General features: G+C 39.3%; 2 protein-coding genes across 5 annotated transcripts; both read left to right on the top strand.

Annotated features, from left to right (window-relative positions):
* Positions 1–15,141: 15,141 nt before the first annotated feature.
* On the top strand, positions 15,142–28,537 carry LOC127125742 (uncharacterized). 4 transcript variants are annotated; one of them, XM_051054551.1, is made up of 21 exons: positions 15,142–16,255; positions 16,385–16,868; positions 17,661–17,732; positions 17,815–18,019; positions 18,193–18,301; positions 21,332–21,424; positions 21,918–22,010; positions 22,134–22,211; positions 22,316–22,397; positions 22,472–22,531; positions 22,628–22,680; positions 22,807–22,973; positions 23,953–24,163; positions 24,348–24,405; positions 24,575–24,631; positions 24,718–24,963; positions 27,277–27,341; positions 27,437–27,493; positions 27,582–27,675; positions 27,843–27,983; positions 28,133–28,537. In XM_051054551.1, the coding sequence occupies exons 1-21, from the start codon at positions 15,396–15,398 to the stop codon at positions 28,283–28,285; spliced, it is 3,438 nt and encodes a 1,145-aa protein (XP_050910508.1). In that variant the 5' UTR covers positions 15,142–15,395; the 3' UTR covers positions 28,286–28,537. The 4 variants fall into 4 exon arrangements, with proteins under 4 accessions (XP_050910508.1, XP_050910509.1, XP_050910506.1 ...); XM_051054552.1 differs by having other exon boundaries at positions 15,142–16,126; XM_051054549.1 differs by having other exon boundaries at positions 15,142–16,868.
* A 411-nt stretch (positions 28,538–28,948) lies between these two features.
* LOC127125743 (putative pectinesterase 14) lies at positions 28,949–31,265 on the top strand. The gene is made up of 5 exons (XM_051054554.1): positions 28,949–29,924; positions 30,087–30,258; positions 30,359–30,565; positions 30,700–30,950; positions 31,036–31,265. Exons 1-5 carry the CDS (start codon positions 29,503–29,505, stop codon positions 31,190–31,192), a joined length of 1,209 nt encoding a protein of 402 aa, XP_050910511.1. The 5' UTR covers positions 28,949–29,502; the 3' UTR covers positions 31,193–31,265.
* Positions 31,266–72,089: the final 40,824 nt, after the last annotated feature.

Here is a 72,089-nt window from a genome sequence, read left to right on the forward strand (position 1 = left end):
GGCCAGTTTTCCGATGTTCAGATCGAAGAAGTTTCCGACGTTCAGGTCGATGCAACTTGTGGCGTTCAGGCCAATTTTCCGATGTTCAGATCGAAGAAGTTTCCGACGTTCAGGTCGATGCAACTTGTGGCATTCAGGCCAATTTCCCGATGTTCAGATCGAAGTCATTTCCAGTATCCAGACTGATGAGCGGCATTCAGGCCATGGTTATTTCTGTGTTACCATTTATTTTGGTATCCAGGTTAACATTCTTTTTCGGTATTCAGACTGACTCTCACCGTACCAGACGGATTCTTCTTTCAAGACCACCTCTTTGCCGATTCTGACAGGCATTGTTACTTCACTTCACTTCAGTGTAAATTTTTGGGCTTTTATTGTATTCAATCCCTTGATACCTCGAAAGCACGAAAGCCGCTGCTATCTTCTTTCCAGGTCTCCAGTTGATTGAATAGGGGCAGCTGTAATACCCCAAAATTTACCCTTCATTTTTCCTGGAAGCATACGCTTTACACCTCATGCATGCATTCATTTTTAGGTCATTTAACATTAGATACATTGCATTTCATCATGTCAATCAGAATTAGATCCAAGAAACTTTATTTAAAAATAAATAAAAAAATAAATAAAAAAAATAAAAAAATAAAAAATAGTAATAATAAATAAATAAATAAAAGAAAAAATCTCAGACTTGGACCTCTTCAAAAGCCCACTAAGCTACCAATATTAGGCTATAAATACTAGAGTTTCAGTGAAATAAATATATTTTCTATTCCTATTACCCTGAGGAAAAAGATAGTGAGAGAAGAGCTAACAGAGTTCAGAGCAGCCTCCAAACCCTGAAGGGAACTCAACTGCACAGAATCACCTCTGCCTCACATAAACCCTAAAGATTGTTTTGTAAACCTCACGGGTGCAACTCAATTTCAATCAAGCTCTCCAATTAGGTTTGCCCTATATCCATCATCTTTATGCCTTTAATTTGAATGCTCTAAATGTATGAGGTATTATGGGTGAATTTGATACCCTTTTGATGCATGTCTTTTTTGTGAATTTTAATGGCATGATTCATGTGGTTTACATTTTGATTTGGGGGCAACCCTTGATTATCCTATTTTTTTTGTCTCTAACCTGTTTGTTGAGTTTTTGTGAGGGCTCACATGACTTTTGCAGGGATAACTTGCGTGGTTTTCCACTTTATTTGTGGGATACCCCCTGGAGGTTTCATTCCGATTACCTGTACTGACTCACTTTCTTTGATGGTGTTTAGCTTGGAAGGATCCCTGGGTTTCCCATTCCTCTAACTGCTGCTACTTCGGATCTTTATCCGCGTGGTACTTTTATATTTTTCCCGCATTTTACTGCTTTCCTAGCTGGAAGACCTCGATAGGAGGAAATGTTTTTTGTGTGTTTTTTTTTACAGGTTCCTTCGTCAAGGACTGCCTTTTTGCATGAGTTTACTAAACCCTAACCCTTCATTGATTTTTCTTCTCCTAAACACACGTTTACTCCTTCTACTACAGGTGAGTAAGTCTCCAAAGGTCGAGCATCCAGTAGATTGCGTAGTAACGTCGTTCGTCCAAAACCCACTCCATAACCCCGTAGTTAGCCGAACTACGGCTTGCTCTGATTCTCATTCCAGATGAGATACGTAGGCATAAGACACGATGTCTTAGCGAGCACACATCCCCCCAACCCATAGGTCAGCCGAGCTACGAAGACTTTGATTCTCATATTCAGATGAGATACGTATGCAGTGGATGCGACATCCGCGCGAGTCATTTTCATTTAACCCTTTTTTTTGGTGAACAACACAAGATAAACTCACACCCTTTAGACAAGAACTACAAAAGTGGATCCCGTAGAGTACTACGGATGCGTAGGGGTGCTAATACCTTCCCTTCGCATAACCGAATCCCGAACCCAAGATTTGGTTGCGAGACCCCGTCTTGTCCTTTCCTTTTTCAGGTTTACTTCGAGCGTTTCCTTTCCCTCCTTTGGGACGAATAACGCACGGTGGCGACTCTTCTGTCATTTTCTTTCGCCGGTTGTTTTTTCGCACACTGTATTTTTCAGGTTGCGACACCCATACATAATGCGCCTTTGCTACACTAAAGTTTCTAACATAGCAAGCATTAGGTGTATGGCCAATAATACCACAATAAAAATAAGTTGGTTAAAAATTGCTTTTATATCTAGGAACATAAGACTTTTTCTTTGTAAACCTTTTCTTTTTAGGACGTTGATGCACAACTTTTGGTGTGCTGACTCTTTCTTTTGGAGATTGATCCTTAGGCCTAACAAAGATAGTTTTATTTGAACTTGGTTTAGAAAATTTGGAGTAACCAAGTCCACTTTTGTCATTTGAGTACCTTTGTTGGCTAAGAACCCCTTCCAAACCAATTTGTCATTTTCCATACCTTTCAAGGACTCTTTTAAGTTGGACAATTTGGAAAGAGAGAGACTCACACTTTAGACATACAAAATTCTTCTTTTCACTAATCATCTTTTGTTTTTCATGTTCAAAATCTTTTTCAAAAACTTCAATCTTTTCTTCCAAGGGAGAAATTTGTGTCTTTTGAGATGATATAGTTTTATAAAGAATTTTGCATTCATTTAACAATTAATTAATTGCACCTTGTGCATCATCATCAAAAAGAGAAAAATCATTACTAACCTCTTCTTCATCATCGGAATGATGAGAAGCCATTAGCGCCAAGTTTGCACATTCCTCGCTATCCGATCCGGATGAAGAACTAATTTCATTATCCTCCCATGCAACATATGCCTTTTTGTTCTTGAAATCCTTCTTGCTCTTGAATCCGCCTTTCTTTGAAAGTTTAGGACATTCCGGCTTTATGTGGCCTTGCTTTCCACATTCGTAGCATGTTATATCTTGCGTAGATGTGGTGGTCTCCTTTTTCTTGAAATGTCTATTCTTTTTAGTGTTAAAGGATTTATCATTTTTGTTAAAGAACTTACTAAGCCTTTTAACAAGGAGCATGAAATTCTCATCTTCCTCCAGACGTGTTCCAATAAGCCCTCAATCCATAACTCTTTGACGGCACAACCCTTGCGTCGTCACTAACCCTAATGCACCAATTTCAGACCGTCAAACACACCTAGATTGTTGATTCAGTATGATTGATCAACAGGTCATTGCTTCACCATACTAATGTCGTATTCCGAAGCAAATGACCATTGATCGCTCAAAGGAAAACAACCATTTAGTGTTTGAATGAACGAAACAGAAATAGTATATCATATATACCGTACTTTGCATTAGGATTACTTATATCATATATAAGTTAATCGGTCTCAATTGCGTACCCTATGGACGATCGATGTATCACTGCCTCACCATACAAATGTCGCTTCCGAAGCATAGTCAACATCAATCATCCAACTCGTACACTCATGATGCCAAATTTAATTACTCATTTAATTAATTGATTCATTATGTATTTTAATCATGTTAATACAGAAAATAAACAGCTACCCGATTCATTGTTCCGTAAGTGGATCTGATACCACTGAAGGAGAATTGTGATCTAAAACGCAGCGGAAATTAAAATTTTCTCCTTTAGAGATCCTTACGAATGGTCATGATCGGTGATATAATATTTACCTCTTGTGACGATTGAAACCTTTGGTGCAGATCTCTTGTGACGATCAAAATCTTTGATGCAGATCTACGGAGCGATCACGAACGTTGAACGATGACAACGTCTCTACTCAGTCCACACGAACGGATTCCTTCAATCTCAGTGCTAGCTGGTACTAATGAAGGCTTTGAGTGAGTGAGTGAGAGAGAGAGAGAGAGAGAGAGAGAGAGAGAAAACGAAAATAATGCAACCGCAATGAATGCTTCTGCACAAGGGTTCTATTTATAGAACCACTTGTGTGGGCTTCAAGCTAAAAAGCCCACTTAAGTGTATTTTGGCCCATATCTTATAATATGCCCAAAATCACTTAAGCGTGTGGTACCTTACCATATTTCGTATTCTACTTAAGTACACTGTACCTTACGATGTTCTATAATTCACTTAAGTGCACCGTACCTTACGGTGTTCCTTAGTTACTCTATCTCTCATCAATCCGTCCTTTGTGTGTGACCCTGTAGGTTTTTGCGGCATTGGCAATTATATTAAATCACGTATTTAACATAATAAACAGTGAGCGGTATCTAGCAACACATCACTGCTATCCAAGACACGAAAATGTCATGTGATCTAACAAAACCTTCTGTGATAATACTTATGTGTATAATTACCCTTTTGTCTTTATGTCTATATTGAACACAAGGCATATACCGTGTCATCCTTGTGCAGTTCAATATTGGGCCCATAGACATTTATCTTGTTACGCAGGATGGGCAAATTCCATCTAGGTCACTCATGTCCCTCAGCATGCTTCGTGGAGTACCCATCAACTGTCTTTATGGTTATCCAGTTACGGACAACGTTTGATCAGCAATAAAGCACTCGACTCTACATCTAGGGTCCACAGTGGTTTCAGGTCGAAGAGCGGTATACACCATTATCACCATGAGAATAAATTATGACACTTTGCATAACTTTCTATATAGTATTCTCATAGCGGGTCAATCCAGTATAAATATTACTCTTAACATTCATACTTATGTTCAAGACTTGATAACTCCTTATCCATGATCCATGAGATGTGATCATCAGTCTATATACATAATAGTCTCAATGCTTTAATGTTATCCCACTTCACAATAAAGCTCGACTACGGATACTTTAAGAATAGTGTCCTTATGTTTAATGTGATCTCATGATCAAGTCACACTTGATACATTAAACGGACTAGCTATTCTAGGGACTTTATTAAACAAACGTAATAAAGAAAAAGCCTTTTATTATTAATAAATAATTCGATACAAGTACCAAAAGTATTGGCCTCTAGGGCTTACACCAACAATTCTCATCTTCCTCCAATGCGTCATCATCTTTATCTTATTTTGAGTCTACCTTCAAGGCAATTCCTTTAGATTTCTTTTCTTGACTTTCATGTTTCTCAAGCCTACCAAGTTCTAACTCATGTTCTTGAAGTTTGCCAAAGAGTGTTGCGGACGTCATTGTTGAAAGACTTTTCCTTTTGGAGATAGCCGTCACCTTCGGTTTCCATTCTCGAGTCAATGATCTTAGTACTTTAAGATTGAGATCGTCATTTGTAAATGTTTTTTCGAGAGCAATCAAGTGGTTAGTCAAGTGAACAAATCTCTTTTGTAGCGCCACGATGGATTCTCCGGGCAGCATTCTAAACATCTCATATTCTTGACTTAATGTATTCAACCTTGATCTCTTTACTTCGGCGGTGCCTTCATGTGTCTCCACTAAGGTGTCCCATATTTATTCGCCGATTTGCATTAAGATATGCCGAAGAACTCGTCCATGCTTAAAGCACTTTGAAGAATGTTTATTGCTTTCTTTTCATTTAAGATTTTCTTTCTTATCATCTTCATCATACGAACTCTTTACCTTTGGAGTACCAATGCCATTGACCACACTGATAAGATTATGCGGACCATCTTCAACGACTTCCCATATGCCTTCTCCTTGGGCTTTTAGATGTGCCTTCATGCGGATCTTCCAAAAATCAAAATATTCTCCAGAGAAAAGTGGTGGTTTGTTACTACTTCCACCGTCTTTGAAAACCGGATTCGTGCTTGCGGAAGTCATGCGGATCTTTTAGGAACAGGTTACCTATAACCTTCTCTGATGGCAATTGTAAGTTTAAGGAGTGCCTTAGAGGGAGGGGGGGGGGGGGGTGAATGAGACACTTAGACGATTTTCCGTATTTTTTATGGTTTATTGATTTTTTACTTTCTTGAGATGCTTATGTGATGAAAAGCGGTAAAGTGCGGAAAGTAAAGAACACCACGATGTATAGTGGTTCCCCTCACAGATCGAGAGTACTCCACTCCCCTTTTAACACGAAAGAGAATTCACTATAATGTTAGATTCCTAGACAAGACACCTTAAGACCTTTCTATCTAATTCTAACACACCAAGAACAATCCTCTTGGATTTACAATGTTTAAAGTCCAATCGAGACTCAAATTCTCACAAAAGGACCTCTTGCATCCACACACCGGATAACAAGGATAAAACCTTACAAACTTATTCTTAACAATCATAAAAATAAGTTGTAATCAAGAGATACAATTCTGAATTTTTGTAGAAGATGAAATAGTTGAAAATTTGAAGTATATCAATTTATCAATTGATCTTCTCCTTTGTAGCACTTAATTCTCACAATAACTATACAAGTGTTCTTTGTATGGAATGAAACTATGATGCTTGAAAAGAAGGTTTATGCAAGGTTTCACTCTTAAGAAAATTTGGAAGAACACTTAAAAAATGTTTGAAAGAATATGAGTAATTGATTTGAAATTTTTGCAAGGAGGTGAATTTGAAATCTAAAAAAATGATGTATATATGTTGTCTAAACACCTCCTCAAATGGATGCAATTACCCAAAGGATGTCATAGTTTATGGTAAAGAAAATAGAAAAGTTTTCATGAAGAGATGCACTGATTTTTGCCTCTGGTTCAGTGGTAATTGATTACCTTAATATGGGTAATCGGTTACTTGCCTCCAACGTGCAAAAATATTTGCATTTTTCACAGAGTAATTGATTACCTTAAAATGGATAATCGATTACTTCATCCCAGATTTGAAAAATAGCTTAAAAAATGAAGTGTTATAATTTCTTTGATGCATAAAATTACTTCCAATGATTATGGCATGAATGAGACATGTTTTGAGCACTTGTATAATCATATAGAGGTCAAGTGTTATACTTATTCATTTGAAATACGAATCTTCATGAGTTTCATCGAGACTTGATCATTTAGTTGAAAACTTCCTTCATGAGCTTGAATCTTGATCAATCCTTTTTGTTAATCAATCGTAGACTTGTAGAGAAGTTTGTCGTCATCAAAACATTTGAGAAGTCATGTCTTCACATAACAATCAATATTTCTTACTTCTAAACCTAACTTCGACACCAACCTCTTTGAATCATAAAAACTTGTAGGCAAGTTGTCTTTCGTAGGAGTCGCGTCTAACATCATTTTTGGGAAGAATTTCAAACACTGATTAGGAACATTCTAATTTGACTTGGTAGCCAATAATCTCACACACATTGATAATTTTAAGTCTAACAACCCCTTAAACAACTACGTATTCATTTTTTCAACAATTGATAAATTTTATGCGCTTTCTCATTCGGCAACTCTTCCCCGTCAAAATCTTCAGGTTCATCATAAGTCACATTCACCTAAAAAGCATCGCCAACCATCTCATCAATCAGATTAAATTGTTCATCACATTCCATATGTGATCGACTACTTTAAGCATGTGGTGAATTAGTAGTCATTGGTACATTACTCGATAATTCTTCTCTAATATATGATCAAATCCAATCATTTTCAATGAAAAACCTTCTCTTCAAATGACCTTCTATTTCTCAAGAGTCACTAATTAAAGTTTAGTGGGGTTATGAAAAGTTTTAACTATTTTAGAATTATTTTAATTTTAAGTATGATTTACTTAATTAATTAGAAATGGGTTTAATGAGGTTAAAAGAAGTTTTAATGTTATCGTAACTGCGTAAATGATCAATTTTTAGTGTTAATATTAATTTTTAATTAAATAAATAGTTTTTATTTTATAATTGTTAATATTTTCATTTAATTAATTTTGTGTGAAGAATTTTTAAGATTATAATTTAGTATGACGATGATATTATTTTAGTTATAATTTTAATTAGAGTTTATAGTAATAAGTTTAGTGGCGTTAAAGGAAGTTTTAACTAATTTTGGAATTATTTTATAAATTTTCATCTTGAAGTTTTTCCTAAGTTTTTAATTTAGTTAAGTAGTTGAAAGTATGTTGGTAACGTGAGAGCTATTTTAAAGTTTTTTTTTTAACTAAATAATTAAAAAATGTGAAGATGTGGGTTTTTTTTAACATGGAATGTAGATCTTTGTTTTAATTTTTTTATTTAATTAAATAATTATTTTAGTTTTAATTTTAATTAGAGTTTACTTAATTAATAAGTAATGAATTTATTGGGGTTAAAGGAACTTTTTTTAATTTAATTAAGTCATTCTTATTTTTTATATAATTAATCATTAATATTATTTATTATAATTTTTTATAAATGAATATTATTGCATGCTATAATATAAAATAAATCTAGCTGATAGAGTAAAGAAGATGAGGGGTAACGAGAGTAAAACATCAGGAGATAAATATAACAAAAGAAAATTGTAGAGTGATTCTATTCGGGGTGGCAAAATGGCCATGGCTCGTCAGTCTGCCCCGCGCACCCGCCAAGAAATGATAGTTTGAGTTGAGATTTTGAGTTCGTCTATTCATTTAGTCCGCTCTGCCTTAAGTTCGTCCCGTCTTAAGCCAGCTAAAATGAGGCGGGTTGATCCTCCCACTTTGTTAGCGTAGTTATCAAGTACTCAAAATATTTATTTTAGTTTATTGAAGATTAATATTTGAACTACAGTTTTCGAACTCTGATTGATGTTTCTATTTTAGGTAATCTTTTTGATGGTTTAGACTTTTAGTTGCCATTTTAGTTAATTATAATCATTCCAATTTTTGATGATTTTATTTTATATATTTACTTGTGAATATATTTAATATTTTTTAAGTAAAATTTGTTTAAAAAATGCTTTATAAAAGATTATTCTAAAAAATAAGTGAAAAATATAATTGAAATGTAAAAATAAATTTATTAATCTACTAAAAAAAAGAAAGAAAAAAAGTGGACACACTTGCCGTCCGCCAACCCGTTACCTTGACGGGACAAACTAAAATTTTAAGCATAATTTTACTTAGTGAGCTTGTCTGTCCTGCCCCTTCTTTTGCGGGCTTAAGACGGGGCGTCTGTCCCATTTTGTCACTCATAGATATTCTATATATGTGATTTGTGAATGTAGATATGGTTGTCAAATTATATATGTATAGCTTAAAACTTAGACTTTATTTGATAAAAATTGAGGTTGATTGATAAGTTAGCTGATAATTTATAATTTATAACAAATGTTTGATAAAAATAGCGGTTTAAATAGTTGTTATATTAAAATGACATAAAAATCTTTAAATATATAATTATTTTATTTTAAATTGGAATAAATTATAATGAATAGTAGTGGATTTTAGTTAAAATAATAAGGATAAAAATGGAAGAAAAAATAATAAGTTATAAACTATAAAGTAAAATGCTATTTAAAATAGCTTCTGAAAAATAAATTATAAATTAATCATATAAACTATAAACTCGTGATGAAAAGATCGTTATCAAATAGATATTTTATTAGTATCCAAACTTATAAATTATAAGTTAAAAAAATATCTTGGCAAACAATGCCTTAGTGGAGTTATGGGAAGTTTTAACTATGTTAGAATTATTTTTATTTTTATTTTAGTTAAGATTTACTTAATTAATTGGAAATGGGTTTAGTGGGGTTAAAAGAAGTTTTAATGTTACCGTAAATGCGGAAGTTATCATTTTTTGTGTTACTATTAATTTTTAATTAATTAATTAATTAATTATTATTTTATAACTATTGATATTTTTATTTAATTAATTTTGTGTGGATGAATTTCTAAGATTATAATTTAGTATGATATTATTTTAGTTTAGAGTTTATAGTAATGGATTTAGTGGGGTTAAAGGAAGTTTTAAATAATTTTGGAATAATTTTATAAGTTTTTACCTTGAAGTTTTTCCTAAGTTTTTAATTTAGTTAAGTAGTTGTATGTATGTTGGAAACGTGAGAGTTATTTTTTTTATTTTTTTTATTTAACTAAATAATTAAAAAAATGTGAAGATGTGGGGTTTTTTAACATGGAATGTAGATTTTTTTATTTAATTAAATAATTATTTTAGTTTTAATTTTAATTAGATTTTACTTAATTGATAAGTAATGAATTTATTGGGGTTATGTTATCTCAGATTTTCGGCACCAACATCAAATTGCAAGAATGTAATGAGAATCATGTAATAATGATTTTGGTGTAGTCAAAATGGTGAATAATGACCATGAGGATTTCGACAAAATTGACTCGTTGACACGGAATGTCATTGTAGTCGAAATTGCAATCAGACAAGGACTAAGAAATTTGGGACTTAGTAAAATTCAGAGTTTTTAGACATTCTCTACCGTCGAATGAGGTGTAAATGGATAAGATCAAACAGTTATTGAAAGACACGTGGAAGTTAATTGAAGACAAATGTTGCATGGAAGTAAAAACGTGACGTACCGTTGCAGACAGTTACTTTAGGATTAACAGAAGCTATAATGCCATCCAATTATTTGTTTCTTTGGGGAGACAATAGTTCGACATTAGCCTCTGCCTCGAGATTTAGTTTGGTGGAGACACTCGCACCTTCGCCAACTTTTTTGTTCTCTAAATAAACAAAGGAGAGGCTAGAATCAATAAAGTATGACCAATGAATGTGAGAAAAGGTTTCAGAAGGAATTTAACGGGGGATACCTGTTGGTTCGTCCACCACGTTCTCGTCCAACTTTGTCGGTTCCTATAAATGAAAAAAGGTTAATTTTGGAGTTAAAAACAGAAATCAAGATGTAGATTTTTGGTGTAATGCAATACCTTAAGATCATTTTCTTTGTTTGAGAGATTTTTTGGTTTGTCCTGCACTTGGTCTTCAGGGATGGATGACTCCTCTTTTCCTTTTCCTTTATTGGAAGGACCAACATTTGAGACTGTTGTTTCTTTTAGAGTTTTTGGATTGTTGGGTAGTGCTTTTTTTACTGACAATTATTTTGGAAGTAGTCTTCAACTTGAGTCTTGAGAAAACCAAAATCTTTTCACTATCCTTTGAGCTATCGACTTCGGCTACAAATTTTATTGGTTTTGGAGTAGCCCAGTGAAAGAGGTTGTTTAGTTATGTTGGAATTATCGAAACCATCAAAGGAGAAGTCAAATACATAACTGTGTTGTGGTAATTTTTTAGGCTTCTTTTTCTTCTAGGTTCTCGTGGTTGAAGGGGATTGGGACCATGCTTTTCGATTATGAATAGAAAGCAATGTTAGAACCGTTCCGAAGATCATCTAAATGTGAAGAAAGAAAAAACTTACCTATTTTCGGTTGAGGTTCTTCTTTTTTCTTCTATTTGCCTGCATTAGAAGGGCATTCGACATTTTTGTCACCCTTTACCACATGTTCATATATAATGGAAACATATGAGAAATCAAAGGTATTAAAATACAATTTAAATGATTGAGTATATACCTGTTTTCTTTTCTAGGTTTTCTTGTAAGCTCGAGAAGGCAGTTCATAGCCTCTTACAGAAGTTTTGCTCAGAAATGTGGCATTGAAAGTAGCGTATCCACTAGTTATTGAATTCTATTGTTAGGAAGAAATAAGACTGAAACGGAAAGTAGGCAATTCGAGAACTTGTGAACGAGCAAAGGCTATGAAATCTATGTATTATGTCAAAATAAATTTTCGTTTCTACCAGCAAATGTTGGTCTTCTAAAAGTAGAGCGGACATGGTAACATTGGGATGAAACCAAATTGTCTAGCTACTAAATTAGGCTGATAGCCATTGACGCCATATCCAACGGTTCCAATTTCAATTTGAGTAAAGAGGAGTGTCAGAGTCAAAAAGGTTGCCCAAACATAATTCGATATTACAGCAACCTCAAGGGTTACACCAGGGAATCTGTTTCGAAACCAAGTTGGCCCAACACATCTATCTACAAAAGGAGCCATGGTAATAAAAAAGTTTTCGACCCAATGAAGAAGTTGATGTATTTCACAAAAGTTATTTGGTATGGATTGTCATAAGGAGTGGCTAAGGAAAGTCTGGTGCCTTCGATACTTCTGCAATCAGTTTCTTAAAGCAAAGCTTTTGACTTGGTTATGTGCAACTTAGGTTCAAAGGTAGCATTCAACTAGAGTTGCAAAAGCCATAAGGGGGCAGAAATGAGGTATGATTTGTTGGTTTCGGGGATATGTTTTAACTTGTTAGAAGCGTCCCCAAGAGATTGATAGAGGTTGGCCAAAAGCAGTTTGGCTAAAGAAAATTCCCAACCCTCTTGGAATTGAATGGCGAGAAGGATAAACTTTTTAGCTATTTACAAAGATCCTGAATAGAAAACAAAGTAAGAAAGCCAAAGGGTTAAGAAAGTTATGTGCTTTTGGTCGGAGACCTCTTCAGATTTTTTGTCATGGGGTCGATTATGAAATTCTTAAAGCTGAAGCGTTCAAAAACAAATTCATGGTTGGATTCCATAATGAGGGTAAAGGTTTCGCCAAGAGGGTTAAGTCCTGTAATGGCTCTTATGTTGAACAAAGTTGGTGTCAACATTCCATAAGGGAACGGAAAAGTGTAGGTTGATCCTCCCCAAAAGAAAATCAAAGCAAGTAAAATGGCTGGGTTATACCTAGGGTCAATTTTAGATATTTGGATGATGTCGAAGATGCCTAGTTTTTCCCACTATTTTTGTTTCTTACTTCCGACTTTATTAAGCCAGACAAGGTATTCTTTGGTTTGGGTAGGAGGTGCAGATCAAAAGACACGCACCAATGTCTCCATAAAGGACAACCCGAGAAAGCGTTCTTCAAAAGCCGAGGGCATGATGACATGATAACACGGGAACGAGTTCTTTACTTTTTCATTGTGGTTTTTAGCAGTTGGGTATGATCCTAGAAATGCTAGTAGTTTACCAGAAAGAGTGAAAGGAATGAGTACCTAGTTTTTCCAAATAGCGATTCTCTCTTTAGCCATTGGTGGCCCAGGGACAAAATCCCTACCTTCATCGTGTAAGCCATTGGATTTTTTTCATAATCGAACTTGTTGGATGATGTGTTAGCCGCTATTGATGAAGTTTATAGAGTTTGTAGTGAAGAGAAAGGTTTTTTGTTTTGTACGCAAAAAACAGTTGAAAGCGAAAGTGAATAAGATGAAAATAGAGTGTTATGGAGGTATTTATAGAGTTGGATTCCGTCTTAGTATCAAACACTTGGAAAACACGTGGAAATTTGGATCAAATCGTGTCTTGAGAAGTGACAAAGTTTGTAAGAAGTGGATAAATTGATGTGAGTGAAACAGTTAATGAGACATACAAAAGCATAATCTCATAGAAACTATGAGCAATGATGAGATTCTAAAAAGTTTTTATGGGAAAGACAACGCGCAGTAAAGTGGTAATGATGACAATGACGTCAGTCGAGGAGTTGAAACAATGTCGAAATACATTCAAAAATGCCACATTTCTCTATGTTGATTTGAAATCGAAACATGGTATTTTATGGGGCAATTTGTTATCTCAGATTTTCGACACCAACATTAAATTGCAAGAATTTAATGAGAATCATGTAATAATGGTTTTTGTGTAGTCAAAATGGTGGATAATTACCATGAGGATTTTGATAAAATTGACTCGTCGACAAGGAATGTCACTGTAGTCGAAATTGCAGTCAGACATGGACTAAGAAGTTTGAGACTTAGTAAAATTCAGAATTTTTAAATATTCTATACCTTCGAATAAGGTATAAATGGATAAGATCAAAAGTTTATTGAAAGACACATGGAAGTTCGTTGAAGATGAATGCTGCATGGAAGTAAAAATGTGACATGTTATGTTTAGTCGCCCGTTTCAGACATTTATTTTAAAATTAATATATAAGTAACATTCACTTTGAGTTTTACGGGTCCGCAAATTGTACAAATTCTACAAAAATTCAAAGTATCTCTGTGATTGAGAAAAGAGTGTCAATAATGTATTTATAAAATTTATTTTATATTCAAGTCATTTTGCATTTACACTCCTTTAAGTTACGTTATTTCTTTCCATTTGTATTTTCGATTAAAGTTTACATTTTGGTCATTTTGTTTAAACTTTTCATTTCGACAATGTCAAAAAAAATTTAAAATTTATAATTCATTCAAATATGTCATAGGATCTTTTCGAGTTTAATCCCTTAGGGTGTGTTTGTTTCAAGGTTTTAAAAAATATTCCTGGGAATATTGTCATGGGAATGCAACATTCCCATGTTTGATTCAATTTTTTAAAAATTATTCCAAGGTATATTTTATTCCCAGGAACTTTATTTTCACATGGTTCTTTTATTTTTATTCCAAGGTTTAAAGGGTGGGAATCCAACATTCCCATGGGAATAAAATTCAAATAACTACAACTCCCCACTACTACTCACATTTATTTATTTATTTTATTTTTTATAATTTTAAAATTAAATAAATATTATAAACATTCCTAGGAAATTTAGTTTTTACCAAACACTTGGATAAGAATATTATTCCAAATAATAATAATGATGGGAATAAGATTCCAAGGAATGTTACTTCTAAACTTGAAACAAACACACAGTTAAATAAATTGAAACTTGTTTTTATTTACTAAAATTTCCGATAAACAGATTAAAAGAACTTTTTTTTTAATTTAATTAAGTAATTTTTATTTTTTATTTAATTAATTTTTAATATTATTTATTATAATTTTTTGGCGGAAATTTTATAAGGAATAACTTTTAGGATTATAATTTACTATGATATTAACATGACCATCATTGTAAAATTTAAGCATTAATAATATAATGTTTAACTCATTTTCTTTTATATTTTTCTTTTTCATTATGCTGGTTATAATACAATATGGCATATGGTGACAACAAGTGATATTTCAAAATAATAGAAACTTAAAAGGTGATATTTTTTTTTTAAGAAAAGGGTCTTTATTAATTTATTTTGATAGAAAAAAGTCTTTAATTTTTTTTTTTACAAATTTTTTTTTAATAATAAGTGAAAAGATAATCTGAATTTGAAAAAAGAATTTCTAATAACACAACATAAAAATAAAATAGGTAAGTAATCTTCTGTCTAGAGACACAAGATAAAACATCCACTTATAAAATTTTTTTATTCAAAAAATTAATTTTATATATTTATTAAAATCATGCATAATTTCTAACACAAAATTATTATTTTTTAATTATTATCTTATTGAGACAAGTTAGCATTACCCAAATAAAATAAAAACAAAAACTACAACATTAAAAAAAAAATCTTGTAAAAAAAGTTTCAGAAAAACAACAACAGTAGTACAAGAGTTTACAGTTTGCCATTTGCCCCATTGCTTTATCCATTTCATCGAAACTATGTACCGAGCAGGTGAGTGAAACTAGTGGACCCCTCACCTTCTTCTTCTTCCCGCAAACGGTTTCTGTAAAATCCAAAAACCCTAAACTCAACCATCTTCAATTCGACCTTCAATTCCCTTTGTAATCATTCATTCTCAATTTAACCTCTAAATCCCTAGGTCACATCTCTCAATTTCTCGATCTTCTTTTTCTCCCCTCATGGATGCATCCGTTAAGCCAGAATCGGAATCCACAACCGTTTTGCTTGATCAGCCTCTCGAAGCACAGGAAATGCCCACGGTGAATGGTTGCATTGTTTACACTCGAGTCAAAAGGTCTCTCAATCCGTGTAATGGTTTTTCCGAGGACGTTGATTGCAAGAGATTCAGGGAAGATGCGGAAACGCCGATTGAATTGGAGAGCGGAGTCGATTGTTGCACGGGGAGTAGGGATGGCGGCGAGTGTGGCGATGGGATGAAGAGTGAGGTTCGTGAGGTTGCGGAAACGGCGTTTAAACGGATTACGAGATCGGCCATGAAAGCTAAAGTCGAGTCCTTCAAGCGGATTACACGATCTGCTATGAAAGAGAAAGTTGAGTCCGATGAGAAGACCATTACTGTGTTAGGACAGAGAGGTGCTGCCGTTGTAAGAGGTAAAGGCGATGGTGCGGTGCCAGGGAGAAATTCGAAGCGGTTTGCACGTTCAGCAATGAAAGAAAAGGGCGAGTCCTGTGAAAAGACGGTGTCTGTGGTAGAACAGCAAGGTGCTGCAGTTGTAAGTGGTACTGGCGATGGTGCGGTGCCAGTGAGATATTTGAAGCGGTTTACACGTTCAGCAATGAAAGAAAAGGGTGAGTCCTGTGAGGAGACGGTGACTGTGGGAGAACAACAAGGTGCTGCAGTTGTAAGTGGTAAAGGCTATGATGCGGTGCCAGTGAGAAATTTGAAGCGGTTTACACGTTTAGCCATGAAAGAAAATGCTGAGTCCTGTGAAGAGACGGTGGCTGTGGTAGAACAACAAGGTGCTGCAGTTGTAAGTGGTAAAGGCGATGATGCGGTGCCAGTGAGAAATTTGAAGCGGTTTACCCGTTCAGCAATGAAAGAAAAGGCAGAGTCCTGTGAGGAGATGGTGACTGTGGTAGAACAACAAGGTGCTGCAGTTGTAAGTGGTAAAGGCGATGGTGCGGTGCCAGTGAGAAATTTGAAAAGGTTTACACGTTTAGCTATGAAAGAAAATGCTGAGTCCTGTGAAGAGACGGTGAATGTGGTAGAACAAGGTGCCGCAGTTGTAAGTGGTAAAGGCGATGGTAAGGTGGGGAAGTTCAAGCGGATTACACGATCGGCGGTGAAACTGAAGGTTGAATCTGGTGAGGAGACAGTGACTGAGTTAGCACAGCAGGGTGCCGCCGTTGCAAGTGTTGAAGGTTCAGTGAGGATGTTGAAGCGGATTACACGTTCAGCTTCCATGAAAGCAAATCCTGAGTCTGGTGAGGAAACGGTGACCAAGTTAGAACAAAAAAGGGCCTCGGTTGTGGGTAATATCAATGGTGTGTTAGCTGCTCCGAGAAACAAGATGGAGTTGAAGATGTCGAAGAAGATTGTGGTTAATAAGATGCCTACAACAGTCAAAGAGCTCTTCCATACCGGATTACTTGATGGCATCTCTGTGGTTTACATTGGCGGCCTTAAGCAGGTTACTAATTTTGTTTTGATATGCTTAGCGTCAAACAAGAAGTTTGCATTTAAGGAAACATATTTAAAATAGAAGGATGGATAAATAGTTTGATAATTGATAAGCATTTATGTATAATGATAAACTATTTTAACAATCATAGAATGTGATTAAATTGTTTTCATTCTAAGTTGTTTCTGCAAGCTATCTTGACTAGCTTTTCGAAACAAACTAAAAGATCTCATTGCTTGGAAAACATAACGAGAAACATATATGTGAAATTGTGTCACATATTATATTATTAGGAGAAAACTTTTCTTAGAAGTTAGAATAGATAGACTAATAAAAACTTTTCCATATTTAGTGCAAAAACTCAAATAAATTGTAATATTTAAATGCAAAGCAAACTCTAGTAGCATTGTATTATTAATGAATTTTAGGAGGACGGTTTAAGTTAAATTGTAAAGTGGATTAATTTTTCCTTTGCTGAGGATTGTGTACTGATTATCCGAGGCAATAGAAGATGGCATTAAGCGTTACTAATCAACCGCGTTTTTGCTAATATGAATTATTATTATTAGTTACACCTTGAACATGGCATTAATAACTTGTAATATCGCACTCCAACATGATATACATTACTGTATTAGATACTAGCTCTTTGAGCATCTTGTAATTTGATCATGGATTTTTTCATCATAAGCTTCAAACTGGTGCTCTTGGTGGTCCGTTTTTTAAAGAAATGCTGCTTTAATATATATGTTCACTACCCCTGGTGTTTAATATTGCAATTTTGATATGTTTTTATTACAGGCTTCAGGATTAAGGGGTGTTATAAGTAATGGGGGAATATTGTGCTCGTGCAGTGTCTGTAAAGGAAGCAGGGTGAGTTGTAATTCTGTCCCTGCTTACCCGTTTGTTTCTTGGGTCTGAGTCTATCCCATCATTCACTTTGTCTTTTTTAAAGGTTATTCCACCTTCCCAATTCGCGATCCATGCTTGCAAACAATATAAGAGAGCAGTAGAGTATATATGCCTTGAAAATGGGAAGAGCCTGCTTGATCTGTTGAGAGCATGCAGGAGAGCTCCCCTGCATGATTTGGAGGCAACAATTCAAAATTTTGTTCGCTCTCCACCCGAGGAAAAATATTTTACTTGTGAAAGGTGCAAAGGTGATCTTCACGTCTCCTATTCGGAATCATTATTTTATTTTTATACAGTTTGTCGTGCTGATCCTGATCTTGTGTGTTAACATTATGGGAAGATAGTGTATAGCTTTCTTTATTTTTCCTTTTCTTTTTTTGATTTCCTCGGGTGCTTCTTGATATCATTATTTTACCCATAGGATGTTTCCCTTCTTCATGCATGGAAAGAGTGGGACCTATATGCTGTTCTTGTGTAGAATCATGTAAACCTGAAGAAAGTTCGAAGAATGTAGTTGGCAAAAGAATCAGGTACTCGTGTCATTTCTACCCATGTTTTGCCCATGTTGAGTGAATTGCATCATGATGAAATTTGGATAAAGTTGGTTTTTTATTGTTTAATCAGCACCTTTTGAGCAGGCTACTACAGAAATGTGAACGCTTTTTTTCTTCTCATAGATTAATTAGGTTTGCTATTAAATATTTTAATGGATTTCTGTCTGCAGATATCGAGATTTGTTAAAATTATTTTATCTTAAGCTGCTACTAATGGTTATATGATTCCAAACACAATCTAGACTAGTATAAAACAACTAGTGTATTCAAGTTTTTATCAAGTTACTCCATGCCAGTGAACACAACAATTCGTACTCGTGACCATACATTCATTGCTTGGATTAGAAACAAGTAGGATTTAAAGTTTGTAGACAATTATGATAAGCTTAATCCTACCCCTAACCCCTGTCGGCCTTAATTACCACAACTTTGGGCTGCCTTTATTGCAATGCCCATCACCTTCACTGTGTTGGGTGTAAGGGACTGTGTTTAGCCCCCCATTGCCTAGGGATATGGTTTAAGTAGCTTACAAGTCCATCTTCATATAATTTAGTTTTGTACGGTTGGGTTAGGTCTTAAACTCAAGTTTGAAGATGGCATTAGAGTTTATCTTAGACTCTTTGTTAGGCCTCCCTAATACCTTCCGGCCTTATTTACAACAACTTTGATTGCCTTTATTGCAGCGCCCAACATCTTCATTATTATGCTGGGTTTAAGGATGCATGTTTAGCCCCCTCCCCCAATTGCCTAGGGATAGGGATATGGTTTAAGTAGGGCTCATACAGAGTTATCAATCCCAAATAACGGAGCGAGACCGACCCCAACAATGGGACATGTTAACTGCATTTTGACTATTTTTTAAACTAATTATATGAATAATCTATAAAACATATATTTAATGTAAAACCAAACAAATAAAAGACGAAGAAGAGGAATAGAGTTATTAAATGACTATTACTTAAAACAAATAGCGGACAATATGAATAAAGAATAGAAAAGAAAGATGAAGAAAGAAGAGAAAAGAAAGAAAGAAAAGAAAGAAAGATGAAGAAAGAAGAGAAAAGAAAGAAAGAAGAAAAGAAAGATGAAGAAAGAAGAGAAAAGAAAGAAAGAAGAAGAAAAGAAGACTTTAAGAAAACAGAGTAATAAAGAAAGAAGAGAAAAGAAAGAAGAAAAAAAAGAATAGGAAGAAGAAGAAAAGAAAGAAGAAGAAAAGAAAGAAGAAAAAAGAGAATAGGAAGAAGAAGAAAAGAAAGAAGAAAAGAGAAAAGAAGAAGAGAGAAGTAAAAACCAACTTGAGAAGAGGGGATTGCAGGCGGCGACGCTAAGAAATGAAGCAGACGGAGGCGGCACTGGGAAGAAGATCACAAGAAGAAAACTCTGAAAACTGAAGTGGAAGCGTGTGAGAAGAAGATCAAATTCTTTGTTGTGTTCAAAGTTAGGGCAAATTGAAAAACTTCCACAAAACTTCTCGAACGTTTATTTATTTTACTGGTAAATCTGGGTTTTTGCGTTCAAAATAGTTCAAACCCGCTTGGGCCGGGAAGCACTCCCCTCCCGCTACCCGCTAAACATTAAATAGCGTCCGCAATCTCAAACTGAGACGCGAACCGCTCCTCCATAGTGGAGGGTCACCACTCCGGGCCGCTATCCCGGGATAGCGCCGCTATCGATAACTCTGGGCTCATAAGACTCAAACGATCCTCATGTAATCTAGTTAGATCTTAAGCTCAATTTTGAAAATTGAAGCCACCCACATTGTCCACGCTTAAGGCCTATAGCCCTGTGTGAAGGTGTGTGTTGGAAAACCGCTTTAATTGCAGATTGCACCAAGTTGCCTAAATTGCGTCAACTTTGAGTTTCCTTTTTTTTACAGGCTCGGACACCTTCGGGGTGCTGGGCGTTAGTGTGTATGTAGTCCAACATTGCCTAAATATATGGCTTAGGCTGCTAGGTAGTTAATAGTAGTGGCAGTTAGCGACGGGATCGTGTCTTCGCCGTCGCGGAATAAGGGTGCGGCCGCCACAGAAGAGATCATGCATGGCATGTAGCTTAGACCGCGTCTGTCATGTGTTCTCTTCTGCGATATTGAAGACGACAAAAACCCTCGGTTTTCTCTAAAATCTCAAAATTTAAAACATTATAAGGGTATTTTGGGTTTGTCACTATCGAACCTAGTACTATTCTCTTTTATGCGTTTGCTGAAAGCATCTCTCTTCCCTCTTCTGCTAGCTTCCTTTCTGCTTCCCATTTTCTGCAATTTAGCAGCGCACCTCGTCCAACTTCCGCACGTCATCAGATTCTTGTTTTTTCCTCTCTTTTGTTTCCAGTTTCCTTCAATATTCTTTCCTACTTTCCTTCTGTTCTTTATTTTTATTTGTCCTATTCTGTTTTTTTCCCTCGTCTCTGTTTCTCTCTCTTACTTTTCCTCCTCTTTATTTCCTTATTGTTTTTATTTTTTATTTTGTTCCTCTAGTTTTTTTTCAACCTCAGTTTTGTTATTGCTTCGTATTTTTTTGGTATTTTTTTCTCCTTCGTTTCATTACTTTAAATCTAAAAGGCCCAACTTTTGTTGATATTTAAGTGCGTGTTTTGATCAAAATTTATGACTTTTTATTGCTAATTATGAATAATTATGAGCTTTGAGTTATTTGTTTAATTTTACATAAAATGTGTGTTAATAGTATTATTTATATAATTTGTCCAATTTTTCATCAAATATCATCCCAGCTAAGCAGTGCCTAAAAGGCTAGAGCAATTTTCACTTTACAATTCGGTTTTATGAGGCTGAGTTAGTCATCTAAGTCCGAAGTCTAAGAGAAATGCTAGGTTCACTTTGTTAACGTTTTATGAGGTTGAGTTCGTCTCTAAGTCTGAAGTCTGAGAAAAATGCTAGCTTCAGTTTGTTTAAAGCGACCGCATGAAAAGTTCAATGAGATGTGTTCGAGGTCTCTCATTGCTCCTCTCTAATTTATATTTTCTTTTCATTTTATATCAATATTTCAGGTCCCCTAGGCCAGTGTTGGTCTCCAAGTCATCCAGTGCTTCTGACCTGTCAATTTCTTCAAAAAGTAAGAGACACGGGAAGAAAAGAACAAAGTTAGTATTCATATCTATTTCATCTATCCTACATATCAAACATGTATATTGATTTGCATAATATTTGGTTTTGATAGCCCAATCCATGTGTTTACAAATTACTCTCTCCGGTCACTATTATAAGTAAAAATAACTACTTTCACATAGATTAAGAAAAGTAGTTAAGTGTAATTAATTTTCTTGATTTCATATGCAATCAAAGAAAATTTTACTATAATAGATAAATGCTTTTGAATTCAATTAAGGGTATACCAGTAATATAAGCATTAAGTAGTTTTAAAATTAATGACTTTTGCTTATAATAGTGACCAAGATTTAAGGTGGTTTTTTTGCTTACAATAGTGACCAAGATTTAAGGTGTTTTTTTTGCTTATAATAGTGACCGGAGGGAGTACATGGTTTCAGTTTTTTGGATTTCATGAATTGATTTTCTCTCTAGTGGTCTGCTTTGTTGTTTTCTTTTAACTTACATGCTGCAAACCGTGTTATCAAGGTCATCAAAAAGGGACAACAGCTCAAATTCTTCCATGAGTGCTTCTGTGCCTATTCTACCCCGGAAGAAAATTACTCCGAAGATGAAAAAGAAGTTTGTACCTGCCTCTTTACTCTCTTGGCACCCTTTATGTAGTTAAGATAATGTACTTGAGGGTAATGTTTACAACAATAATTTTTTCGTCACCCTTTTATTCTAATCAAGTGTTATTACCAGGTCACTGTCTGTAAAGTTGAAGACCACTTCAAATTGTTTATCTCCACAAAATAAGAGTCAATGGAAGATAACTAAGAAGTTAGTTCCATACTCCCCCTCTCCACTTGTGGATAACAGCTGTAGTGTTTTATAACTGTTAGGCGATGTTAATATTGTTGTTTATCCATTTTATTCTTTTCCAGGGATTTTCGGTTGCACAAGTTAGTTTTCGAGGAAAATGGATTGCCCGATGGAACTGAAGTAGCTTATTATGCAGGCGGCCAGGTTTGCTTGTGCTTGATGCAACAGTTATTGTATGTCTATTATACTGCTGTGCTGACGGCTATTCTGATTGACAGAAATTGCTTGAAGGTTTCAAAATGGGCTATGGAATTTTGTGTAGATGTTGCAACACTGAGGTATCCTCACTTGCACACTTAGCCTGTACGTTTTTAGGCATTATTTGAGATGTTTAATTGTTTATAATTTCCTTTAAATGTTTTAACGCTGTGCAGATCAGCCCCTCACAGTTTGAGGTCCATGCAGGCTGGGCTTCTCGCAAGAAACCGTTAGTCTTTTTTCTTTTCTTTTATCTTGGGGTGGTGGGAGTCTGGGAGGGATATTAAGCAACTATTTGACCTGTTTGTTGCTTAAGGCTATGAATTTTATTGGAAGTGCACGTTTTCTTGGGCAGTTATGCATACATTTACACATCAAATGGGGTGTCTCTTCATGAATTATCAATCTCTCTCTCCAAGGACCGAAAATACTCTGCAAATGACAATGATGATTTATGCGTTGTTTGTTGGGATGGTGGAGATCTGTTGCTTTGTGATGGATGCCCAAGGGCATTTCATAAAGGTCAGCATTACAAAATATTTGATGGGGAAAATTATCTATTTGCAAGTTGCTAACCGTTGTGTGAAATGTGAAACCATCTTTGTTCCCCATTATTTGTCCTCTTATTCATATGATATATTTGCAAATATATGAACATATTTATCACCATATGTTGTTGATACCTATAATGTAAGTGTTTCTATATGACTATCACCTATGATGCTAATGTGTACACAGTTCTTTGAGAATAAAACACTTTAAGGGATCATGAAGATCAGGAACAAAGGTTACTCAAATTATAGTACTTTTTTGTGATCTGTCACATGCCTACTATACGCCATTCCTGCAAAAATAAAAATGGAGAAGGACATAGTGAAAAGATTGTTTATCTATTTTATTTTTTTGCAGAACATTTTTCCTTCTTGAGTAAATTTAAGTACCTCATTAACAGTTGTGTTGTACTAGATTTATTTATTTTCAACTTTTGTTATGTGTACTAGGTTTATTATCTAATTGTTTCAAAGATGGGTTAATCACATGTTCAAGTTACGGAATTAGCCTCCTGGATAAGTTAGATAATGCTGTTCACAAAAGTACCTACAATGGCGACCCTTCCTAGGAGTGGACCCTGCTAGAACTATTTTCTTAAAGCTCTAAGTTTCTTTTTTTATCTCTTTTTTTATCCTACTAGTGTCTTAAATATAGTTTATCACGTCTTAAATCATCTTTTATGATTGGCTTTCAAATTTCCGTATTTATCATAATTTGTTTCCTTATTAAATTAAGTATATTTGTCTAGTAGTAGTACCCATAAAGAGTATTGTTTTTTCACTTTTAATAACATTTTGTTCATGTCATATCAATAACTTATCATTCCTAGTATTCCATTTCCCGTCTCATACCTAAAAAACTAACTCTATGACTTCAACATTTGCTTTATTTGGTAAATAAAAAGATAGTCATCAGTGAACTTTTATGTTCCGATTTTTGGAATGTACAGAATGTGCATCTATATCAAGTATTCCACGTGGTGACTGGTACTGTCAATTTTGCCAAAACATGTTCCAGAGGGAAAAGTTTGTCGCATACAATAACAATGCTTTTGCTGCTGGAAGAGTTGAAGGAGTTGATCCTATTGAACAAATCACCAAGAGATGCATTCGCATAGTCAAAGACATTGGTGCAGAGCTTAGTGGGTGTTCTTTATGCAGGTAACTTTCTAAAGATCAGAGACCATTTTATTTTTATAGACTTGGATTTTATCTTTACTGTTCTTCATATTGGCAGCTGTCACCATATGGACGTGCTTCTGTATTTAATTAATTGTAAACCAATATTGTATATTTGTGATTTTTATGAGATGTACTATATAGAGAGAAATTTTTGCACATGCAGGGGTGTTGATTTCAGCAGGTCTGGCTTTGGTCCACGTACAATAATACTGTGTGATCAGGTATGCACTCTAGTGTTGATGTCCCTACAAATGCCTCTCTAATATAGAGTTCATTTTTTTCTCTCTTTTTTTATAATGGTTTAATGATTGATGCACATAAGAACTATCTACTTAGGGATCTGTATTGTTTTATTGAGCCAACTTGTTGTTGCCCCCACTGTTTGTGTAGTGTGAAAAGGAGTATCATGTTGGCTGTTTGATGGATCACAAGATGGCATTTCTAAAGGTGTGCAGTTGTTTATATATGGATATATTAGTATAGGCACCAACTTTCCTTTTGTCTTCTGAACATATGTTTGTAACAAATGACAGGAATTGCCAAAAGGTAACTGGCTTTGTTGCAATGATTGCAAGAGAATACATTCTACTTTGAGGAATGTTTTAGTTAGAGGGGCTGAGAGACTCCCTCAATCTCTCTTGGCTCTTATAAAGAAGAAGCAAGGAGAAAAAGGATTGGATCCCATCAATGATATTAACGTGAGTTGGAGGCTTCTTAGTGGAAAAAATGCTTCTCCTGAAACTAGACCATTGCTTTTGGAGGCTGTCTCTATCTTTCATGTAAGTTCTTGCCATCCTTTTAAATTCATTATAATCCTTTTTGTTCCCTCTTTCGTGGAATGTGGTAATTGACCATGTTTCTTCTCCAATAAATGATGGAGCTACTTTGGAATTTACCTTCTCTGAATTTTGTCCTCCTCTGTTTTTCTCTCTTTTTTTATCTGGTTATAGCATGCATTTTTTTGGTAATTAACTAGTATCTTAAATATTGAAGGAATGGATATTTAAAGTTTATCTATATTTAACAAGTATGATTTAATAAAAACAATACTCAAAAGAGAAAAATATTAACTATGAAGATATATCATGTATCCATAATTAATCCATGTTAGTATGTCGGCATTCCCTTTTGATTTAATTCCATATAGTTTTTCTTCAAAGGGATAATATGGCGAGTAATTATATGAGTTCATATTTCTCCTAGATATATTGTTCTTGCGAAGTTTTAAAAGACAATTCATCTTTGTCATGGAAAATTTGTAACTTTGTAAGGCATTTTTAATTTGGCAAATGCCAAAAGTATGCTATATACCTTGCAAAAGGTTTGTCTGCTGTGCAGTTCTGGCTTGTAAAAAGGATACAGCCGACAGATGGACACATTGTCTTCTATTCTATGACATCCTCTTTCTTCACAGCTCTGATACCATGATGAATTTAGAGATACTCAGGGAAAGATAGTGTTTGATCTGAAACTGAGTTATGAAAAGTGTTATAGCCATTTTAAGTCTTATAGCGTGCAAAAAGTTATAATCGATCCGTACTAACCTGCAGTTAATTAATTTTATTTTCTAACATGATAATAGAAACTAATAACTACAAGTAGACAAGCATGGATGAGAGTACAGATCAAAGAGAAATATTTCTAAGCTGCAGTTTACTCTTATCCATTCCTTTGCAGTTTCAGTACAAGGCTAGGAACTCTCATAGAAGGTGAGAACAAAAGAGGGCGGGGATGAGAACTTATACATGTCTGTCACATGATGTCTAGTAAAATCCTACATGGGCAATGTTATTAACACGTTAGCAATAAAAATGTGCCGCTTGGGATGTGGTGCAACTTGATATGACCCAGCTATAGAGGGACCAAATGCTAGCATTAGAAAAAGAGGTACTAAAAACTCAAAACAAGCCCATTTTTTTGGAAGAAAAAGTCACCTAAACTTAAATATATGTATATATAGGTGGACGAGAATATTTATATATGAACCATTTTTTGTGGAGTCTTTACGATGTATCAGGTAGTCAGTCAATGGATTTCATAGCACCACCAGGGTGTGTCGAATGTCCTAGAATTACTACTCCCTTTGTTGTGTATGATGTAATGTTTTGAATAAATGGCCATCATCACAATTCAAATCACTCGCGCCAAATAACAGTCCCTATTGGTGATATTGAAAACTCCTGTGTCCTATGGTTACTGTCAGACCTTCCTCTGGTTTGAGATTCACCATATTCTGTCATTTTCTGACAACCCCTGGCATTTTGTGCTCTTTGCAGCAACTGCAGTCCTGTTTTTCCTCTGTTCTCAAGGTTTTCAGTGTCTAACATGTGTAACTTAATGGATCAAAAAAACCTTAGCAGACTAAAGTGTCTAACCTTTGTAACTTAAGAGACTAAGGGCCTGTTTGGACAAACCGCTTATTTAGGGCTTATAGCACAAACACTTATCAATATAAGTGTGTATGTATAAGGTTACATAATCTATTTCTATACCAAATATAAAATAATGTTAAATTGTTTTGTATATGTTTTGAACTGTTTTTTAAAAGATATCTTAGAAAAGTTGTAAAAATAAGTTAAAAAAACACTCAGCAAATGTCATCAGCTGTACTTACAAATTCTCCCAAACAGTCTTACAAAACTTATGTGAGTAGATAAGCTCATATAAGCTAACCCAAACAGGCCCTAAAATGAAACAGAAAAACTTAAGGAACCAAAGTAAAATCTAAAATTGACTTAAGAGACCAAAGTGTAACTTAGCCCATTAATAAAAAAAAATGATATATATTAGTAAGACTAATTTCTATGCACTGAGAGTGTAAAACTATTTTACACATTCATTTAATTAAATCATGCGTGTTAGATATTTGTAGAGATATTTTAGAACTAAACTAACTAATAAAGGTGATATCATGGAGTGATTAAATTGATCATGGGCTTTAATGGTCTTTTCTTTATTGCTTAAGCGAGTCCCAACTTGTTTATTAGATTTTTTGCCAATATTTTCACTGTCTTATGAACTTTATATACATGGCTTGCTTTATTGTAATATGACAATAATTGGATTTGTGATTTAAACTTTCCTTGCTTCAGCAATGCTTTGATCCTATAGTTGATGCAGCTAGCGGCCGTGACCTTATTAGAGCAATGGTTTATGGGTTAGAAAATACTTTTACAGCATTTGTTTTGTCTCATTTTTGTCTTCAATTTTTATTGTCTTTACCTGTCTCAATTGATGTATCCTCACATACAGAAAGAGTGTGCGGGGTCAAGAGTTTGGAGGAATGCATTGTGCATTACTAATAGTCAAGTAAGAAGTGGTTTTCCGTCTCTTACTTTTATTATTTGATACTTACAATTTACAATACTATTTATAGTTTCTTTTTTGGATATTGAAGTTCATCTGTGGTATCTGCGGGCATGATTCGAATCTTCGGCACTGATATTGCTGAACTTCCTTTAGTTGCAACAAGTAACAGTCATCATGGGAAGGTGAGACATTACTGGTTGTCTGCCTCACTTGCATCACACACTTTTCTCTATTTCATTGAAACTTAGTGCTAAAATTTTTATTGATTTGCTGTAAATTATGGTGACTTGCGGTAATGACTTGTTATTGCATTAATTATTATACTTATTTTTGGTTTTGTCCAAAACAGGGCTACTTCCAAACACTCTTCTCCTGCATCGAAAGGCTACTGGCTTTTATGAAAGTAAAGAACCTTGTGCTACCAGCTGCAGAAGAAGCACAGTCCATATGGATAGATAAATTCGGGTTTAGCAAGATTAAACCAGACCAGGTATAAAATCTGTTTTACTACTTTCCAGGTGGTAGTTATTTCGACATTTTTGTCACTTTTCAGCCTAGGTACTTTTCAGTCTAGTTATGTTTACTTATCATGACACCCTGCCTCCAACTAGAAATATTGAGTTTTCGCATGACCTGCAGCTTACCAGCTACAGAAGGGACTGCAATCAATTTGTGAACTTCAAAGGGACCAACATGCTTCATAAAATGGTGCCTCCATGTCGAATCATCAATAATCACCCCCCACAAATTTCTCTTGAGAAAAAGTCCATCATGAAAGCGGAAACCTCCTAACCTTCTCTCCTCGCTTTTTTTTCTTCTTCCTTTCAGATAGATAGTTTTGTAAATATATATATACTGTTGGCTATTTGAAGCCATTATTCGACCCATTCCTGCCAATTATTTAAACATGACCCCATGTTTTCTATGTTAATTATAGTTAAGTAAACAGATGCTCTTGATCTTGGATTATTGTTTCAAAGTATAACAGGGTCTACTAGTTCATTGTTACAACAGAAATTTCATGGTCTGACATTATTACTGAAATTCTTGTGCAGTTTCTTTTATTATTTAGAATTTTTGATATGGCATTTTAGTTTTTTAGTTAATGAAATGCATAGAGGAATTTTTCTTATCAATGCGCATATATCAAGCAACTTTAGTACCGAGTTCACGAAGCCTACGCTGCCCTTATTTTTCCTCCTCCAATTCTACCAATACACCACTGTTCCTTTATTAGCCAGAAGCTTGGGGGCCTCAAATCCTGAAAATTCTTTCAATATTTTTTGATAGAAACATGTATACTCTGTTTGCAATTGAGAAGGGTAGGATCGCAATAGTTGGCAACACTGCTGCCCTGGGCCGGATTGAATTCAAAATGATGAGAATGATTTACTTCATGTGATTCATGTGAGTAGCTTTATTATTATGCGTAAGAAAATTGCCAATACTTGTTAGTATTTGCTTAGACATCTTGTGTATACACACCTTCCCTTAGTGTAGGATTAAATTCAAAGTAAGTGCAATAGAACAAAACACATGGTGCATTAGAAGATAAGAATCCATCTTCACTTCCTAACTAGAACGAAGCATAAAAATAATAAAATGTTGACCAACAACTCCAATGCCCACCGCCCAATAATATGAATGATTGGCATCCAAAAAAACATTCACTTATCTTCACCTTTTTCTAATGCCAGTCTTTCTACATTTTCTTAGCGTGTCCATTTTCCAATCTCCAATTATTCACAACATATCTTTCTCTTACAACCAAGATTCACAGTATTTCAAGACTCTTGAACACTTTCAAAAACCTACTTTTGCAATAGAGACCCATACCTATCTTACCTCCTACTCTAATCACACATCACCACCATATCATACTCACCTTTTTCACATGCACATAATAAAAGCATTCCTCATTCCTCCATGCATCATCCCTTTCATTCATAGCCCATTTCTTACCCCCAAAATACAAATATACTAACCAAATCCTAAAACTCAATTCAAACATGAGATTCAACAGAACCCACTTTTGGCGATCTAGCTTTGTCATCTTTCTCTTTTCTATTATCATTGTTCATTATACCATACCACTTACCAACACCTCTAACACTAGTACTAATAGTTCTCAAGGTAGTTTAAGTTTTCAACTTGCCATATTAAACAAGCTTATAAAACTAAGTGGTGTTCAAGACTTAGTGTCTTTGGTGATATCAAGTATTGCACAACATCATCGTAGGGAGAGACTTAAGGAAAAATGTGACATGGTCGAATGGGCTTCTAAAATACTTTTAGACCGTAATGCGACCGTTGTTTTTACGGTTGATTTAAAGGGTCATGCTAACTTTAGTAGCATTCAGAAAGCAATTGACGCTGTTCCTGAATCTAGCTCTAATACCACTCTTATCATAATCAATTCCGGTGCATACAGGTTGATATTTCCTTGTTTTTATCATTTTTCTTAATATAATATTTTTTTAAAACAATTAAAATAGATAAAATTACAAAATGTGATTTCACATATTTATGAAAAATGTACACTATCAATATAATACACTAACTATTTAACTCCATATATTTGATGAATTTTTAGAGAGAAAATAGTGGTCCAAGCCAACAAAACAAATTTAATACTACAAGGTCAAGGGTATCTTAATACAATCATAGAATGGAATGACACTTCAAATTCTACTGGTGGAACTTCCTATAGTTACTCATTTGCAGTCTTTGCTTCTAAGTTTTCTGCTTACAACATTAGCTTTAAGGTAAGCATTCTATGTAATGTATTATATTTATAAGTGAATAAATATAATACAGCTTTTACATGGTAAAATTTTAACCATCTAGATTGTGTGAAAACAACAGAACACTTCTCCTCCACCTTCGCCCGGAGAGGTTGGAGCACAGGCAGTGGCGCTAAGAGTTACTGGCGATCAAGCCGCATTCTATGGATGTGGTTTCTACGGCGGGCAGGACACACTCAATGATGACATCGGAAGACATTATTTTAAGGAATGTTTCATTCAAGGATCCATTGATTTCATATTTGGAAATGCCAGATCACTTTATGAGGTAATTAAACCAACTATACATCTTCCTGTTAAGTCAGTTCAGTTAATAGTCGTGCAGGGCAGAGATTTATACGTAGAAATGCACGAGTTTTTTAGGTGTTTGTAAATAAATCTCTTACAAAATTGTGATACCAGGACTGCACCATTAACTCAATAGCGAAACAAGATTTCGGTGGTGTTGGTGGATCTATCACAGCTCAAGGAAGACAATCATTGGATGAACAAACAGGATTTTCGTTTGTGAATTGCAACATTGTTGGAAGTGGAAAAGTGTGGCTCGGAAGAGCTTGGGGACCATTTGCCACAGTTGTTTTTTCAACAACAAACATGTCTGATGTTGTAGCTCCTGAGGGATGGAACGATTGGAATGATCCATCTAGAGACAAGTTAGTAACTAACCAAATCTTATTTGCATTTTATCTATTCTATCTATTCTCTTATTAAGACATGAACATTTTTGTGGTAACACAGGAGTGTCTTCTTTGGAGAGTACCATTGTACAGGACATGGAGCAAATTATACATCTAGAGTCTCTTATGCAAGACAACTCAGAGATTATGAAGCAGTTTCCTATATTAATGTTTCATACATTGATGGGAATGATTGGCTTCTTAACTATTTAACTTGATTTCTTTAATAAATTTATATTCATCTTTAGTTTTGTTTTTATCTCCCTTGTTAATCATGTTTTTTTTTTCTTCTTCTATTCTATTTCATCTAAGAATAATGTTATTATGACACCAATTTTGACACTTACATCATATTACACATTTCACAAATACGATAAATAATGTTTTTCCTAAAAATAAAAATAATTATTTTGTAATAAAAATATAAATTGTGTTATTAATCAATTTTATAATTGAATTAATTAGGTTATTGACCACTTATTTTACTTATAATTTATTAACTATTATTACTACTCTATTAATCAATAAAATATAAAATATTATTCACTTTTAGATATAAATTATAAACTCTATTAAGACATTGATTTAAGTCTCATATTTTGCTTCATTGTTTGAATATCGAGGAGATAGTTTAAACATAAAGTTCATTTGAAAATCTTTGGAGAGATACGATTAAGTATCCGAAGTCTACTACATCTACCACCATGGCGCTATGAATCATCGAAATATAATTTCCATGGATTCATGCCAATGTAATTTTGTTCGAAACTGTCGTTGTTATTTGTAGAATTGTTTGTCAAAAAAATCAACAATTAATCTTTCATAGCATTTAAGAAAACAAATGCTAAATAGAACTCAGGTAATTCTAAAACCTATTTTTTATTTATAGTAATATATTTGTAAATGACCTATTAAGGACGGGAGGATTAAAATCGTCCGTGGGAGGCGACCCCCATCTTCCGCCCACGATTAGGGACTACCTCGCCCTGAGGGCTCCATACTTACCAATCATGAGAAACATGAGAAAAAACATTCCTTGATCATAGAAAAATCAGGGTCAACAGGCTAAACCACATTTCCTTAGGAAATAACGATTCAACGATCCACCACAAACTAAGTGGACGGTTATCGTTCCCAAGGAAACCTAACTCTAGGTCCCAGAGCCTTTATAAAAATCTCATCCCTAGCACAAGAAAGGGACAACTAAGCGTAGCTAATTACGACAGATCGTAATACACACGAAACACCCCCAAATGCTATAGAGCTTCTCACCCTCATGTGAGATGGCTCTCTCATCACCGTAAACACACCATATATGGCCTCTCGCCATGAGCAAACCCTAACCCACTAGAAAATTACTAAGGCATCTAGCCACCCATACCAGTATAAGGGTGCCACACATTCTATATATTTTTGACAAGTATAATGACGTCCACCATGGTGTCCAGGTAAAACTAACCTAAGTCACACCTTCGTCATCACCATTTTCACCTCATTCCCTTGAAAATGGCCAACAAAACTCCATACTCTGTGGTTAACTCCATAGCCAGAGATTTTGCCGGTGGAGGAAGTTCCAGCTCCTCCCGGAGGAAATATGCCAGGAAGGTACTGACCACAAACATAATATCTCCAGGATTCTCCAAAGTCGACCAGAGAACCAGGGGCCAACATCACTTTTTCTAGCAGTGATGCCATAAGAATCCTCCCTCAAGATAATTATCCCATGGTTATCATTGTCTAACATAACAAATCATATATTAAATGAATCTTGATAGACCATAGAAGCTCAATCGGCATCCTATTTTGGAACACTTTTCTGAAACTCCACCTTGATCCCAACAACATAAAGGTGTTCTAGGGTTTAGTTGTAGGATTGTCAAGCGAACTTGTGCAAGTAAGGAAGGGGTCACGTAACCCCAGAGACAACCTGAGGTGCGGGACTAAACTCCAAGGAGATTGAGGTCAATTACCTCATAGTGGATGCCTTGTTTCCCTATAACGTTATCCTTGGAAGACCTTCCATCAATCCATTAGAGGCGGTTATATCCATCCAATACCTAGTCTAGAAATATCCGCTACCTAGTGAGCGAGTCGATACCATTCAAGGATACAAGCAAAACGCCCACGAATGTTACCAGAGCCGTCTGGGGATGGGAAGGGAAGAGCCCGCCCTTAAGGGTGTCAAACTTCCCAAAGCGCTAGATGCAGACACTGGTAAATGGGATCCCAAACTGGGCGTGGATAATGAGAGGCTCACGCCCATAGAGGACCTAAAAGAAGTACAAATAGGTTCTTTGGCTTACCATGACAAAGATAAACACCTCTATTTTCAAAGAAGAAGAGCACGAGCTAGTTGACGAACTCATTAGAAACGCGGACTTGTTTGTCTTGGCTTCATCCTACATGTCGGGGATAGACTCCAGGTGGTGTGCCATTACCTCGTCGTCAACCCCTCTGTAAAACCAATGGCACAAAGGAAGCGAAAATTTGTAAGGAAAAGAGAGCCGCCATTTCCGAAGAGGTAAGAAAACTTGAAAATGCTGACTTCATTACAGAAATGAAGTATCTAACCTGGCTAGCCAATGTAGTGTTAGTGTGTGTCGCATTACGCGAAAAACCGGCGGGAAAAAAAAAACAACAGAGCCGCCACCGTGCGTTATTTATCCCAAAAGAGGGAAAGGAAACGCTCGAAGTAAACCTGGAAAAGACATGGTCTCGCGACCAAAGAGGTATGGGATCGGGAGTCGGTTATGCGAAGGGAAGGTATTAGCACCCCTACGCATCCGTCGTACTCGACGGGATCCACGCACAAAAGGAAGGATAAAGGTTGCTAAAACGCTGCTCAAACAAACATCAAACACTGGCTGAAAGAGACACAGAAAACAAAAGAAACTAACTCGGCAGGATATCGCATCCTGGGCCTACGTAGTCTGTCAAGCACAGACATCAGAGTCGACGTAGTTCGGGACAGGGGGAAACGTGCTCGCTAGGATGTCGCATCCTATGCATACGTATCTTCTCGGACTAAAGAAGAATCAGAGCACTCGTAGCCCGGCTAACGCACGCCAAACGAAACCACACAGGAAATCGACTGCCAATCGCTGGACTTACGTCAAACTCCACACAAACAGGCAAACCTGGAAACCGAATGCCAATCGCTGGACTTACATCAGACTCCGAACCAAACAAACACACACTGGAAACCAACTGCCAATCGCTGGACTTACGTCAGACTCCAACAAAGAAACTGTAAACCGAATGCCAATCGCTGGACTTACATCGGACTCCAACCAGAAAAGGAGAAACAACTCACACAAACAAAACAGAAGGGCGCCCGGAGAGATCAGCTCATCTCCTGCCTACGTACCTCATCTGGTATGAGGATCAGGGCGACGTAGTTCCCCTAAGCAGGGACAGAGGACTAGCCTAACCAGATACAAAGGGAGACACAAACTACTAGGGAGACTACGACTCGAGCCTAGAAGTTGTCATGCATCATAGCCCTATGTTAAGGTTGCTATCTAACTTGCACAGGAAGCAAGCTAACCTAAACATGACTTGCACAAGAAGCAAGCCAAACTAATCCTAACTTGCACAGGAAGCAAGCTAAACTAAAAAAAGCACAAACACACAAGCACAAATAGCACACACTATATGCAATCAGTTGGCTCAATCAAGGTTAGGTTTTAGTCGAGGGGTCATATCAACCTCGACAAACAAACCACTGTAACAGGGTGATGTTAGCTCTTAACCCTAACATTGAGAGTTAGGGTGAAGCAGATGAAATAGGAAGTGAGGGGTGTGCCTCACAGCTCTTATCCCTGGCCTGGGAGAGCTTCAGACAAATGAAGGTGTGGGAGTTCAGAAAGTTGGAACTCTTCTATCCACATGACTGACACAACAAAAGATCTTGGGCTATTATCCACAATGCATCAACACAAGGTGTGTGAGCAAAGTGGATGACACACTGAGTAGCAGGAGATGGACTACACATCTCTTGTATTTTCCAATGCCTTATCAAAGGTCTTTTCCTGCTTGGCACAAAAATAAACAAGCACAAGCATTGCCTCTTAAGGAGGACTTCAGACAGGTGCCTGCCCAAGTAACAGGACAGGTCTTCCAGACTACATGGAGTTAGTGGAATTATACCTCAATGCTCAAGCTATCAAGCAAAGCAAAATCAAGTTCACAATGAACTATAGCAACTAAGGTACCTGAAAACAATCTAACTCAGTCAGTATACAATTCACAAAGTCAAACAGACAGTCCAAAAGTGGTCAACAGTCAACAGTACACAATTAAACAGACAAGCATCAATGCACCAAGGCAAAGCACAAGCTCAACTCAAAGGAGCTAATCCACCTACAAGACAACTCAATGTTAAACAACATCAATCAAATAGGTAGCTCAAGCCAATGAACCAATTCCTCAAGGCCATATGCTTCTTGTCCTGAAAACACAACTCAACCATAAGCACAAACCACTAGGACAAGGCCTAGGGTCAAAGTGGGAGAAATAATCCAAAACAGAACATGAAAATTGGCATGAATCAAGCTTAATCAATTAGGAACAATATCCAAAAAGTCTCACATTCATATCATACACCAATTTCATTTCATAAAGCAAACATGGCAAGGCATGCAATTTGAAAGCTCATAGAAGCAAACAGAATGAACCAATCCACATCAACTCAAGAATGACTCAACAAATCCCAAGAAAAATCATGGCTAAACAGCACTCATAACATGATCATCATACCAAATTTCAAGGCATTTGGACAAGTTTAAGAAAGGCAATTAAATTCATCAAGACAAGGTATACACAAACAAGCTCAAACAAGGCACAATTGGATGCATCATCTTAACACAAGCCTAAAACAGAATCCAAACATGATATGGACATCAAAACAAATCCAAGACAAACTTCAAAGTGTCTAGAAAACATGTGCAAAATTTCAGGTTCATATGATAAACATCCACCATTTCACAAATCATCTAAGTTCATGACTCTCAAAAAGTCCAAACATGACCAATCAGAAAAAGAAAATCTCAAACAAATTGGAAATGCATTCAAGAATTCTACCAAAATTCATGAGCAATCCTAACATCCAGAAGTAGCAATACACAAAAAATCTCATCAATTGGCATTTAATTGGCATGGCAAATAAAATCATCAAATTGAGCAAGCAATGGTGTGACACACATTATCACACCTACCTTAACCAAAGCATATCTCCACAACCAGAAATGAGAAAAATGCAAACTCCATACCAAAAAATCCCTAAAGGTGTCTAGTTTAAGCATGCAAAATTTCACAATAATTGGATTAAAACTCATCATTTCATGAAGTAAATGGCAAGCAAGGTACATGAATACACACACATAAGCAAACCCTAAGCAAAATTAAAATCCAACCGGGCACAAATCATGGAAAAATACTCATAAAATAGTAGACATCATGAGGAACAAAGTGCAAAAAACCTCATCTCATTTGGACAATTATTCATGAAGTTATGCATTTTTGAATGAATGAAAAAAAATAAAAGCATGAACAAGGCATGGTATGAATATGGATGGAAAATGAACTAAAAATGCAAAGGCCAAATGGAAATGTCCAGAGCGGGGAATCGAAGTGTGTATCTTTTTGAACCAAGGCGCGCTTTATTTGAAACTCTGCGTTTCATTAAAGCTTATGTGGCAGCGCCGTTTAACATCAGCCAACCAAATTGACACGCTGGATCTAATATAACCAATGCATGGCAAGAAACAAGAAAATACATGCACATCGCGCAAATGAGGATCAAACATGCATTCTGGACAGAAACCCTACGTGTTCATCAATGTTCATCACAAAATTTCCAGGTCATGAACAAATACTCCAGAAATGAAAAACGAATACATCATCATGTTCATCCTTCCAAGCACAACACGAATCTAAGATCAATTTGCTCTAATTCTCACTAACATGCATGGATCGAGCAAGATAAATTTTGTCCATCAAACTTAGATTCAACATAACTTATCCATTTCTTAATGAAATTTAACGATTCAAAGCTCAATGTTATCCACATTCAAAGATCTACCAGAAGCACATAAACATTTCAAGAATCATGACATTCGAAATCTTACCTTCAAGCAAATGCAAAACTGGAATTGTAGTTTTCAGGTCCTAAACAGCTCAAACAGCTCTTCCTCCATGCTCATATGATGATTTGGATGAAGAGTTAGTGCTCAATCGTACTGGATATTGCTCAAATCTTCAACTGCCATTGATGATGCAACTTGCAACAGTCCTCAATTCAACTCGAAATCCTTGAATCCTTGCCTCAATCTTGTTCAACTATGCTTGTGGATGATGGATTAATCAAGAACCAAGCAATGCCTTCGAAGAAATTTGCAGAAAAATGAAGAAAAAGTTTGAGAGAAAAGTGGAAAAAAGTTTCAGATCTGAAAACTATGAGCTGTTAATGCTGAAATCTGTTAGGGTTTCACTTATATATCATCTGTTAATCAAGTTCATAATCATGCTTAGGCATTTGGCAAGTGGAATTAGTGAAAACAAGTGTTTATGCAAATTGATATTTCCACCTCTATGCATGGTATGAATGGAACAGTACACGAATTTGGGCCTAAATCCACTCAAAATTCTGTTTGTAAGCCAATGGAAGTGTTGAAATGTGTGAACAGTGCATTATTTTTAAACTTTAAAATTCCTTCCAAAATTCAAATGAAAATGCACATATTTTTGTGATGGAAATGCATGGCTTATGATGCATGAATTGGATAGTACATGTCAAGAGAGAAATGTTGCAAAAAGAACCACTCCATTTGGCCTTATGGTTCAAAAGTTATGCACTTGTGAAGTTCAAATTTGCTTGACAATGATTGATCCATATCTTGCCAACCACACATGGGAAATTCATGTTCTTGGACTTTTTGGAAATGGGAGAGCAAGATCTTCAACGTTCATGTTGGACAAAATTTCATTTGAAGCTTTCTTGGACATTTAAACTTGAGGAGAAAACCTTTTCATTTTTGGCAATTTCAAATTACATGTCACTTACTATTTTTGGAAACTTTTCATCTGACCTCAAATTCTTCATTGTTGATGTTTGAAATGTCAAATGAGACTTATATGGACATGAATGAGGCCTCTCTAACCATCTCCCACCTTCAAATCCATGGTTGCATTGACTGTTGACTTTGGTTGACTTTCTAGGGTTTCAGATGAATTGCATCTTGACTGATGATCTCTGAGCCTCCAATCTTTGGTCAAACCACTTCAAAATGATCCCTAGGTCTTATGAACTCAATGGACCAACCCTAGGGCTTTGCTTCCATAGGAAATGCACTTGCTTGCTTGCACAACTGGATCTCATGACCAGTCTTGACTGATGACTTGCACTTGGGCAATGGACAATGCAATGCTATGCAGTGGACAATGTAATGCTAATGACTTAAACATGAAAATGAATGTACAAAATGTTGGGTGCAAATTTGAGGTGCTACAGCTGCCCCTATTCAATCAACTGGGAACCCGAATGGATGAGAGCAATGGCTGTCAGACTTTCAGGGTAAACAGGGATTGAATACCAAGAACCGTAGAAATTTGCACAACTGCGGGGGGTCCACCAGGAAAATTCACCAACGGAAGCTTCCACTGGGATCTGATACTTACCACTGGGGGTTTTGATTTTTCCTCAGAACAAAGGAACCACATCCAAACGTCAAAGGACGATGAACGGGAATAGAAATCACAACTAGACGCCAACGGACGACTAGGAAAAACTCGACGTTTATCGAAACCAACAGAGAGGTAACCAGACATCAACGGATGAATGGGAAAGAGAGGGATACAACCATACGTCAACGGATGCATAGGAAAAACTCGACGTTTATCGAAACCAACGGAGAGGTAACCAGACATCGAAGGATGAATGGGAAAGAAAGAGATACAACCATACGTCAACGGACGAATGGGAAAAACTCGACGTTTATCGACACCAACGGAGAGGAGAATACTGCTTGGGGAAACAGAAAGATGTTACGAACATCGAAAGACGATGTTTACCGACATCAAACAAAGGATCGACCAGACATTTATTGATGAATGGGAGAAAACTCGACGTTTACCGACATCGAAAGATGATGTTTACTGACACCAAAAAAAGATCGACCAGACATTTACTGATGAATGGGAGAAAACTCGACGTTTACCGACATCGAAAGATGATGTTTACTGACACCAAAAAAAGATCGACCAGACATTTACTGATGAATGGGAAGACTCGACCAGACATCAACGAATGAATGGGAGAAAACTCGGTGTTTACCAACATCGAAAGATGATGTTTACTGACACCAAAAAAAGATCGACCAGACATTTACTGATGAATGGGAAGACTCGACCAGACATCAACGGATGAATGGGAGAAAACTCGACGTTTACCGACATCGAAAGATGATGTTTACTGACACCAACAAAAAGATCGACCAGACATTTACTGATGAATGAGAGACTCGACCAGACATCAACGGATGAATGGGAGAAAACTCGACGTTTACCGACATCGAAAGATGATGTTTACTGACACCAAAAAAAGACCGACCAGACATTTACTGATGAATGGGAAGACTCGACCAGACATCAACGGATGAATGGGAGAAAACTCGACGTTTACCGACATCGAAAGATGATGTTTACTGACACCAAAAAAAGATCGACCAGACATTTACTGATGAATGGGAAAGAAATACATCTAGATGTCATCAGACAACTAGGAAAAACTCGACGTTTATCGACACCAATGGAGAAGGAGAATACTTCTGGAAAAACTAATCACAACCAAACATCAACGGACGATTGGGAAAAACTCGACGTTTATCGACACCAACGGAGAGGAGAACAGACATCAACGGATGAACTGTGGGGAAAATACAACTAGATGTCAACGGACAACTAGGAAAACTCGACGTTTATCGACACCAACGGAGAGGAGAACAGACATCAACGGATGAACTGTGGGGAAAATACAACTAGATGTCAACGGGCAACTAGGAAAACTCGACGTTTATCGACACCAACGGAGAGGAGAACAGACATCAACGGATGAACTGTGGGGAAAATACAACTAGATGTCAACGGACAACTAGGAAAACTCGACGTTTATCGACACCAACGGAGAGGAGAATCCTGGGGATCAAGGTCACGACAGGGAGCAGACAGGAAGGAACACCAAGGATACCGGGTTGTAGGCATGAAACAGGTGACCGACCAAAGCGTGAATTGGTTTGTGTTCCAAAACACTCATCATCCTGAAGAGGGCTAGAAAAGCAATCTTGTTAAAGGATGGACATTCGATTCCACAAGGAATACAAATCTTACTCAGTTGGGAAACAAACAAAAGGTTCAACCAAAGAGTGCATGAGATATATTATCTATAGCCGTCAAAACGTAGATAATACACTCGCATGGAAGATTATCCATCACCAGGTTGTAGGTTGTTAAATGGATAAATCGACCGAAGAAGAAAGGCAACGGGATACCGAAACTAGGTATGCAAAGATGACCAATCAAAAGGGGAAGCCACAAACATTACCAGCAAACGGTGAATGAAAGAGGACCCGCTGGGGATAAAGTTGCTTACTCGAAGCAAATACCCACAAGGAAGGGGGAAGACCCGCTGGGGATAAAGTTGCTTAAGCAAAGCAAATATCCGAAAGGGAAAAGGAATATCAATATCAAAAACTGGATAATGATAACCACAAAGAGGGGATTACATCTACCGGTTTGTAGGCAGAAAACCACAGAAAAGCAACCGTCATCGACTAGGATGAGCACAAAGGTTGACTCCACAAAGGGGAGAACATGGAGTTTACATCTACCGGTTAGTAGGTAGAAGACCACAAAGATAGGACTTACAACTACCGGTTCGTAGGTAGAAGCCAACAAATTCCACTGAGGATAAGATGAATGAGTGCCGACTAGTGAGCAACTATTCATTTATACCACAGGGAAACACAAGAGACAGCCACAAGGAAGCCAATTTAGGATCGATCCAAAAAGGCATACTGAATCAAGACTCATCCTAATGAGGAAAGAACTCAATAGGGAAAACCCATCCCATTATGTGTAGGGAGGGAACGGAAACAACCGTCATCCACGAGGATAGAACCCAGTGGGGAGCGCAGAAGGAAATGACAAACACTTTCTGCTTAAGGGGTCGACTCTATATGGAGAGATCAGACACACCCACATCTGCTAGGGGAATAGATCCAAGCTTGCAAGATGCTACCAATTGTGGGGAGTAACACTGCTAGGGATACCCACTCAACTAAGAAGTCACTCGTTGGGAAAACACCATCCTCTCAACCAGGTTGGGGAACCCAATTCTGAAATTGATCCAAGCGCTATGCTAAACTCTTTCAACAACCCAATCTCGGATGGTCACCACGGCCTAGGGCTAATGGATATGTTTGCAATGCTGATGCATGAGTTTTTTTAGCGCAATGCCCCATGATCATGGGAATGCTACGCACTAATGATGCAATATGCTATGCTTATCTAAATGATGAATGCATAAAAACACATCTCCTCCAGAGACAACACCGGGGAGCTCCAGGAACTGCGCTGAGGATTTCAATACCACATCAATTTCCACCCTGCTGGGGAAAGACAAACATTGCTGGGGATGACCTCCATCGAACCCGAACTGCTTGGGGATTACTCTGCTAAGGGAGGCAACCAATGCTTATCTCTACTGGGGATAATCTTCACCGAACCCGATCCGCTTGGGGACCTGGCTGGGGGAAAACCATCAACACAACCTCTGCTGGGAAGACAGTAACCTTCAGACTTGCTGAGGAGACACTGATCTCGAATCTGCTAGGGAGATAACACTCTCAAACCCATTAGGGAAATACAACCTATTGGACACGGACTGCCCTTCGATTCGTCGAACACTGGCATTCACCATTCCGCCACAGTGTTGACTTTCCACTCTTGAGAACTCCCAGACTCATCTGGACTTTTCTTATTCATCACCTTGTATTCCCGACTTCTCCGTACTCCACGGAGATCGAACTCCAGGGATTCATACGAACTTTCCAGTCTTCAGACTTTGAAGAGTCTTCTTGATTAATATTCAGGATCCCCGTCATCCCTCGCCGTCTTTTCACCGTTCTTCTATCCCTTGCCCCTGATTGGACTCTGTGGGGATCTCTTTTCAAAGTATTTCACATCACAACCTGCAAGTGAGTGAACATAGCTAACAGCACCTGCAAAAGAGATCGTTAGATAAAAGCGTGCCCCAGGCGTGCCATAGTTCCAACACTTAGGCCACTCAAACTTCCGAATAAGATTTCACGCTTCCAATCTTATAAGCATGCATCGGAAGGGATCTCCATGTTTCAAAATGCAAATATTCTTATAAAAAATAAACGGATGTTTTCGCCATCAAAGCGGTAATGAAGACAAAAACAAAATTATTTGACTGAACACACATTTTATTGACGGAAGAAAAAAGAAGGTGGCTTAAAAACCGAGCAACACAGGAAGCAAACCCTGAAAAGAGGTGATTGCGCACAAAGGAAAAATCTATCCTAATGGCAATGTGAAACCGTGATCTCATCGGGTTCCAACTCGGTTACACCCCATATGTCCTCAAGACTTTCCGCACTTTCTGTCTTCTGATCAAGACGCTTCCGATCGATCTCTGTCGGAGATTATCCAAGTCATATCCAAAGCACAAACGATCATGCGAGACGCAGTTGTTCGTTTCAATCCCTCTTTTGCCTGGACCGCCCTTTCGGGTTTTCAGTCCACCGGGATACCCTTTTTTGCCCAAGTCGCCCTTGTGGGGTTTTCGACTTGCCGGGTGTACAGTTTTTCCTTTTTATCCCTAACTTTTGCCCGAACCTTTTCTTTCTGTTTTTTGGTCCGCCGGGATGCCCATTTTTTCCTGGACTCTTTTGTTCTTTTCGTCCAGCGGGTCTCTTTTTTACGAAGTATTTTCTAACTGCGTCCGCATTCACAAGGGATGGAAAATCTTCGTCATCCATAGTCGTCAACCACAAGGCTCTGTCAGAGAAAACCTTCTTGACCACGAATGGGATCCATAACTGTATGTCCACTTGCCCCTACGATCGTCTTGAGGAGGAAGGATCCTTTTCAACAACACGTCTCCCACATGATACGCACGAGGTCGCACTTTTCGGTCAACAACACACTTCATTCACTGGGTACAACTGCCCCATGACAAATAACTGCCCCAGGCTCCTTTCCTTAGTCAGGCTCAACGTGTCATACCGAGTCCCTATCCACTTAGCCTTCTCTAATTTCTCATCCACCGGGACTCTCCACAATGGGATCTAGGCTTCAGTAGGTAATACCACTTCTATCCCATACACGAGCGAGTGCGGCGTTGCCCCAGTAGACGTACGCACCACAAATCAATACCCAGGATACAAGCTTCGTGCTCAGCCACCATTGTTGGTGCCTTCAAATGTTATCCGGGCAACAAAAAGAATGTGGGATCTTTTTGGCGTAACCAAAGCGGCACTAACTCATCCACATTAACCATCCCCCATCAGACATCAGAATCCGTTCGGATTCAGGGTCAGGCCCCTCCTCCGGGATCGGTTCCTCACAATCTTTCGATTTGAGCACCTCGAGATGTCCTCATCAGGGAACTAAAACTTCCTTGGTTGATAGTCCTCAATGATTTACTGTATACCCCGAATCAATCAGAATTATTTTCCATCTCGCAACCCGTCCGGTCAATGCTGACTTCTCAAACGTATACTTGATTGGATCCATCTTGGACATCCACAAAGTGGTATGAACCAGCATATACTGTCTCAATCGGCGAGCAGCCTATGCCAAAGTACAACAAGTTTTCTCGAGCAGTGAATGTATTGTTTCACAGTCGATAAACTTTTTGCTAAGGTAAATTGCATACTCTTTTCGACCAGACTCGTCATGCTGACCCAGTACACACCTCATAGACCCCTCGAAGGCTGTCAAGTACAAAATTAACAACCATCCCCATGGGAAACATCAGAATCAGAGGTTCCTGCAACTTATTCTTTTTGTTTTTCAAATGCCCCTTGGCAATCATTATCCTACCTGACCGTTTGATCTCTTTTTTCGGTTCAAGCATTTCTGGCATTGTGTTTTTTTTTTCCTTTTCTTTCTTTTTCTTTCTTTCTTTTCTTTTCACCCTTTTTTTTTTAGCAGGATCGACCTCGATTCCTCTTTCGTTCACAATAAGCCTTGGCAACTTACCGGACAACACTCCACAAGTGCACTAATTCGGACTCAACCTCAGTCTGAGTTGTTTCGATCCGGTCAAACAACTTGCCCCGGATCCACCAGATGCCCCTCTTCTGCTTGGGACTTTGCTATCATGTCATCAACATAGCATTTGATTCTACGATGAATCATATCATGAAACAAAGTCACTCTGGTACGTGGCACCGGTGTTCTGCTTCTCTAGAGGACAGTCTTCTCTCTATGGTAGCTTGCGTATAACGACATTGGTACCCGACCTTGGCATATCCTGACACGACCAGGCGAAGGTATCCACATGCTCTTTCAACAGGGCTACCATTCTGCTCTCGACTCGCCTCTGAAGCGGCCCCAATCTTCACTTCCTTTCTGACCTCTGCGGTGCTTGGAGTAACAATCTTGAATCTCTCCTTGTGCGGTTGAATCACCTTCTCCTCTTGTCTTAACAACCTGGCTAATTCCAGCAGATCACAATCTTCTTCGCCTTCTTCTTCGGCATGATAGATCGGATTGTCGAAGTCATACAGAGGTGTAACCGAATTGTTATCAACGAGATCAGGAGAATAGATACTTTTGAGGTCGGAACAAGACAGACCAAAAGGAAAGAAAAATGAAAATACACATTGCCATTTTTATTTTTTTTAAAACTGCAAAAATAAATGAAAGACAGGGAACACCGCTTTTTAATCACAAAAATATCCATTTATTACTGATGCAAACTGTTGCAAAATGAAACACATGAGATGGCCCTTACAATGGACCATTACGTTTCGGGCAAAACGTATGGCTTTCATGCAAACAGAATCAGAAAACAGAAATACTACTCTTCAGGATGAGTGACAGTGGCGATCTTTGAGGCCTTCCAGTTTCCTGGTACGCACGATTTTATCCACGACTCAAGCTCGCCGTCACAGTCAATCTCTTCACCCACTGTACAGGCGTGACCTGGATCCAGCATTCCGGCGCTAACGAATGTGAACGGTGGACGACATCCTCTGTTCTGTCTAGACAACTCTTGATCTGGCTGATAGCCAACCCCGAACATGTCTGCTTTTACCATGATGTCGATGATCTTCCCCCAGCCTAGGGCTTCTCTGTTCTTCACCACTTCCATGGCCTGTTTGTAAGAAGAAATGGACAGCTTCTTCTCTTTCTCAATACAAATGGCGTTCTCCACCCTGACGGTTTCAACTGCCTGACTTGGTGTTTCAAATTTTACACCGTCCATTTCTACTTCCGACATCTTCTGAGTTGTCTCCCTCATCATTGCTCACTCACTTGTGGCGACAGTCGCACGACAATTATCAATACTAGGGAAAGCCCCACTCTTTATCAGATGTTTTGAGACCACTGTAACACCTCAAAATTTGCCCTCCTCTCTTGGGACTAGCATTAACATATTTGCATATCATTTTAGGACATTAGGCATTTCATATTGCATATCATGTGGTTACATAGTGCAAGCCATCTTCCCAAGTCTTAATCAGGAGATGAGGAAGTTCAAAGGTGCAAGCTAGGGTTTAATGACTGATCATGGGCCATCTGAGGATTGGACTGTGAATTAGGGTTTCATGATTTCCAAGGATATTGGTCTTCATCTTGTTTGAATTGATACATCATCATCATCATGGTTGGATGTCATCAGGAGATTGGAGAAGATTCCTTGAGATTAGGGTTTTGACCACTGGTCAACCCTAATCAGTTGTATTGGGCCAATCAGGGCTGGATCAGGAGATGGGGTTTATGAAGGAGATGAGGATCATTTTGTGACTATATGGTGCTTATGGAGGCTAGGGTATCACCCTTGAGCCATTTCAGTTGGAAATTGGGGCTCAGATTGATCAATGCATTGCCAAATTCATCTATCAGACGAAAAGTCAACTGTGGTCAACTGTACATGATCTGGTGGATTTGGAGGTGGAAACAAGTTAGACACACTTCATTCATGTTGGAACAAGTGTTGAATGACATGGCAAGGCTTAAAAATGAAGAAAATCAAGTCAGGACAAAAACTGCCAAAAATAGAAAGTGACTTGTAACTGAAGTTTCCAAAAATGGAAAGTTTTTGACCTCAAAAACAGATGTCCAAGGAAGCTTCAAATGAAAAATTGTTCAACATGAAAGTTGTAGATTTTGTTCTCACCTTTCCAAAAAGTCCAAGAACTTGAAAATCCAATGTATGGTTTGCAAGATATGGCTCAGGGAATTTCAGAAAAGACCTGTAATCAGGAGGCCATAACTTCCACATGCTTCGTCCAAATTGCAAGTTCTTTATATGCACAAACTCCATTTGGCATGTACTTTGAGGGTGCATCATTGGATTTGTCCAAAAATGGCCAAGGCAAAAAGTCACTTTTCAACTGGACAGCTGAATTGGACCAGGGGCAAAATCGTCCAAATGTCAAAATAATTGGAATTTTTGAATGGGACTTTTTCCAACACCTCAGGAATGGCATTTTAAGTATGTTTGAATATTCATTTTATGGTTAATGCACATGGTTTGAGTTTTGGGTTGAAAAATGAAATGGTCAAAAATGGATCAATTACCACACACATGTGATTTTGAGAAATACTCAACCAATTGGAATGAAACAAGTTTCTACATATTACATATGTCATTTGGGGATTGCTTGAGCTGTCAAAACAGCTGGCACTAGCTGTCATGATGTATTTACCATTTTACCCTCCATTTGCAAAATTACATTATCACTTAACACTCCAAATTGTTAATTAAGGGGATTAAGGCATGATTAAGTGGATGTATATATTCATAATCACTACATAATCATAACAGAATCTCACAATTACCAAAGTTGGATCAAGAAACTCTTCATTCTCTCCATTTTCATCAAGAACACAAACACTTTCAAATCCACAATTCTTCATCATCCTTCAACGAAATCTCAAGATTCTTTTTGATTTGGATTTGTATCATCATCCTCACCATCTGTTTTGGTAGTTTGGAAGGAGAGGAAAGCCAAATCGTGTCTGTTCCATAGCTCACCAACAATGGCAAATTCGAATTTGGAGCATTAGAAGCCTATTCCATCAAACCTAAGCATTGGATTTAGCATCTGGAGGATTGTTCTACTTCTGTTTGTGGAGAAAAGCACGTGAGGAGCATCAAAATGCACTGCCATTTCCAGGTAACTCGAAAACTCGACTTTCACCATTTGCTTAATGCTCATATGCGTTAGAAAGAGTGATGAACGTAGGTTACGAGTATGTGTTTGGTTTTGAGAATAGCGAACCCTAGGGAGAGAAATCTGAGTTTGAAAGTATGAATGCAAACCCTAACTCACTCGATTCGTGTGATAGAGGAACAATTAGGGCAAACGAAGTGGATATTTGGATTGTAGGAGTTTAGACGAGTTTAACGGTTATAGCCATGTCCATTTCCGTTGAGATTTTGTGTTCTTCATTTTTTCCAATTTCTGGGCAGAAGCTGGGTAGAAGACGATGAATTGATGTTGTTTGATCCAGAAAACGATTTAAAAATTCAAACGCGGTGTTTACCGCCCCCGCCCAATGTATTTACCAAATTGCCACTGTTATTTTAATTAAATTCTAATTAATTCTAAAAATACTTTTAACACCTTTAAAAATCCATAAAAAATAGTAGAAAAATCCTAAAAATATGGAGATTTTTTCCTTGACTTCCTTGGCTTCTGTAGAATTTTTTTGACCTATTGGTCAAAGTTGTGCATGGCAAATATTTTAGTTGACCTAGGGTTTTCTAATGTATGTCCATTTTTGATACATGTTTGTAATTTGATCATGAAATGCATATGATGTAAAAGAAATTTGTGCCAATTTTTGTGGTGATTCATGACTGATTGAGGTTTATTTGTATGTAAATTTCATGAATTTTTGATACCTGGTCAATGAGCAGCAAATTCTGGAACTTAGGTGTGACAATTTGTGTCACACCTCTTGATGTCAACTTGTTGAATTTAATTGGATGACCTATACATGTTAGAATTGAATGAAATTTTGCATGGTGAATTGTTGATATGTTAGGGTGCTTGGTGAATTTTTGTAGAATTTTTCACTGCATTTTCTAATTGATCATGATTTTTCATTTCTGGTGATTGATTTTGCAAGTCGATGTGACATAGGTTGGTAAAATGATTGAGAAATGCTCATGTGGTATTGTATGGCCATGAAATTTGATATGCATGTAGTAGACACATGTTAGGACCTCCCTGCTTTGGTCTCATCCATTTCTTTTTTGTTTTCAATGAGATATGAATTTTTGAATTGGATGTATGCATTGATGGTGTGAATTGGAGCCTATGATTGTGTCTGTTTTTGTTGATTTTCATTGACATGGTTTCATTTGCCCAATTGAGCTCAAATTTGACATGGTAGACCTTGATTGACCCCTGTTTAGGTGTAATTAATTTGAGAATTTTTGGATGTGTTTTGGTATGGATTTGAATGCAATAATTCTGTTTGCATGTGTGATGCTTCATATGAACCAATGTGCCTTGTTTTGTGCATGAATTGAACATGATGGATGATATAAACATGAGACCAATGATGTTTGCTCTTGTTTGATGTTAATTTAAGATTGGTTGATGAGTACCTTGCTGTTTACTATTTTTTCTTGCTTTTGGACCCTAGGCTTGGCCTAGTGGTCTAGTTGCTAATGTTTGCTTGATTTTTCAGGATCAAAAGCATAATGAACATGGAGAATGGTCCAAATCAATTTTGATTGATGTTGTTGATGTTTGTACACTGACATAACATTGTTTTGTAGGTTGTGAAGCTTGGGCTTAAGCCTTGAGCTTGCCTTGTGTTGTGCAATAGCTTGTATAGTTTGACTGGTTAACTGTTTGCTGTTTACAGTTTGTCTGATTGAGTACTGACTGAGTTTGATTGTTTCCAGGTACTTTAGTTGCTCAGTTCCTTGTGAACTATTGCTTTGCTTTGCTTTGCTTAAGCAACTTGCATAGAGGTATAACCTTCTTACTTCATGTAGTCTGGAGACCCGGCTGTTACCGGGCCGGGCAAATTGTCTGAAGTCCTCCTTAAGAGGCAATGATTGTGGTTGTTTATTTTTAAGCCCAAGCAGGTGAAAGTCCTTCAAAGAAGGCAATTGGTGGAAGGTAGGGACAAGCAGTCTGTCCCCCACTATTCAGTGAGTCTTCTCCTTGCTCCCATTACATGGTTGTAGCATTGAGATCAAAAGCCCAAGATCTGTTGAGTCAGAGTCATCGAGTATAGAAGGGTTCCCCTATTCTGGACCCATGCTCATTTGTCAGCTCTCCCTGGTTAGGGATAAGAGCTGTGAGGTCTGATCCTCACTTCATCCCATCATCTGCTTCACCTTAGCCTCGTAATGGCAAGGTTAAGAGCAAACACAGCCGGTACAGACGACTTGCTTAGGCAGTCAAACCTGATTGATTGAGCCCCCTTGTTTGGTTATAGTGGGTGCTATGTGGATATCTGATTGACATGCTTGTTTGAGATGCCTGTTCTCATTTGATGTATGATTGTATGCTTGTGTGCTAGCTTCTTTCCTGGTTAGGTTAGTTTGCTTATGCAAGTAGGATAGAAAACCGAACTTAGGGTTAACGATGCATGACAACATTAGGCTCGAGTCTCAGCTCCCTAGTCGTGTATCTTTCCCCGGTTTCTGGTTAGCAATTTAGTCCCTTTCAGGGGAACTACATCGCCCTGATCCTTGTTCCAGACAAGGTATGTAGGCAGGTGGTCGTGCGAGACCACTCCGGGCAACCTTTTTTTCTTTTTGCGTGTGTTAACTTGCTATTGATTGCTTTGGGTTCGGATGCTGACGTAAGCCCAGGATTGGCTGTCGGGCTCCACGTTTGCCCTTTTGAGTGTGTTTTGGTTCGGATGCCGACGTAATTCCATCCAGTGGTTGTCGGGCTCCATGTTTGCCATCTGTTTGTGTTGTTTCGTGTTGTTTGGCGTGCGTAAGCCGAACTACAGAGGCTCTGATTCTTGTTCCAGACAAGATATGTAGGCATAAGGTGCGATACCTTATCGAGCTCGTTCTTCTTAACCCCACCTGCGTTCCCCGTGTGTGTGTGTGATGTTTAGCAACCTATTCTTTATTCTAGGACGTGGATCCCGTCGAGTACGACGGACGTGAGGGGTGCTAATACCTTCCCCTTGCGTAACCGACTCCCGAACCTTTTCTCTCTGGTCGCGAGACCATGTCTTTCCAGGTTTCTCTGAGCGTTTCCTTTCCCTATCTTGGGATAAATAACGTTTAGTGGCGGCTCTGTGTGTTTTTATTTTGAGTCTCGCCGGTTGATTTTTCGCAGGATGCGACAACCACAGACACTGAGGTTTTTAACTGATCCCCCCCAGTCACCTTTGTTCCTCTCTTGTCCTTTGACACCACTTTCACCCCCACGGAACCTGGCACGGGGTTAGGGTTAACATTCAGTGTTGGCGCCAAACTGATGGCCTTAGAATCCACCATATCCTGGACGACGTGCTTGAAATCTCTACAACCCTCAATGTTGTGTCCGGGTGCCTCAGAATGGAACTCGCACTTGGCATTCTCATCGTAATATGCAGGCCTCCGATGCGGTTCTACAGGAATCAAAATCCTCGGCCGAACTAACCCAAGGTCCCTCAACCTTTTGAACAGAAGGGTGTAAGTCACTGGTGGCTTATCGAACTGACGATCCGTCCCCTTCTTCACTTGGCTCTTAGCTTTCTGCGTCTTCTGTTGAGGTGGTGGTTGTTGCTGTTGTACAGGTGGATTACCGACAGGAGTGGTTACAATGGCATCATAAGGGTGGTACCGATCCTTACCGCGTTCTTTTTTAGCTTGCGACCCACCTGATTCAACCTCCTTCTTGAGCGGACCACTGCCAGAGGGTTTCTTTACTACAGTGCCAGAGGATTTGTTTACTTCGGATGACGAAGTCTTTTCCTGAACTTTCTCTTTTGTCATCCAACTTTCAATCCTATCCAACCTCTCAGCAATTGCCTTCTGCCCCAAGGCGAGCCCTTGCACGACTTTGAACAACTCTCTCATCATTTCTTTCAGTTCGAGAATGTCGGCACTGGGTGGATTCATTAGTCTAAGCTGGTTGAGTCTGGCGGGACGTTTGAGCAGGAGAGCTATGTGCACTGGTTAGATACCTACAAAACAGCAAACGGGTTAGTATGACTCACGCATGCAATGTCTATCCGTATGAGGAATATCTTGTCCTTTGATTTTGGCTTCATTGAGACGGATAATATTTCAACAATAACATTCTGACATCCGAATGTCCCTCGACCAGAATCCCAATAAAAAATGGACCCTGGGTACGGATAGACATGAGTTAAATGCAGATGAATGCGAAATGGGAATGATGCAAATGCATGCAGGCAGGTCACTGTGCCACCAAGTCATCTGAAGACCCATTAAGTCTCTGAACCAGTCACCGTCATTTGAGGGACTAAGTCACCATAAATCCAACTCGGGGAGTTCCGAAATAAACGGAACCGGAGGTTGCATCACTATCATCACAGGAACATCCACTGAACGGACGACTAGTCATATGGGGAGTATTATTGATTGAGAATCTGGTTGAGAGACATCCGGATGTCAGAATATTATTGATGAATTTTTATCTGTCTCGATGAAACCAGAATCAAAGGACAGAATCTTCCTCATATGGATAGACGTTGCATTCATGCATATTAACCTGTTTGCTGTTTTGCAGGAATCATTGCTCGCGCTCGTAGAGTCATCCCTTTGCACTCAACTCGTCCTCACAGATACTTCACCAGACGCAATACTCCCCGACTGATGGATCCTCCCAACGCTGACATCCTCGAACTGAAAGAGAAGATGGGAGAGCTGATCAATGTCATGCAAGAGTTCGCCTTGGGGCAGAAAGTAATTGCCGAAAAGGTGGGGAGGATTGAAGACTGGCTGAAGATGGGGAACATGCAAGGAAACGCTTCGTCGTCTGGACCGAAGAAATCCTTTGGTAACGACCAGCACAAGGATGAGGGTGAATCGAGTGCTGTGTGCGCCCAGAGAGGACACGGTAGGGGTCGTTACTACCAGCACACCGCTGCGGTAACTATTCCTGCTGACAATCAGCCTGCACAACAGCAACAGCAGCGTCAGCCATTTCAGCAGAGGTCTCAGAGGGTAGGATATCCAGTCAGGAGGAGGATGAGTGATCGGCATTTTGACAGGCCGCCTGTGACATATTCTTTCCTATTGAAAAAGCTGAAAGATCTCGGAATGGTACAATTGAGGACATTAGCTCCATTAGAACCTGATCAGAGGCCAACTAACTACGATGAGAATGCTAAGTGCGAATTCCATTCGGGGGCGTCTGGGCATAACATTGAGGGTTGTAGAGCTTTTAAGCATGCTGTCCAAGACCTGGTGGATTCCAAGGCCATCAATTTTGCACAATTTCCCAATGTTAATGCTAATCATATGCCCGCGCATGGTGAGGTGGAGATGAATGCAATTTCTGAGGATAGGAAGACGATTGGGTTGGTGAATGGGGATCGGTTAAAAATGCTGAGGCCTGTGGTCCCAAAACCTCGGAGGAAAGAGGGAACTTTCCCTAGTGTTGATACTTGTTGTATGGCCATCGCCACAGAGGGTGGTGTACCGATGGGGGATGTGATCCAGAAGGTGAAGGAAATGGACGGTGGAAAATTTGAAACACCCAGTCTGGTAGCTGAAACCGTCAAGGTGGAAAATGACAATGGTGTTGGAAAAGAGAAAAAACCGTCTGTGTCTTCTTACAAACAGGCACTGGAAATGTTGAGAAATGGAGGGATCCCAGGCTGGGGAAAAATCATAGGCATTGTGGTAAAGGCGGATATGTTTGGGATTGGTTATCATCCAGGTCAAGACTCGTCTGAGCAGAACAGAGGACGTCGTCCGTCGTTCACCTTTGTCAGTGCCGGAATGCTAGATTCAGATCACGCCTATACAGTGGGTAAAGAAGCTGACAGTGACTGGGAGATTGATCAATGGATAAAATCGTGTGTACCAGGAAGCTGGAAGGCCTAAACAAGATCATCACTGACACTCGTCCGGAAGAGTAATATTTCTTGTTTTCAGTTTATCTGCATGAAAGCCATACGTGTTGCCCGACACGTAATGGTTCATTGTAAGGGCCACCTCATGTTCATAAATTTGCATTTTCTGCATCATTAATAAATGGATGTTTTTCAGTCAAAAAGCGGTGTTCCCTGTTTTTCATTTATTTTTACAGTTTAAAAACAAATAAAAATGGCAATGTTTATTTTCATTTTTCCTTTTTGATTTGTCTCGTTCCGAATTCAAAAATAATTCTCCGGATCTCGCTGATAACAATTTGGTTACCCCTCATATGACTTCGACAATCCGAGCAATCAGGCTGAAGAAGAAGGCGAAGAAGATTGTGATCTGCTGGAATTAGCCAAGATGTTAAACAAGAGGAGAAGGTGATTCAGCCGCACGAGGAGCGGGTTGAGGTTGTTATTCCGAGCACCGCCGAGGTCAGGAAGTAAAATTGGGGCCGCTTCGGAGGCAAATCGGGAGTAGAATGGTAGCCTTGTTGAAAGAGCATGTGGATGCCTTCACCTGGTCATGTCAGGATATGCCAGGGTCGGATACCGGTGTCGTTGTACACAAGCTACCATGAAGAGAAGACTGTCCTCTAGAGAAGCAGAATGCTGGTGCTACGTATCATGGTGACTTTGTTTCATGATATGATTCGTCATGAAATCGAATGCTATGCTATGACATGATAGCAAGGTCCCAAACAGGAGAGGGGCATCTGCCAGACCGGGGCAAGTCGGTTAACCAGTTAAGACAATTCAAACTGAGGTTGAATTCAAGCAAGTGCACTATCAGAGTGCGATCCGGTAAGATGTTGGGGGTTCATTGTAAGGGAGGAATCGAGGTTCATCCTGCAAAAAAAAAATAAAAAAATAAAAAAAAAAATAAAAAAATAAAAAAAAAGAGAAACGCCTGAACCGAGAAAGAAAAAGAGAGGTTCGTGGTTTCTTAGAAAGATTGAACTACCTGTCATGGTTCACATCTCATCTAAACAGCCACGTGCGAACCTATATTCAAGATGTTGAAAAAAAAAGAGATCAAACGGTCAGGTGAAATAATGATTGCCAAGGGGCATTGAAAAATAAAAGAATAAGTGCAGGAACCTCTGATTCTGACGCCTCCCTGTGGAGAGAGACTGTTAATCTGTACTTGATGGCCTTCGAGGGGTCTACGAGGTGTGCTGGGGCAGCATGACAAGTCTTGTCGAAAAGAGCATGCAATTTACCTTAGCAAAAAGTTTATCGACTGTGAAACAATACATTCACTGTTCGAAAAAAACTTGATGTACTTTGGCATAGGCTGCTCGCCGACTGAGACAGTATATGCTGGTTCATACCACTTTGTGGATTTCCGAGATGGATCCGATCGAGTATGGGTTTGAGAATCCAGCATTGACCGGACGGGTTGCGAGAGTGAAAAAGAATATTGACTGATTTGTGATACTCTCAGAAAGCAATCAAGGGGTGTATCGTCTGATTACATCTCTCTGCAACCCATTGAGGATTGTCAACCGATGAAGTGTGGATTCCCTGATGAGGACATCTCGAGGTGCTCTAATCGAAAGATTGAGAGTAACCGATCCCGGAGGAGGGGCCTGACCCTGAATCCAAACGGATTCTGATGTCTGATGGGGAGGATAAGGTGAATAAGTTAGTGCTTCCCGGGGCATGATGGAATGCATCAACGATGGTGACCGAGGCCGAAGCTTGTATTCTGGGTACTGTACGTCGGTACGTACGTCTACTGGGGCAAACGCCTTTCTCACTCAGAGAGCCTGATTGGAGAAAAGAGGCTAGCAGCCATCTGTCATGGGCGGTATACCAGCAACGTATGAAGCGTGCTTTTGACAAGAAAGTGCGACCTCGGATTTATCACGTGGGTGATATGGTGCTGAAAAGGATCCTTCCTCCTCAAAACGATCGAAGGGGCAAATGGACGCCGAATTACGAAGGTCCATTCGTGGTCAAGAAGGTTTTCTCTGGAGGAGCCTTGTTGTTAACGACCATGGATGGTGAGGATTTTCCATCCCCTGTGAATGCGGACGCAGTTAAAAAATACTTCGTATAAAAAGACCCGCTGGACGAAAAGAACAAAATAGTCCAGGCAAGAATGGGCATCCCGGCGAACCAAAAACAGAAAAAGGTTCGGGCAAAAATTAGGGATATAAAATGAAAAACTGTACACCCGGCAAGTCGAAAACCTGAAAAGGCGACTTGGGCAAAAAGGGGTATCCCGGTGGACTGAAAACCCGAAAGGGCGGTCCAGGCAAAAGAGGGATTGAAACGAACAACTGCGTCTGGCATGATCGTTTTTGCTTTGGTTAAAGCATCATGGATAATACCCGGTAGGGATCAGTCAGAAGCGTCTTGTTCAGAAGGCAGAAAAGCACGGAGAGTCTGAGGACATATGGGGTGTAACCGAGTTGGAACTCGATGAGATCACGGGTTTCACGTTGCCATTAGGATAGATTTTTCCTTTTGTGCGCAATTACCTCTTTTCAGGAATTGCTTCCTTTTGTATTGCTCATTTGAGCCACACTTTTCAAATCAACAAAATGCACATTCAGTCAAATAATTTTGTTTTTGTTTTTCATTACCGTTTTGATTGCAAGAACATCCAATTATTTTTGATAAAGAATCTTTGCATTTTAACACATACAGGTTCCTTCCGATGCATGTTTATAAGATTGAGAGCTTGAAATCTTATTTGGAAGGTTGAGTGACCCAAGTGTTGAAATCTTGACACGCCTGGGGCACGGTTTTATCTAACGATCTGTTTTGCAGGAACTGTTAGATGTTTTTCACTCACTTGCAGGTTGTGATGTGGAAGCTTTGACAAGGGAGATCCCCATGAGAGTCCGATCAGGGACGAACGTATGAAGAAACGACGAAGCGACGTTGCGACGTATGACGAGCCTTGATGATAATCAAGAAGACTCTTCAAAGTCGGAAGACTGGAAAGTTTGTAATTCCCCGCAGAGTTCGATCAGGGACGAAGGAGGAACGGAGAGACGACGAGAGACGCCCGACGACCATTGAAATTAATCAAGAAGACTCTTCAAAGTCGGAAAATTGAAATTTATGTATAAATCCCAGGAGTACGTCTCTCGTCGAGTGCGGAACGACTTGGAATGCAAGATGATGGAGCAGAAAAGGTCCAGACGAGTCTGGGAGTTCTCAAAAGTGGAAAGCTGGTGCGAGATTAGGAGGTGGATACCTTGGTTCGATGAGTCGACAGGTGTTGTGCCAACTTTTCTTATTTCCCCAGCTAGTTCCCCGAGTGGAGCGGGTTTTTTCAATGACATATCTCTCCAACAGTGTTCATTCTACCAGTGGATTGAACGAGTTTCTGTAGTAGACGGATATCTGCATCCCCAGCCGAGGGTATCCTACATGTGGATTGATTGGGTCCTCCCCAGCGGAGTAGTTGTCGTTCCCCTAGCAGGGTCTGGATGGTATTCCCCCAGCAGGTTGAAGATTGCTCGTTTCCCCAGCGGGAGTATCTGTGAGGGTTCCCAAAGCAGAGTTGGGATCTATATCCCCAGCAAGTCAAAGACTGTGGTATTCCCACAGAGTGCAGTGAAGGATCTGTATCCCCAGCATGTCCTCGAGAGGGTTGGGTGCAAAGGATCTGTATCCCCAGCAAGGGTTGTCTATTTCCTAGCAGCAGTGCTATCCCCGGCAGGGTGGAAATCGGAGCAGTGGCGAGTTCCTCAGCAGAGAGTCTCGTTTTCCCCAGAAAATTCCCTTGAGGGGGATATTTTTATGCATTCATCATGTAGAATAAGCATTGCATATTGCATAGAAAAATAAATAATCGCGTAGCATTTCTATAATTATGGAGCATTACGCAGAAGAAATCAAGCATGCATCATTGCAAACGTCAGCTAGTCTCAAGCCGTGGTTACTGTTTGAGAGGTATTTTGCCAGAAAATGAAAGTGTTACTCCGAGTAGTATAGCCTCATGATTGGATCACAGGTATTGTCCCAGTGGTACGACACTGGAGAAGACTCCTTCCGTCGGACGGAGATGGAAAAGGGATGTATTCAACGCAACCCAAACTGTGGTTACCGCTTGAAGATTTGGGGTTCACCAAAGGTGAAGATGTTACTCTGAGGAGATTAGCATCACAACGTCAGATCAGCAATGTTCCCCAGTAGTGCGATATTGGAGGAAATTTTCCCGTCGGACAGAGATGGGGATACAGTCAGAAGACGTTACGCGATCAGCGCGATTCAAGCCGTGATTACCGCTTGAGGTTTGGTTTTGTCTGACAGCGAAGACGATGCTCCGAGGAGTTCAGCATTGGGAGTTTGGAACCACCGTTTCTTCCCAGACATCAGTAAGTGTTTGGTCGATCATTGTTTGATGTCTGTCTGCATCATTGTTTGATGTCTGTCCGCATCATTGTTTGATGTCTGTCTGCATCATTGTTTGATGTCTGTCCGCATCATTGTTTGATGTCTGTCCGCATCATTGTTTGATGTCTGTCCGCATCATTGTTTGATGTCTGTCCGCATCATTGTTTGATGTCTGTCCGCATCATTGTTTGATGTCTGTCCGCATCATTGTTTGATGTCTGTCCGCATCATTGTTTGATGTCTGTCCGCATCATTGTTTGATGTCTGTCCGCATCATTGTTTGATGTCTGTCCGCATCATTGTTTGATGTCATGTCCGCATCATTGTTTGATGTTTGTCCGCATCATTGTTTGATGTCATGTAAACATCGAGTTTCCTCCCGGTCATTGGTTAATGTCTGGTCGAGCGTTTTTTGGTGTCAGTAAACATCATCGTCCGATGTTCAGTAAACGTCGAGTTTCTTCCCAGTCATCAGTCAGTGTCTGGTTGAAGGTGTACCCTCTGACGTGTTGCCCTTAGAGTGGTGATTAGTGAAGTTTCCGACTATCAGGTTGAAGTACTTATGGTATTCAGGCCAGTTTTTCGGAGTTCAGACCGAAGTGGTTTTCGGACCAGGTAGAAGAAGAGAAAATTTTCGGGGTTCAAGAAAAGCAAAAAAGGAATGAGAATCCCGAGTGGATGTGGTGTTCAGACCACGGTTATCCCTGCGTTACCATTTATTTTGGCATCCAGGTCGTCGGTTTTTCGAGTTTTTCTTCGCCGATGCTGACAGGCGTTGTTAATTATTATCCCATCAGAGTGCAAATTGTTCGTCTGTTCTTGGTATTCAATCACTCTTCATCCTGATCATCCGAAATCCGAGGCTATTTCGTATCGACAGGTTCACAGTGGATTGAATAGGGGCAGCTGTAACACCTCAAAATTTGCCCTCCTCTCTTGGGACTAGCATTAACATATTTGCATATCATTTTAGGACATTAGGCATTTCATATTGCATATCATGTGGTTACATAGTGCAAGCCATCTTCCCAAGTCTTAATCAGGAGATGAGGAAGTTCAAAGGTGCAAGCTAGGGTTTAATGACTGATCATGGGCCATCTGAGGATTGGACTGTGAATTAGGGTTTCATGATTTCCAAGGATATTGGTCTTCATCTTGTTTGAATTGATACATCATCATCATCATGGTTGGATGTCATCAGGAGATTGGAGAAGATTCCTTGAGATTAGGGTTTTGACCACTGGTCAACCCTAATCAGTTGTATTGGGCCAATCAGGGCTGGATCAGGAGATGGGGTTTATGAAGGAGATGAGGATCATTTTGTGACTATATGGTGCTTATGGAGGCTAGGGTATCACCCTTGAGCCATTTCAGTTGGAAATTGGGGCTCAGATTGATCAATGCATTGCCAAATTCATCTATCAGACGAAAAGTCAATTGTGGTCAACTGTACATGATCTGGTGGATTTGGAGGTGGAAACAAGTTAGACACACTTCATTCATGTTGGAACAAGTGTTGAATGACATGGCAAGGCTTAAAAATGAAGAAAATCAAGTCAGGACAAAAACTGCCAAAAATAGAAAGTGACTTGTAACTGAAGTTTCCAAAAATGGAAAGTTTTTGACCTCAAAAACAGATGTCCAAGGAAGCTTCAAATGAAAAATTGTTCAACATGAAAGTTGTAGATTTTGTTCTCACCTTTCCAAAAAGTCCAAGAACTTGAAAATCCAATGTATGGTTTGCAAGATATGGCTCAGGGAATTTCAGAAAAGACCTGTAATCAGGAGGCCATAACTTCCACATGCTTCGTCCAAATTGCAAGTTCTTTATATGCACAAACTCCATTTGGCATGTACTTTGAGGGTGCATCATTGGATTTGTCCAAAAATGGCCAAGGCAAAAAGTCACTTTTCAACTGGACAGCTGAATTGGACCAGGGGCAAAATCGTCCAAATGTCAAAATAATTGGAATTTTTGAATGGGACTTTTTCCAACACCTCAGGAATGGCATTTTAAGTATGTTTGAATATTCATTTTATGGTTAATGCACATGGTTTGAGTTTTGGGTTGAAAAATGAAATGGTCAAAAATGGATCAATTACCACACACATGTGATTTTGAGAAATACTCAACCAATTGGAATGAAACAAGTTTCTACATATTACATATGTCATTTGGGGATTGCTTGAGCTGTCAAAACAGCTGGCACTAGCTGTCATGATGTATTTACCATTTTACCCTCCATTTGCAAAATTACATTATCACTTAACACTCCAAATTGTTAATTAAGGGGATTAAGGCATGATTAAGTGGATGTATATATTCATAATCACTACATAATCATAACAGAATCTCACAATTACCAAAGTTGGATCAAGAAACTCTTCATTCTCTCCATTTTCATCAAGAACACAAACACTTTCAAATCCACAATTCTTCATCATCCTTCAACGAAATCTCAAGATTCTTTTTGATTTGGATTTGTATCATCATCCTCACCATCTGTTTTGGTAGTTTGGAAGGAGAGGAAAGCCAAATCGTGTCTGTTCCATAGCTCACCAACAATGGCAAATTCGAATTTGGAGCATTAGAAGCCTATTCCATCAAACCTAAGCATTGGATTTAGCATCTGGAGGATTGTTCTACTTCTGTTTGTGGAGAAAAGCACGTGAGGAGCATCAAAATGCACTGCCATTTCCAGGTAACTCGAAAACTCGACTTTCACCATTTGCTTAATGCTCATATGCGTTAGAAAGAGTGATGAACGTAGGTTACGAGTATGTGTTTGGTTTTGAGAATAGCGAACCCTAGGGAGAGAAATCTGAGTTTGAAAGTATGAATGCAAACCCTAACTCACTCGATTCGTGTGATAGAGGAACAATTAGGGCAAACGAAGTGGATATTTGGATTGTAGGAGTTTAGACGAGTTTAACGGTTATAGCCATGTCCATTTCCGTTGAGATTTTGTGTTCTTCATTTTTTCCAATTTCTGGGCAGAAGCTGGGTAGAAGACGATGAATTGATGTTGTTTGATCCAGAAAACGATTTAAAAATTCAAACGCGGTGTTTACCGCCCCCGCCCAATGTATTTACCAAATTGCCACTGTTATTTTAATTAAATTCTAATTAATTCTAAAAATACTTTTAACACCTTTAAAAATCCATAAAAAATAGTAGAAAAATCCTAAAAATATGGAGATTTTTTCCTTGACTTCCTTGGCTTCTGTAGAATTTTTTTGACCTATTGGTCAAAGTTGTGCATGGCAAATATTTTAGTTGACCTAGGGTTTTCTAATGTATGTCCATTTTTGATACATGTTTGTAATTTGATCATGAAATGCATATGATGTAAAAGAAATTTGTGCCAATTTTTGTGGTGATTCATGACTGATTGAGGTTTATTTGTATGTAAATTTCATGAATTTTTGATACCTGGTCAATGAGCAGCAAATTCTGGAACTTAGGTGTGACAATTTGTGTCACACCTCTTGATGTCAACTTGTTGAATTTAATTGGATGACCTATACATGTTAGAATTGAATGAAATTTTGCATGGTGAATTGTTGATATGTTAGGGTGCTTGGTGAATTTTTGTAGAATTTTTCACTGCATTTTCTAATTGATCATGATTTTTCATTTCTGGTGATTGATTTTGCAAGTCGATGTGACATAGGTTGGTAAAATGATTGAGAAATGCTCATGTGGTATTGTATGGCCATGAAATTTGATATGCATGTAGTAGACACATGTTAGGACCTCCCTGCTTTGGTCTCATCCATTTCTTTTTTGTTTTCAATGAGATATGAATTTTTGAATTGGATGTATGCATTGATGGTGTGAATTGGAGCCTATGATTGTGTCTGTTTTTGTTGATTTTCATTGACATGGTTTCATTTGCCCAATTGAGCTCAAATTTGACATGGTAGACCTTGATTGACCCCTGTTTAGGTGTAATTAATTTGAGAATTTTTGGATGTGTTTTGGTATGGATTTGAATGCAATAATTCTGTTTGCATGTGTGATGCTTCATATGAACCAATGTGCCTTGTTTTGTGCATGAATTGAACATGATGGATGATATAAACATGAGACCAATGATGTTTGCTCTTGTTTGATGTTAATTTAAGATTGGTTGATGAGTACCTTGCTGTTTACTATTTTTTCTTGCTTTTGGACCCTAGGCTTGGCCTAGTGGTCTAGTTGCTAATGTTTGCTTGATTTTTCAGGATCAAAAGCATAATGAACATGGAGAATGGTCCAAATCAATTTTGATTGATGTTGTTGATGTTTGTACACTGACATAACATTGTTTTGTAGGTTGTGAAGCTTGGGCTTAAGCCTTGAGCTTGCCTTGTGTTGTGCAATAGCTTGTATAGTTTGACTGGTTAACTGTTTGCTGTTTACAGTTTGTCTGATTGAGTACTGACTGAGTTTGATTGTTTCCAGGTACTTTAGTTGCTCAGTTCCTTGTGAACTATTGCTTTGCTTTGCTTTGCTTAAGCAACTTGCATAGAGGTATAACCTTCTTACTTCATGTAGTCTGGAGACCCGGCTGTTACCGGGCCGGGCAAATTGTCTGAAGTCCTCCTTAAGAGGCAATGATTGTGGTTGTTTATTTTTAAGCCCAAGCAGGTGAAAGTCCTTCAAAGAAGGCAATTGGTGGAAGGTAGGGACAAGCAGTCTGTCCCCCACTATTCAGTGAGTCTTCTCCTTGCTCCCATTACATGGTTGTAGCATTGAGATCAAAAGCCCAAGATCTGTTGAGTCAGAGTCATCGAGTATAGAAGGGTTCCCCTATTCTGGACCCATGCTCATTTGTCAGCTCTCCCTGGTTAGGGATAAGAGCTGTGAGGTCTGATCCTCACTTCATCCCATCATCTGCTTCACCTTAGCCTCGTAATGGCAAGGTTAAGAGCAAACACAGCCGGTACAGACGACTTGCTTAGGCAGTCAAACCTGATTGATTGAGCCCCCTTGTTTGGTTATAGTGGGTGCTATGTGGATATCTGATTGACATGCTTGTTTGAGATGCCTGTTCTCATTTGATGTATGATTGTATGCTTGTGTGCTAGCTTCTTTCCTGGTTAGGTTAGTTTGCTTATGCAAGTAGGATAGAAAACCGAACTTAGGGTTAACGATGCATGACAACATTAGGCTCGAGTCTCAGCTCCCTAGTCGTGTATCTTTCCCCGGTTTCTGGTTAGCAATTTAGTCCCTTTCAGGGGAACTACATCGCCCTGATCCTTGTTCCAGACAAGGTATGTAGGCAGGTGGTCGTGCGAGACCACTCCGGGCAACCTTTTTTTCTTTTTGCGTGTGTTAACTTGCTATTGATTGCTTTGGGTTCGGATGCTGACGTAAGCCCAGGATTGGCTGTCGGGCTCCACGTTTGCCCTTTTGAGTGTGTTTTGGTTCGGATGCCGACGTAATTCCATCCAGTGGTTGTCGGGCTCCATGTTTGCCATCTGTTTGTGTTGTTTCGTGTTGTTTGGCGTGCGTAAGCCGAACTACAGAGGCTCTGATTCTTGTTCCAGACAAGATATGTAGGCATAAGGTGCGATACCTTATCGAGCTCGTTCTTCTTAACCCCACCTGCGTTCCCCGTGTGTGTGTGTGATGTTTAGCAACCTATTCTTTATTCTAGGACGTGGATCCCGTCGAGTACGACGGACGTGAGGGGTGCTAATACCTTCCCCTTGCGTAACCGACTCCCGAACCTTTTCTCTCTGGTCGCGAGACCATGTCTTTCCAGGTTTCTCTGAGCGTTTCCTTTCCCTATCTTGGGATAAATAACGTTTAGTGGCGGCTCTGTGTGTTTTTATTTTGAGTCTCGCCGGTTGATTTTTCGCAGGATGCGACAACCACAGACACTGAGGTTTTTAACTGATCCCCCCCAGTCACCTTTGTTCCTCTCTTGTCCTTTGACACCACTTTCACCCCCACGGAACCTGGCACGGGGTTAGGGTTAACATTCAGTGTTGGCGCCAAACTGATGGCCTTAGAATCCACCATATCCTGGACGACGTGCTTGAAATCTCTACAACCCTCAATGTTGTGTCCGGGTGCCTCAGAATGGAACTCGCACTTGGCATTCTCATCGTAATATGCAGGCCTCCGATGCGGTTCTACAGGAATCAAAATCCTCGGCCGAACTAACCCAAGGTCCCTCAACCTTTTGAACAGAAGGGTGTAAGTCACTGGTGGCTTATCGAACTGACGATCCGTCCCCTTCTTCACTTGGCTCTTAGCTTTCTGCGTCTTCTGTTGAGGTGGTGGTTGTTGCTGTTGTACAGGTGGATTACCGACAGGAGTGGTTACAATGGCATCATAAGGGTGGTACCGATCCTTACCGCGTTCTTTTTTAGCTTGCGACCCACCTGATTCAACCTCCTTCTTGAGCGGACCACTGCCAGAGGGTTTCTTTACTACAGTGCCAGAGGATTTGTTTACTTCGGATGACGAAGTCTTTTCCTGAACTTTCTCTTTTGTCATCCAACTTTCAATCCTATCCAACCTCTCAGCAATTGCCTTCTGCCCCAAGGCGAGCCCTTGCACGACTTTGAACAACTCTCTCATCATTTCTTTCAGTTCGAGAATGTCGGCACTGGGTGGATTCATCAGTCTAAGCTGGTTGAGTCTGGCGGGACGTTTGAGCAGGAGAGCTATGTGCACTGGTTAGATACCTACAAAACAGCAAACGGGTTAGTATGACTCACGCATGCAATGTCTATCCGTATGAGGAATATCTTGTCCTTTGATTTTGGCTTCATTGAGACGGATAATATTTCAACAATAACATTCTGACATCCGAATGTCCCTCGACCAGAATCCCAATAAAAAATGGACCCTGGGTACGGATAGACATGAGTTAAATGCAGATGAATGCGAAATGGGAATGATGCAAATGCATGCAGGCAGGTCACTGTGCCACCAAGTCATCTGAAGACCCATTAAGTCTCTGAACCAGTCACCGTCATTTGAGGGACTAAGTCACCATAAATCCAACTCGGGGAGTTCCGAAATAAACGGAACCGGAGGTTGCATCACTATCATCACAGGAACATCCACTGAACGGACGACTAGTCATATGGGGAGTATTATTGATTGAGAATCTGGTTGAGAGACATCCGGATGTCAGAATATTATTGATGAATTTTTATCTGTCTCGATGAAACCAGAATCAAAGGACAGAATCTTCCTCATATGGATAGACGTTGCATTCATGCATATTAACCTGTTTGCTGTTTTGCAGGAATCATTGCTCGCGCTCGTAGAGTCATCCCTTTGCACTCAACTCGTCCTCACAGATACTTCACCAGACGCAATACTCCCCGACTGATGGATCCTCCCAACGCTGACATCCTCGAACTGAAAGAGAAGATGGGAGAGCTGATCAATGTCATGCAAGAGTTCGCCTTGGGGCAGAAAGTAATTGCCGAAAAGGTGGGGAGGATTGAAGACTGGCTGAAGATGGGGAACATGCAAGGAAACGCTTCGTCGTCTGGACCGAAGAAATCCTTTGGTAACGACCAGCACAAGGATGAGGGTGAATCGAGTGCTGTGTACGCCCAGAGAGGACACGGTAGGGGTCGTTACTACCAGCACACCGCTGCGGTAACTATTCCTGCTGACAATCAGCCTGCACAACAGCAACAGCAGCGTCAGCCATTTCAGCAGAGGTCTCAGAGGGTAGGATATCCAGTCAGGAGGAGGATGAGTGATCGGCATTTTGACAGGCCGCCTGTGACATATTCTTTCCTATTGAAAAAGCTGAAAGATCTCGGAATGGTACAATTGAGGACATTAGCTCCATTAGAACCTGATCAGAGGCCAACTAACTACGATGAGAATGCTAAGTGCGAATTCCATTCGGGGGCGTCTGGGCATAACATTGAGGGTTGTAGAGCTTTTAAGCATGCTGTCCAAGACCTGGTGGATTCCAAGGCCATCAATTTTGCACAATTTCCCAATGTTAATGCTAATCATATGCCCGCGCATGGTGAGGTGGAGATGAATGCAATTTCTGAGGATAGGAAGACGATTGGGTTGGTGAATGGGGATCGGTTAAAAATGCTGAGGCCTGTGGTCCCAAAACCTCGGAGGAAAGAGGGAACTTTCCCTAGTGTTGATACTTGTTGTATGGCCATCGCCACAGAGGGTGGTGTACCGATGGGGGATGTGATCCAGAAGGTGAAGGAAATGGACGGTGGAAAATTTGAAACACCCAGTCTGGTAGCTGAAACCGTCAAGGTGGAAAATGACAATGGTGTTGGAAAAGAGAAAAAACCGTCTGTGTCTTCTTACAAACAGGCACTGGAAATGTTGAGAAATGGAGGGATCCCAGGCTGGGGAAAAATCATAGGCATTGTGGTAAAGGCGGATATGTTTGGGATTGGTTATCATCCAGGTCAAGACTCGTCTGAGCAGAACAGAGGACGTCGTCCGTCGTTCACCTTTGTCAGTGCCGGAATGCTAGATTCAGATCACGCCTATACAGTGGGTAAAGAAGCTGACAGTGACTGGGAGATTGATCAATGGATAAAATCGTGTGTACCAGGAAGCTGGAAGGCCTAAACAAGATCATCACTGACACTCGTCCGGAAGAGTAATATTTCTTGTTTTCAGTTTATCTGCATGAAAGCCATACGTGTTGCCCGACACGTAATGGTTCATTGTAAGGGCCACCTCATGTTCATAAATTTGCATTTTCTGCATCATTAATAAATGGATGTTTTTCAGTCAAAAAGCGGTGTTCCCTATTTTTCATTTATTTTTACAGTTTAAAAACAAATAAAAATGGCAATGTTTATTTTCATTTTTCCTTTTTGATTTGTCTCGTTCCGAATTCAAAAATAATTCTCCGGATCTCGCTGATAACAATTTGGTTACCCCTCATATGACTTCGACAATCCGAGCAATCAGGCTGAAGAAGAAGGCGAAGAAGATTGTGATCTGCTGGAATTAGCCAAGATGTTAAACAAGAGGAGAAGGTGATTCAGCCGCACGAGGAGCGGGTTGAGGTTGTTATTCCGAGCACCGCCGAGGTCAGGAAGTAAAATTGGGGCCGCTTCGGAGGCAAATCGGGAGTAGAATGGTAGCCTTGTTGAAAGAGCATGTGGATGCCTTCACCTGGTCATGTCAGGATATGCCAGGGTCGGATACCGGTGTCGTTGTACACAAGCTACCATGAAGAGAAGACTGTCCTCTAGAGAAGCAGAATGCTGGTGCTACGTATCATGGTGACTTTGTTTCATGATATGATTCGTCATGAAATCGAATGCTATGCTATGACATGATAGCAAGGTCCCAAACAGGAGAGGGGCATCTGCCAGACCGGGGCAAGTCGGTTAACCAGTTAAGACAATTCAAACTGAGGTTGAATTCAAGCAAGTGCACTATCAGAGTGCGATCCGGTAAGATGTTGGGGGTTCATTGTAAGGGAGGAATCGAGGTTCATCCTGCAAAAAAAAAATAAAAAATAAAAAATAAAAATAAAAAAATAAAAAAAAAGAGAAACGCCTGAACCGAGAAAGAAAAAGAGAGGTTCGTGGTTTCTTAGAAAGATTGAACTACCTGTCATGGTTCACATCTCATCTAAACAGCCACGTGCGAACCTATATTCAAGATGTTGAAAAAAAAAGAGATCAAACGGTCAGGTGAAATAATGATTGCCAAGGGGCATTGAAAAATAAAAGAATAAGTGCAGGAACCTCTGATTCTGACGCCTCCCTGTGGAGAGAGACTGTTAATCTGTACTTGATGGCCTTCGAGGGGTCTACGAGGTGTGCTGGGGCAGCATGACAAGTCTTGTCGAAAAGAGCATGCAATTTACCTTAGCAAAAAGTTTATCGACTGTGAAACAATACATTCACTGTTCGAAAAAAAACTTGATGTACTTTGGCATAGGCTGCTCGCCGACTGAGACAGTATATGCTGGTTCATACCACTTTGTGGATTTCCGAGATGGATCCGATCGAGTATGGGTTTGAGAATCCAGCATTGACCGGACGGGTTGCGAGAGTGAAAAAGAATATTGACTGATTTGTGATACTCTCAGAAAGCAATCAAGGGGTGTATCGTCTGATTACATCTCTCTGCAACCCATTGAGGATTGTCAACCGATGAAGTGTGGATTCCCTGATGAGGACATCTCGAGGTGCTCTAATCGAAAGATTGAGAGTAACCGATCCCGGAGGAGGGGCCTGACCCTGAATCCGAACGGATTCTGATGTCTGATGGGGAGGATAAGGTGAATAAGTTAGTGCTTCCCGGGGCATGATGGAATGCATCAACGATGGTGACCGAGGCCGAAGCTTGTATTCTGGGTACTGTACGTCGGTACGTACGTCTACTGGGGCAAACGCCTTTCTCACTCAGAGAGCCTGATTGGAGAAAAGAGGCTAGCAGCCATCTGTCATGGGCGGTATACCAGCAACGTATGAAGCGTGCTTTTGACAAGAAAGTGCGACCTCGGATGTATCACGTGGGTGATATGGTGCTGAAAAGGATCCTTCCTCCTCAAAACGATCGAAGGGGCAAATGGACGCCGAATTACGAAGGTCCATTCGTGGTCAAGAAGGTTTTCTCTGGAGGAGCCTTGTTGTTAACGACCATGGATGGTGAGGATTTTCCATCCCCTGTGAATGCGGACGCAGTTAAAAAATACTTCGTATAAAAAGACCCGCTGGACGAAAAGAACAAAATAGTCCAGGCAAGAATGGGCATCCCGGCGAACCAAAAACAGAAAAAGGTTCGGGCAAAAATTAGGGATATAAAATGAAAAACTGTACACCTGGCAAGTCGAAAACCTGAAAAGGCGACTTGGGCAAAAAGGGGTATCCCGGTGGACTGAAAACCCGAAAGGGCGGTCCAGGCAAAAGAGGGATTGAAACGAACAACTGCGTCTGGCATGATCGTTTTTGCTTTGGTTAAAGCATCATGGATAATACCCGGTAGGGATCAGTCAGAAGCGTCTTGTTCAGAAGGCAGAAAAGCACGGAGAGTCTGAGGACATATGGGGTGTAACCGAGTTGGAACTCGATGAGATCACGGGTTTCACGTTGCCATTAGGATAGATTTTTCCTTTTGTGCGCAATTACCTCTTTTCAGGAATTGCTTCCTTTTGTATTGCTCATTTGAGCCACACTTTTCAAATCAACAAAATGCACATTCAGTCAAATAATTTTGTTTTTGTTTTTCATTACCGTTTTGATTGCAAGAACATCCAATTATTTTTGATAAAGAATCTTTGCATTTTAACACATACAGGTTCCTTCCGATGCATGTTTATAAGATTGAGAGCTTGAAATCTTATTTGGAAGGTTGAGTGACCCAAGTGTTGAAATCTTGACACGCCTGGGGCACGGTTTTATCTAACGATCTGTTTTGCAGGAACTGTTAGATGTTTTTCACTCACTTGCAGGTTGTGATGTGGAAGCTTTGACAAGGGAGATCCCCATGAGAGTCCGATCAGGGACGAACGTATGAAGAAACGACGAAGCGACGTTGCGACGTATGACGAGCCTTGATGATAATCAAGAAGACTCTTCAAAGTCGGAAGACTGGAAAGTTTGTAATTCCCCGCAGAGTTCGATCAGGGACGAAGGAGGAACGGAGAGACGACGAGAGACGCCCGACGACCATTGAAATTAATCAAGAAGACTCTTCAAAGTCGGAAAATTGAAATTTATGTATAAATCCCAGGAGTACGTCTCTCGTCGAGTGCGGAACGACTTGGAATGCAAGATGATGGAGCAGAAAAGGTCCAGACGAGTCTGGGAGTTCTCAAAAGTGGAAAGCTGGTGCGAGATTAGGAGGTGGATACCTTGGTTCGATGAGTCGACAGGTGTTGTGCCAACTTTTCTTATTTCCCCAGCTAGTTCCCCGAGTGGAGCGGGTTTTTTCAATGACATATCTCTCCAACAGTGTTCATTCTACCAGTGGATTGAACGAGTTTCTGTAGTAGACGGATATCTGCATCCCCAGCCGAGGGTATCCTACATGTGGATTGATTGGGTCCTCCCCAGCGGAGTAGTTGTCGTTCCCCTAGCAGGGTCTGGATGGTATTCCCCCAGCAGGTTGAAGATTGCTCGTTTCCCCAGCGGGAGTATCTGTGAGGGTTCCCAAAGCAGAGTTGGGATCTATATCCCCAGCAAGTCAAAGACTGTGGTATTCCCACAGAGTGCAGTGAAGGATCTGTATCCCCAGCATGTCCTCGAGAGGGTTGGGTGCAAAGGATCTGTATCCCCAGCAAGGGTTGTCTATTTCCTAGCAGCAGTGCTATCCCCGGCAGGGTGGAAATCGGAGCAGTGGCGAGTTCCTCAGCAGAGAGTCTCGTTTTCCCCAGAAAATTCCCTTGAGGGGGATATTTTTATGCATTCATCATGTAGAATAAGCATTGCATATTGCATAGAAAAATAAATAATCGCGTAGCATTTCCATAATTATGGAGCATTACGCAGAAGAAATCAAGCATGCATCATTGCAAACGTCAGCTAGTCTCAAGCCGTGGTTACTGTTTGAGAGGTATTTTGCCAGAAAATGAAAGTGTTACTCCGAGTAGTATAGCCTCATGATTGGATCACAGGTATTGTCCCAGTGGTACGACACTGGAGAAGACTCCTTCCGTCGGACGGAGATGGAAAAGGGATGTATTCAACGCAACCCAAACTGTGGTTACCGCTTGAAGATTTGGGGTTCACCAAAGGTGAAGATGTTACTCTGAGGAGATTAGCATCACAACGTCAGATCAGCAATGTTCCCCAGTAGTGCGATATTGGAGGAAATTTTCCCGTCGGACAGAGATGGGGATACAGTCAGAAGACGTTACGCGATCAGCGCGATTCAAGCCGTGATTACCGCTTGAGGTTTGGTTTTGTCTGACAGCGAAGACGATGCTCCGAGGAGTTCAGCATTGGGAGTTTGGAACCACCGTTTCTTCCCAGACATCAGTAAGTGTTTGGTCGATCATTGTTTGATGTCTGTCTGCATCATTGTTTGATGTCTGTCCGCATCATTGTTTGATGTCTGTCTGCATCATTGTTTGATGTCTGTCCGCATCATTGTTTGATGTCTGTCCGCATCATTGTTTGATGTCTGTCTGCATCATTGTTTGATGTCTGTCCGCATCATTGTTTGATGTCTGTCCGCATCATTGTTTGATGTCTGTCCGCATCATTGTTTGATGTCTGTCCGCATCATTGTTTGATGTCTGTCCGCATCATTGTTTGATGTCTGTCCGCATCATTGTTTGATGTCTGTCCGCATCATTGTTTGATGTCTGTCCGCATCATTGTTTGATGTCTGTCCGCATCATTGTTTGATGTCTGTCCGCATCATTGTTTGATGTCTGTCCGCATCATTGTTTGATGTCATGTCCGCATCATTGTTTGATGTTTGTCCGCATCATTGTTTGATGTCATGTAAACATCGAGTTTCCTCCCGGTCATTGGTTAATGTCTGGTCGAGCGTTTTTTGGTGTCAGTAAACATCATCGTCCGATGTTCAGTAAACGTCGAGTTTCTTCCCAGTCATCAGTCAGTGTCTGGTTGAAGGTGTACCCTCTGACGTGTTGCCCTTAGAGTGGTGATTAGTGAAGTTTCCGACTATCAGGTTGAAGTACTTATGGTATTCAGGCCAGTTTTTCGGAGTTCAGACCGAAGTGGTTTTCGGACCAGGTAGAAGAAGAGAAAATTTTCGGGGTTCAAGAAAAGCAAAAAAGGAATGAGAATCCCGAGTGGATGTGGTGTTCAGACCACGGTTATCCCTGCGTTACCATTTATTTTGGCATCCAGGTCGTCGGTTTTTCGAGTTTTTCTTCGCCGATGCTGACAGGCGTTGTTAATTATTATCCCATCAGAGTGCAAATTGTTCGTCTGTTCTTGGTATTCAATCACTCTTCATCCTGATCATCCGAAATCCGAGGCTATTTCGTATCGACAGGTTCACAGTGGATTGAATAGGGGCAGCTGTAACACCTCAAAATTTGCCCTCCTCTCTTGGGACTAGCATTAACATATTTGCATATCATTTTAGGACATTAGGCATTTCATATTGCATATCATGTGGTTACATAGTGCAAGCCATCTTCCCAAGTCTTAATCAGGAGATGAGGAAGTTCAAAGGTGCAAGCTAGGGTTTAATGACTGATCATGGGCCATCTGAGGATTGGACTGTGAATTAGGGTTTCATGATTTCCAAGGATATTGGTCTTCATCTTGCTTGAATTGATACATCATCATCATCATGGTTGGATGTCATCAGGAGATTGGAGAAGATTCCTTGAGATTAGGGTTTCCTAGATTTCACTCATAGCCTGGGTATTGGGCCTTTTACCTCGAGTAACTCCCACCCCAACAGAGAGACAAACACAGCACAGCCAGCACAGATGAATATGAATGAATGCAAACATAAAT

This window comes from Lathyrus oleraceus, chromosome 3, assembly GCF_024323335.1.
Source record: "Lathyrus oleraceus cultivar Zhongwan6 chromosome 3, CAAS_Psat_ZW6_1.0, whole genome shotgun sequence".
NCBI lineage: Eukaryota > Viridiplantae > Streptophyta > Magnoliopsida > Fabales > Fabaceae > Lathyrus > Lathyrus oleraceus.

Bases quoted from the DNA above. Each gene is read 5' to 3' on its own strand.
- LOC127125742 (XM_051054549.1), top strand. From the start codon at position 15,396: ATGGATGCATCCGTTAAGCCAGAATCGGAATCCACAACCGTTTTGCTT. The intron at 21,425-21,917 runs GTTAGTATTCAT...CGTGTTATCAAG, and splicing joins CACGGGAAGAAAAGAACAAA to GTCATCAAAAAGGGACAACA. The intron at 27,494-27,581 runs GTAAGAAGTGGT...TGGATATTGAAG, and splicing joins TGTGCATTACTAATAGTCAA to TTCATCTGTGGTATCTGCGG.
- LOC127125743 (XM_051054554.1), top strand. From the start codon at position 29,503: ATGAGATTCAACAGAACCCACTTTTGGCGATCTAGCTTTGTCATCTTT. The intron at 29,925-30,086 runs GTTGATATTTCC...ATGAATTTTTAG, and splicing joins ATCAATTCCGGTGCATACAG to AGAGAAAATAGTGGTCCAAG. The intron at 30,566-30,699 runs GTAATTAAACCA...TTGTGATACCAG, and splicing joins ATGCCAGATCACTTTATGAG to GACTGCACCATTAACTCAAT.